The 72089-nt window shown below is 40.3% G+C and overlaps 1 protein-coding gene and 1 pseudogene across 1 annotated transcript; one reads left to right on the top strand and one right to left on the bottom strand.

Annotated features, from left to right (window-relative positions):
- Window positions 1-15753: 15753 nt before the first annotated feature.
- Window positions 15754-33934, top strand: UNC93A (unc-93 homolog A). The gene is made up of 8 exons (XM_040059848.1): window positions 15754-15840; window positions 19391-19572; window positions 20368-20597; window positions 23593-23718; window positions 26079-26296; window positions 27425-27560; window positions 29142-29273; window positions 33669-33934. Exons 1-8 carry the CDS (start codon window positions 15754-15756, stop codon window positions 33932-33934), a joined length of 1377 nt encoding a protein of 458 aa, XP_039915782.1.
- Window positions 33935-43634: 9700 nt separating this feature from the next.
- Window positions 43635-71810, bottom strand: LOC120750014 (centromere protein J-like; annotated as a pseudogene).
- Window positions 71811-72089: the final 279 nt, after the last annotated feature.

The following is a 72089-nucleotide window of genomic DNA, read 5'->3' as shown; positions in this document are numbered from 1 at the left end:
CACAGGCAATTGCTTTTGGTTAATAACCCAGTTAGGCCAGTGTCAGAGGCACATAGGGATACACGTTTCTGTCAGTGTAAACTGGGGATAAAACACCACATTCTTTTAATTCACACAGGCAGAAGTGGTGGAGCAGGTTATGCAGGATTCTGCTCTCACCCCTGGAAATGTGCTGACACTCATGAATTCCTCTGCCAAGAGACCAGAAATGAGCCTGGAGGTGCAAGGCATCAGCAGATTATCCCCACAGGGTTTCTGAATTACTCGTTCTGTTTCATTCCTGCTCTTTCCTGTTTGGCAAATTCATTCCAGTTCTGAAATGTTATGTTCCACTAATTGGCCACTTAACTTTGTGTTCAGGCCCCCCAGTTCTTCGGACATGGCCAGGAGTGTCAGGCTGATTTTTGTTAACTGGAACATGATGTCCAGAACTGGGGAGCTTCCAGCATTGATACTTTTAAGTTCCTCAAGTAGCTGAGGAGTGTCAGCCTGGCCAGGCTACTTGGAAATAGGAATGTGTTTGTTTCCAGACTGCACTGGTGGAAGTTGGGTCTGGTTTACTAAAAACAAATATTTAAAGTCATAGGTGGTTCCAGAACACTTGTCTTCTTCATTATACTTCCTCCAGACCCGAGTTTTCCTGATTTCTTAAAGGATTGTCCCCTCTCTTCTTCAGGCAAAATCAGACCTGGGTGCCTCCAGGAATGGAGATTGCATTCAGAAACCTCTCACCCCTTGTGCCCTTCCTGATCCCTGGTCCCACAAGAAACCAGTACTCCTTTGACTTTTCACCTCCATGTTCCTGCTCGTTCCTCCAAATGGACTGCTAGCAAGGATGGGTTGTAAAAATACGCATGACACCAGAATACTTCCTGGAGAGATTGGTTTGGTTTATGAATTTGTTTGGAAAAAGATGTGGCATGCTGATAGAGGCTATTTTTACTCTCTCTCTCTTTTTCTGTCATGCTATTTGGTATTTTTGTGAAGTCCCAGTTTCCAGAATTATGTACAAGGATCTCAGCTCTCATTTTGAGAAACACAGTGAGCTGTAACCCTTATAACTATAAAAAGTGAAGCTTGTATCTCCAAAACAAGGTGTCAAATGACAGTTTATACTTCTGATTCTTGAACTCTTATTGCCTTGAAGATAAAATGATGATATTAGCTGTTACAGCAAGAATTCTGGTTATCATTTTGAATATACAGAATCAGTAGTGTTGTCTCTGGGTTTTTAGGAGCAATGAGAATGGAGGGCACTGAAAAATAATTTCAGACATCCGGGGGCTCAAGGCAGTACAGACTCTCCTCTGGTTTATCAGCTGCTAGAACATTATCTTCCTGCATTAATGTGCATTCCTGAAGGAATAACATACATTGAATTTGAATGTTTTAATTTGCACCTTGAACAACAATCAGAATGCATATTTTGTCCCTAGGAGAAAATAAACCTCACAACACTTTTACTGAAAAACCAATACAGGACTAAGCAGGACATCTTGGGTTACTGAATTCAGTCTGACAGGTGCCATTTGTCACTTTGGTAAATTGATATCATTATTTTTTAAATTATCTGGGCTTCTCCCTAGTCACTTGCTCTGAAAAACACCCCAAAATATTTTCTTCCCAGATGATTTGACAGCTGGCTTATATGCAGCCTCTTTTTAACTGTGGATACTTCATGTTTATTTGATCTTGCACCATCTTTGTCCTTTATCCTGCACAAATCTTTCTCAGCAGTGTGATTATTTGTAGATAGCAAGCACACGGCCTCTCAGCCTTTTTTTTTTTTTTTTTCCATTTATTTTGCTGTCTGTGTCTCTTCCCACCTAACCCTATCTTCCCTCCCCACCTCATCATCTTGCCTTTTTCTTCAGTATGGTTGGGTGGGATTGCACGTGATATCTCCAAAAGAAGGGTTTGGTTTTTTCCTGTGTTGACAATCAGTATTCTTCAAATGCACCACATTGGGGTTCCAGGGGTTTTAGGATGGGGGGAAAAACGTAATCCCAATTCATAACACTCAGGCATTTGATAGTTCAGCAGTGTAGTGAAGCAAAGTAGATGAGAAGAAGCAACAATTTCAGATTCCAAATCATCCATCTGTAAAAGGACCCCAGGAATTTTTAAAACCAGAGTCCTACCCAGCAGTCAGTGAAATATATGGATAATGTAGCACAGTCTTTGTCAACCAGGATAGCACCTGATTTTACACAGTACCTTACAGAGTTAGAGAGCCTTAAAGTCCTTTAAATAGTCTCACTTCCCAGATGGCTGCGTTTAGTAGATTACACTTATAATTAGCAGTAATTAGCAGGCTAGGAAATGCTTCCCATAGGGCCTGTCTCCTCAGAGGGACTTTACCCAGGTATGCTGAGATGTGCCTATACACCTCTGTAGGATGGTCTGTGAGAAACAGATTCCATCTGCTCTTCTTTCTGCAGACTCAAGCCCGTGTCAGTCACCTCCTGCTAGAAGGGTGCCCAGCCCGGCCGTCTATGGCCCTGTGAGCCACGCATTGCACAGGGCAACAGCAGTGAACATGTGGATGGTCTTGTAAACCAGTGGTGCAGATATTCACTCATTCACTCATTGGGGAAGGAGGAAAGAGGCAGACTGCATACTGGATCCTGTGTTCTATGATGTGTGGTGGTTAATACGAAAAAGCAAAACACAGAACGGTGACCACCTCTGTTTTCCCTCCCAAGCACTGTAAGAGTGATTCCAGAGACCTGCGAAGCCTTCTGTTCATCTGTGGATGTGCTTCTAAGTCACTAGAAATTTTTAAAAAAGGGTTTTCAATATGCTGTTTCACCTGTCCTATGTTTTCCTGTCAAATACAAAAGGAGAGAACTGTTTACCCTTTGAATCATTTTGGCTGGACTAGGAATACAACACTCCTATGCACTCACCAGCAAGGCAAGAAGATATATCTGCTTTTACAGGCAGTTCATACAGTCTCATTAGTGTGCTTTGGCTTGTAATAAATGCCAGATTAGGCAGAAAAAAATGCAAACCCCACAGATTAATTACATCCAGGCAGTACTCAACTATAGTAATCAGCCTAGACTAATTGACTTCAGTGAAAGTACATGAGTTCACGTGAGTACAGATGTGAACTTTGAGACCGAAACAACCCTAGATTACTTTCCTCTTATTACAAATTTACTGGAATCACCTAGATTTCCCTCTGAAAGCAGAGCCTCTCCACAGACAGCAACAGCTCATCAGTCAGCAATACAGCTTCCCATCCATCCATTAACTTCCAAGAGGAACAGAGAGGAAGCACTCTGTATGACTTTGTGCACTTGTTATGCAAATCATTTTAAACTCACTGGATCTACTGGATTGCATAGCACAAACACCCAAGATGCGTGTGTAAAGGAGTGTTCTGGGCAATCAGTAAAAATTGACATTGGGGAGCATCTGAGTAAGCATATGAGAAAGATTACAGTGTGTAATTCCCAGAAGGATTTAATATATGTGGGATGAAGAAATCATTTGTATTTTATTTGCTTATAAAGCAACCTTAAATGTCTGAGAGCAGGAAATTTGGGTTAAGTAGACCTTGACTATTGATGAACACAATTACTTGTAGATCTTCACCCACTGTTTGTCAGAAACCACAGATATGCAGAAGTTGTACAACAGTTTCTACTCTTAGCACTGGGTGTTAAACATTCCTTTGATAGCTGAAGTTCTCCATTTGGAGAAAACAAACAAATTTGCTGACTTTGTTGAGCAGTGATTTTCTTATGAACCGCTAAAGGCCCAATCCTGTCTAGGTAGGCGGGGCTGCACAATGCCATAGATACATAGGAAAGTGGCTGTGCTTAGAGAGGAGAAGTTTGTGTGAGGATGTATTTGAGACAGTATTGACTGTGCTGTGCCGAGTCATTGCTGCCCAGCTTCAGGGTTCAGACTCCATCAGATTCCCTCTGGCCCAAAGTGCCCTTCTCTGCAGAGGGAAATTCAGTGCCTGGAGATGGTACTGCAAAACAGGGCGGCATTGTAGCTCCTTTCTACCCAGCACTGAGTCTTGGGAGTTCCTCTGCACCTGCTCCCTGCAGGTCTCCTGGAGACTGGCCGTGTGGTGCAAATACGTGGTAACACATGAGAGACTACATGGTGCAGAAAACTTGGAAACAAATGGAAAATTTCAACCTGTCATGGAGGAAAAGAGGACTTGTTTATACAGGAAATACACGGATCTGGTTGAAGGTTGTGTTGTGAGGATCCTGTGAGTCTTTTCAATTCAGACTAAACTGCTTTTCAAAGGTTCATCTGAAAACTGCAGAAAACAGCCTAAACTGCATTTTCTGCATATTTTTATTCTGAAGTTTGGCTGTCCTGATAAGAAGAGAGAAATTACGTCTAAACAAGCAAAAATACAACCTGTTTTTCTAGATGGAGTTGTGTTTGCCAACATCAACAGCAGTAACTTCTATATTCCTAATTTAGCATTGACATTGCATGACAAGAAATGCTCTTAGTACTTCTTTTCATGCTTCAATATGCAGGTCTGTTAAGTGATTTTCCAATAGTCCTTATTTCACATGCTTTAGTCCACAAAGACAGTTCTCTCCACCTGTGCATTTAGTTATCTGTCCTTAAATTTTGCATATTACCATATCTCTTTCCAGTGTTTCCTGGAGACAGTGAAAGAGTAAAGATCACATTTGTCTTCAGAAACTGTTGGGGAAAAAGTAAAGAAAAAGTGTACAATTGTCTGTCACCAAAACTTCAATTTTCAGAGTAAAAAAAGAAAAAAAAAGTACATCTATTTGTTACCAAATATTTGTTGAAGGGAAAATGGGAAAGAGTAACAGCCACCACAGATTTGTTAAGAGCAAAATATTATGTCCCACCAGTAGAATTTCCTTCCTATAATGAGTAACAGGCCTAGTAGGAAGAGGAGAAGAAATAGAAGTCACTTATCTCCATTTTGTTATGTTCCTGTCCCTGGTTCACATGATATTTTCATAAGCCAGGTAGAGCACAGATGAAACAAGTGCAGGTTGTGTACATGCACACAGCTACACTCAGTGACCACACAGCCTGGTTCACAACTGGCACGGAGAGACAAACAGAGAGAGGTTTTGTTGGCATCTCTCTAGAGGCCTGAACACAGAAGGAACTGACTATATATTCTGAAGGCACTGGAAGAGACCACAAGTAAAACAGGATTAGAATTCGAGATGATTTTACAAGTGTCATTCTGTCAAGTGTCACTTTATAGACAGGGGTGGCATCTGCAGGTCGTACAAAATTACCTCTCTGTTTTTGCTGGCATTTGTGAGGCCCCAGTATTTGATTCCTACAGAAGGAAGAATGACAAAAATTATATATTAAAAGAAGATTGTAAGAGTAAAAGGTCTGAAATAGGCTGCCAAGGAAGGTCCATACCAACTTCTTATTCAGTCATCTTTAGGGATAGCTTAGACCAATGTTTAAAAAATCACTTTGCTAAAAATGTTACTGCCATGGACAGGTAGAATAAACAACAGACAGATGAACTGGGGGAGCTCTTTAAGCCACAGGTCACATTTCTTTTTCTCTTTCCACTTTTCTCCTTGATACCCACATTCTCTCTCCTGGGGAAAAACAGACTCAAAACATGCTGTTTGATCATCTATTTTCTAAATAGAGTGCAATTTTAGCAGTAATATACCAATGAAGTAATATTTCGTGTTACCAAATTCTCAGGTATCTGCCTGGCTTTTTAAACTCAATGGCTAATGCACATTAGATAAAAATTAGGTAATTTGGTTGTTCTGGCTCCAGCTTATAAAGGGTTTTCTGTGTTAGGTGTCAAAGAAGTAGTAAATGCACACAAACTCAGAATGTCATGACACAGTACCTACATATTAGCCACCCACAAACCCCTATCCTTTTAAAGCTGTATTGGCCCTCATGGATACTTGTGCTGACTTTGCAGTTTCAACACGATGTCTGGCTTCCTTTTTCATAAAGTATCTGCCAATGAACTTCTAAGGGAGCCTTTGAGCCTTTAGAAGGCAGCTTTTTTCTCCCTCATTTTATACGCTTTGTGATACTAAATAAATCTTCAGAGAAAGTTCTTAGTGAAAGCAGAAAGTCAGAGGCAGAGCTCCCTTTGGTAATTTGCAATGCCTGATTTTTGTTAAACAGAGTCAGATGCTGAAGAAGCAGTTCAGGTTGATAGGTCAACTGCATTGCTATGTTCAGATTTTCTCTTTATCAACTCATGGCTCAGAGACCAGCAGGGCAAGGATGATAAAATAAGGAGGGTAAAACAGAGATCAGCCATGACAAAGGTGAGACTGGCAACCTCTGAATAAATACGGAAACAAACATTAAAGAGTTAGTACGCTGAGCAAGTCCAAGGAAGTTACTGAGACAAGGTGTCAAATAAGTTTGATACCTGAGATTTGGTTTCGTGGAAGGAGTTCAACCAGGCAGAAGGAGAACACCTGAACAGTAAGTCAAAAAGAGCCTCTGAATTCCTGTATCATGAAAACTAACAGTAGATTTTCTAAACCTCAATCTAGATCAGAATTCCCAGTCCTCCAAAGAACAAGTTATTTTAACATAGTAATTTGCACTAGCCCATTACTTGCAGAATGATTGAAGGTATGAACCCAAAATGAAGACTAAGGCACAATTTGTGGCTATAATCCTAGCTTTTCACTACAGCCAATTCTACCAAGTAGAGGCCACTCAGTACTACTTACTGTGTAAGGCTACAAAGGGCACCCAAGCAGTCTGTGAAACAGCAGGCTCTCTCCGTAAGCACCTAGTGTCTGAGCAAGATGCTCACTTGTGTCAGTAGGAAATGGCTCAGCTCCCTCCCCTAGGAATAAGTTTCATCAGCAGAACTGTCTACTGGAAACTCCTACTGTCCCGTGTTATGTCATTGGAGAGAAGTGTTGTGGCAATCCTTGGTACGGGAACACCAGCTTCAGTCCAGGTTGTGTTATACCCGGCCGCATGGCTGATCTGACTTAGTGCTGCTGGCAGCACAGCTTGCAGTGGGAGGCAGGACTAGCTGATATTTAGTGGTACATTCCTCCATGATTCATGTGATTCTATAACTTTTATCCAAAAGAATTGCTTTTGGATCTGCTGCGAATGAACAATACAATGCAGCTTGATTTTTGCTTCCCTCAGATAGACGTGTATTTCCCGCAGTCTCTCAATTATAAAAGTCAATTTCACAGTCAGTAAATAGTTCATTTATTGATTCTCATCTACTAAATTCAAGCAGCTCCACAAACAATAATATACTGGTGATGTATTGAGGGATAAAAGAAATAACTCACATTTGTGGGGAGGAAAAGTACAAAGCTACAAACTGACAGCCTCTTTTCACTACTGGAGCTGTAATTCCAAATGTCAAAAACCTTTGACATGCTTCATAGATTACATCTTTGGAGAGCCCTACTTCTGTTTAAAAGCTGAAATTAAAGGACTTTTACTTATTTTGAATTGTAATTTCAGCAGACTCTTTAGGCTGCAATATTTAATCTATTTCTCTGAGGTTTGCATTACTTAGGCTGCCAAAGAGCTCTTTGCAGAAGTCAATCTCCATTGAAATTCTGCACCTACACTCAAAACGTAAATAGAAAGGGGAAAGATTTAAAAGTATAATTAATCAAAATCCCATATCAGGACCTTGACTTCTAAAGGGTAAAAGAATTCTTGCAACCAAAAGATAGATTTGGGCTCTTCTTGTTGCAAAACCAAGCCCCTGGGATTAAAGTTCTGGTGATTCTCCAATTGCAATGCCAAGGACAAGAAACAGATGACTTCTCCTGGCTGGGTTTTCACCTCTGCAGAGGAATTCTGCACAACAGCCAGCTAGGTTATCGTCTGCACCATTACATACCAAACCATATCTCATGACACCTCCAGTTCCTGCAAAAGCCACCATGAACAGCTGGATGCATACTAAAGTTCCACTGGTTTTTATCATTTCTCTCCGCTGGAGAAATGGCCCATGAACCCTGCACTGCCTAAATTCAGAGCTGATCAAAGGCACCACAGCTGTCTCAGGGGCAATAGCTTACAAAGTTTCAAGGCTCAACAAAGGTTCATCTTCAAGGAGGTGACAGTAGCAGGGAGAAATGGGCATATTTACAAACAAAGCAAAAGTAACTAATTATGAAAGTTAAAATTAATTGCCATTCATTGCATGTTTTTATAGCATGGATTTTATATGTTTACTGAAAGCCTCTTCATGTGCATTCTGCTCTTTTAATAGAGAGGTGTGAAAGTGTATCTTCCTTAGAAGATTTGAAGAAGATGTGAAGATTTTGATCATTTAAGTATTTGGTAATCAGAAAAGCAGGCCACTAGTTTGTTAACTTTTTTCTAACTGCTCCAGTAAACTCACAGGTGCTCCTTCTCCATGTGGTATGGTTCTACTCCCTGATTTCCTCCTCCCTTGTAGAGAGGAGATCTCACCATAAGAACACACTGTAAATTTCTGTAGTATACTCTGGATTTCTTTCCATTTGTCTGTTTAAGAAAAACACAGTCACTTAAAAAGCTATCTCTGGAAGGGAATGTCTAAGACAAAACTTAATTGAGCCTGACTTTAATGCTGAATAATTAAAACTACTCTACCTCCAGAGATCTGGCACGGAGGAATGTATGTTTAGCATAATTTACAAAAATTTCTGACAGTTAATCATGTTGATTTTTTTTTTTTAAAGTAGCTACAGACATATTCAGTCCACTCTGATCGGTCTTTTGGCCTTAGGGAATCGAGCAAACAGAATAGAAATGTCTTTTCTCACAGATAGCCTATTGAAGTCAGCACTCTGTTAGTAACTAGATATTGCTTCTAGATTTCCTGCCCACTGCTCTGAAAGTTTTTTCCTCCACATTTCTTCAGAGCTGTCCTACAATTCTCAGAACTCTTTAGCTTCCTGCTTAAGCTGACTTCACCAAACTTTAACCCTCTCATGTGGGAAAGCCAAGGGCATCCATCCACGGGAGTATGAAGGGATGAAGCAACTGTTGACAAAGTAGGAAGTCTTCCAGTGATTGCAGTGGAGACAGGAACATGCTCGGTTAGTGACTTATAATAGGAAAAAACCCAAGAGAAATTACTTTCCAGATACAATGCAGGCTGAAACTCTCTGTGTGCAGTGAGTATTCCCGTGGTACTGCTAAATGACAAAGGAACTAGTGGTAATCAGCCGTCACTTTTCACCTTCAAGCTGTAATAAATCGACAAGCCAAATTCGGTAAATCAAAATTTAGAATTTTATTTTGAGACTTAAATTTAGTCTCCAACAGCCACAATTAAAAGGAACAGTGTCAAACCCCGGGGTTTCGGCGCTGGGTGAACGCGGTAACGGACTCAGTCGCTCCGTAACCCCCTCTGTTCACAAAATGCGCCCAGCACTGCCGGTTTTTATACAGTCTTTCGCTGGGAGTGGACGGCAACCGTAGAACTCTTGCTTCATGGTAGCTTCATTAGGTATTCATGTTCAGGTCCTGGGTCGGTTGAATAAGTTCTTGGAGTGGAACAATGCTATGATTGCCAGGTCCGGAGAAGGTTTGGAAATGTTAAATCGCACCCCCCCTCCCCCCCAGGAACAGGTAAGATACTGATCTCCAAATCATTCGATCATTAGCACGCCCATCTCTGGGGAAGATATGACCACCCTCCCCATTTTCCATTCTTTTAGTTTTTTTGGTTGTCCCGAAGCTGTTCCCGGCAGAAATTCTTTCCTTCCCCAACCGCCGTGTCCCTTTTGTGCAGTTTTAGTCTCAGTTAACCCTAAACACACTTTAGGTTTACAGATCTTAAATCAGACCGAACGCAGATCAATTTTATATTGCATATCACTACATTTCACCGTGAATTAATTACATATCACATTTCCTAACACGAATTAACTTTAGGTCATATATCACAAAGCCCTCACAGCGTGCCCATCATACTGTGGTGTGGGTGACCAATAGCCCCCACCATCCTGATGTTGTGGAACAACTTCTGTGAAATGGATGGAGTGACTGACTAGGAATCTTAGAACTTCTCTGAAAGTGGGAGCCGTGTGATGGAAAAAAACCCAACATTTAGCAGTGAGTGATTATGCAAGCTAGAGTGCAAATAAAATAGCAATTACTCTTCTTTTAGATGATAAGCAAGAGGTGGAGCTGCATGTGACCTGTCTTCCTACATACTGTTTGCTTCTTGGTTCAAGTTTCACATAAGGACTGACAAAAATGATGAAGAATTTCAAAACAAGGATGGGATAGGAGTTTTGCAACTCTCTTGAGCATATTGGGGCACTTTCTGTAACGATCTGTGCATGTTTAGAAGTGCACAGCTTGGTCAGAACTGCAGCCATCAAGACGTTTCCAGCTGGACCCCGGTACCAGTTTCCAGGGAGGTCTATCATAGCTTCATAATTTCAAAGTACAGGAAGCCACTGGAGAAGGTAATTTGATTTGTTTGAATGCAAGGATGTGCAGACTAGTGGACCAGTGATTGGAGGGAGAATGCAGACTAATGGACCAGTGATTGGAGGGAGAAGGCAGGGCCACAGACGGGGGGGAAGGGGTCAGGGACAGCCGGTAGAGAAACAATGTCCTCGATGGCTGCATGATTTACTGATACCAGCAAGGGAAAGTGTCTGTTGTTCAGACCTGGGAGAGACTCCCTGTCACCCTTGGGGAAGGTTATGTAGTTTACCCATATTTTATGTAACAGAAAAGACCATGTAAAACAGGTAATCACCTTCCCCAAGCACCTGATCATATCTACTGGAATAGGGAGGAAATTTTATCCTCTAAATTTTCTGTAGGATTGTCTATTCTGTAGGATTCTCTATTAACTCTAATAGATACACTATTTTGTCCATAGCAACACCTTTCTCTTATACCAGCCTGTACAGCCACTTTCACTCTCAAGAGGCCCTGCTTGCACTTCTGCTTGGTAGCTCTTGCTCTTACATGCAGTTGTAACATATTCAGAGAAAGAAAGCAAAAGCGAGGCTTTCCGGAAAAGTAGCTTTCAGGCTATTTTCCCTTTTATATTAGATATCTTTATGTAGATATTTGCATTGATGGCAAGTGGGTGGTAAATAGGCTGTAAATATTCCCCTTATGTCAGTGTCCAGTCATGGGTGTAACCAATAGACAAAAGAAGGGTGGAAGGCATCAGAGGTGAGAACCTTCACATTCCAGGACATGCACACCAACAGGCCTTTAAGCAGCCCTGCTCTCTGGTATCAAGCCCCATTCTTTTCTCTTCTTTTTATTTCTACTGGCTGATAAATTCATCACAAATCTTAGTGATAGCCTTTCAACAATAGGGACATCCTGACTGATCACTATAGACCTTTTTTTGAGCTAGCTTGCTAGGGGACTTTAATAACATGAGCTGCCACCTCTGAACAAAAGAGAAAATGTGAAAATGTATATCATTTGGGTTGCTGATGGAGTCCCATCCTCCCAGCCCACATCACGGGTGTGTGCAAGGAATTTCTCATGCATGCTCATATGAGCAACCAGTACGCAGTCAGGCAGTTTCCAGTAAATATCTCTTAAGACTTCAGAGCCACTGCCCTACAAAAGTCCATTGTTCATATGCAGGATCTGCCTCCCTACCCATTCATTATAAAAGCACAGATCACAACAGTGGCATGTTTATCTTAACAGGGAGTTAAATCTTACCAACTGAGTCACAGTCGCTGGTTTAGGCTTAGAAATGGGATTACTTCAGCTATTCTGAAACACTGAAAATGCAGGACAAGGCACAAGTACTGTGTCAGTGCTCAGGCAAAACTTTTAAGAAGGTAGAATGTTACTGGGTTGAGTTTGAACCAGATAAAAGCATTTTATTTTAAGAGAATGAGTGCAAGACCACTCTGGTGGAGGAGCAGAGGCTTGTTCACAGGCAGCTGTCAGCCTGGAGAGTCCAACCTCTTTGGCTGTCCTCTGTGGAGAGGTTGGCTGCTCTACAGGGCAGTGTCCTATCTTCAAAATGCTTGAATTTCTCCCTAGGCTAGAATTAGTGTCTGTGAACAGCCTCATAGACATGTTCATACATTGAAAACTCCAGCCAAAAGTGATGCAAGTCTCAGGAGGGGAGTAACAGCTCTAAGAAGTCCAACAACAAAAGGAACTGTTTTTTCACATCATCAAAATTGGTGGATTGGCACCACATTATCCTATCCTAAACTGAGTTCTGTCTTTATTATAAAGACAATACCGGTTATTTGGACAGCTGCATTCAACAGAGCAGACTCCTAAGGAAAAAAAACATCAATTTCATTCAAGCCTGTACCCTCTAGGATCTTTTTCCATTTGGTTCCCTTTCTACCATGACCTGTCTCCCAACTCAGAAGACAGAAGTCTTCTCCTCTTCCCTAGGGAATAGGGAGGGGAGCTGGGGGAAATGGAGTCCTGAGAAATTAAGAGCAGTGCTAAAGGAGGAGAGAGAGTGGCCTCACAGCCAGTGAGGCTAAGAGTAGCGTAATAGCCTGTGAAACAGGAACACTACCTGCAGTTTTCAAGCCACTCCCTTAAGAATCAAAAAGTCTGCTGGCATTCAGAAGATGAGGTAAGAAGGGAGAAGCAGAGAGACAGAGGCAGGGTGATAGCTAGGGAACAGCGAAGCAGGAATGAAGGTGGGATGGCCTACATCAAGGACAAAAAGGAAGATTGAGATAGACAATTTACTTCCTCCGGGGAAAATGGAGGACATCGACAGACAGGATTCAGACAGAAGTGGCCTACTCAGGTCTATAGAGCTATGCATGCAGAGGGAATCCTAGGAGAAGGCATGAAAGGACAGTATCTGTGGATGCTTTGCACAGTAAGAGAGAAGTATTTGAAAGGGGAGATGGGAAATACAGGAAATTTGGAAATGAGACCTGAAATACTGAAGAAGGGTGAGATGTTCAAACCTTTGTAGACGGTCAAGAACAACTTACAGTTCCTGAGCCTTTGACACAACAAAAATTATTTTGCTCCAGCTTTGTGGGCAAAATGCGTTCACTGACTGGCAACTCCCTTACAATCCCCTTCCTGGAAGAGAGCAGCTTTTCTTGCTTGACCTGTTCAGTTCACTGTTACCTCACTTTCAGGTTGTGACCTTTCAGGTTGTGACCATCTCTCAACATGTGACAGGTAGTATTTTCCAATGGCTGTGTCGGAAATGGCTGGGCTTTGCAGGACACGTCACATTTCGTCACTCCTGCTCCAAATCCAAAATGAGCGGGGCACAAACACAAGTGAAGGAGGAGGAGAACAAGAAAGTAACATGGCCAGGCTTTCACAGCAGGAGAGGAAATGCTGTGTAGGCAGTCATCCTTTCTACAGATAGATTCAAGGGATACTGTGTACCACCAAGGAAATACCCAATCAAAAGCCTCCTAAGACAGAAAATCCTATTATGGGTATCCTGGGTGTTGTGGGGTTTTCTTCTGTTATTGTTAAAATTACTGCCTAAACAATAAATTTGACTAGAGAAGAGTAAATAGAGAAATTATAATTATGAAGCACAAAAACCCCCAAAGATTAGCCTCTGGTCTTATAATCTGTTGAGCAAATACTGCCCTCATTTACCCTGAGAAAATAAACAGGTGAAAACACTGTGGGATGGAGTAATGAAATTAACCAGCCTCTTCTATCTCCTGTGTTTATGATCGTGCTCTGCAAGTAGTTTTCTTTTGGTGGCTGCAGTCTTCTGTGTGAAACCTAATCCCCAAATACAGCACACAGCTCCTGAGGCTCACTTAATCTTGGACTGGCAGAAAGAATGAAAGAAGTGTCAAGGGTGATACACAGCAGGCCTGCCGGTGCTTTAGCTGCCTGGTACCAAAGGAAAAGATCCTTGGCCTTATCAGGTCTCTTTGGTAAAGACTGCACATTCCTAAGGGGGGGCTTGGGACCAGTCAGTTGGATAACCCAAAGCTCTGGGCAAGGGATGTGAAACAGGACAAATGCCTTTGATCAGTGGAAAGAAGAGAAAAAAAACCCCTACACACACAAATTACCACTATCCCCCATAAGCTCTCCAATATTATACTGCTGAGGTGATGTGATGAATTAGGAGTTAGGAATTCCTCCAGACCAGAAGTGCTGATCAGATAACCTGCCCAACACTGCATTTTAAAAATAGTGTCCAGTTAATGCTGATTTTTTTTTTTTAAGCTTTATTATTATTACTGCTAATGTCAAGAAAGAGAACTAAAATAAATAGCGCTCTTTGCAGGTTTCCTGGTTCTTACCTGTGCTGGAGTGGGTGAAAATTGTGCTTTTGTTTAGGATAAACATTATCCTTATATATTCTCAATAAATTTTTCCAGTTGTTTCAGACCTGTGACTGCAAATTCCTAGAATTTTGCAGGCTTTTTCTAAGGAATCCAAAACAGAAACAAGCATGTTATCACTAGGCGTAAATTTCTCCTGAAATACTGTCACCTGAAAATTGCAAGGATCCATAAACCTGAAAAGATGGGGGAAAGTACCACCAGTTTGGTCTAAGCTCCTTCTAGAGGCTTACAAACACTGCCAAACAAGAGTAGCATTGTGATCTCACTCAGAGTTCGCATGCTGAGCATAGTAGCCTGTAAAATAAAAAAAAGCCACTATTCTAGACTTGCAACGCAGAAGTACCAGTAACAATAGAGAATTAAAAGATTACGTTTTCTGCATTATTTCATTCAAGAAGATTATAAGACAAAAGAAGAGAATAAATAGGCACATACTGCAATGTTCTCCAAAGCAGAAACTGGCTGTGACCTCTTAAATGTTTTAAATTAATTTATGCATTAAAGCTTCCTCCCCTCACCCATGAATGACCCTGTGGGAAGCAAAATTGTGCCATCTAGTGGGATTCAGACCGAATCTTAGCTGTGCATTCCCAGTGGACACTGTGGGCACCCTACAGACCTGTTTACATCATAGCATGGACATTTTTGGATTCCACTTTGCTCCCAAGTTCGAATCCCTCCTCTGCCACAGATGCAGGAAGGGTCCTTTCACCCTGTCAATCTTAGGGCCAGAGAAGGGGAGGAGAGCTTGCTTTTGCAGTTATCTGCTCAATCCATCTTTCTTTTTTTTTGGCTTCTGCATTGATGAAGAAGATGGGGAAAAATAATTTTCATGAATATGACTTGGTAAACTTGAGGGACCAAAGCCCCGAGGTTCCTCATGAATGAAGGCTGTCCCACTTGTCAAGCAACCAGCAGCCTTGGCATTCTGTGCTGCACAGTTATGGAGCTGGTGTATGCAGAGCTGTAGCACACTCTCATTTCCCAGCACGCTTTTGTAACCATAGTTAAGCAATAGGCCTGATGCAGATTTCAGTACAGTGTTTAATCTTTGTCCTTTATGGATTTGTGTATCTTTATGACGGAAAGTGATTTCACAGCTTGCAGTTCTTTTCTTCTGTGCTGATCATAGTGGAGAGCTATATAATATATGACTTTGATACTCAAATAGGTGCAAGTATTGCAAAAAACTCACATACCGCTCTAATAAAACATGATAGATGCCCTTGGGACTGCTGGCTATTGCCTGAGTCATACAGGTGAATGAATAACAACTCCACAAGAAGTTTTCAGTACTACTAGAAGTAAAGTTCACTGGCCAGTCTTCAAATAATTAACAACTCTCTTCTCTACAAACACAGAAAAAAAGTGACCTTTTCCAACAAGGCATAAGCGGTTTTTCTCTAACTCAAATCATCCCCTGGATTAATTGGATCAGCTTTGCCCACTGGCAGACCTTTGTCTTCTATGAATCAACATGGAAAGGAATCTTAAGAATGTTTTGGTCATTTCTTTCGGATTTTTACTTCTCTTTACTGCTTACGGAGGACTCCAGAGTCTACAGGTAAGTGGGGCATCTCCCATTGGTTATCAGGACCCTTGGTCTGGGAGGGCATCAGGCCAGCTGGCAGTGTGAAACACGTCAGTCTTTCCATGGTCTCTGTGAGGAAGGCATGCACAGTATTATTTATGAGGTGGGTTAGGATATTAACTTGCTGCAGGTTAATATCCCCCACCCAAATCCATGGCATTTACTAAATATTTTATTCTAGTGTTTCTCAAATAGCTCACATATTTGTGTCGCGCTTCTGCTTTAGATCCACAAAACTTGTTTCAGTAGAAACAGAAAACAAAATTAACCTGAGATGACTTTTCTCTAAAGAAGATGAAGTGGAAAACAAATTCAGTTTCTGGAAAGGGTTTGTTTTGAATATTTTTAAATTGCTATGATTTTATAATAATTATTATTGTACAGCAATGTAAAATAATTAAAATTTATGCCCAAATTATTAAATAAGTAGAAAATAAAACAGTAATTTCTAGGATTGTGATATAACACAATAGGTAAAATATTATTTTTTAATAAGGCAGTTGTGGCTTGTACTAGCATTAACATCCTAAAACATGGTCATAGAGATGGGTTTCTAGAATGACTTGAATACTCGGGTTATCATTAGAGCTCACTTGTTTATCCAAAATAAAAAACTGAGGGTTACTGTTGCTGTCCATGAATGCTTCTGAGTAGATAAACACAAGGAGAAGCTTCTCAGCCTAGAAGGCTCTGCTGGTCTAATGGCTGATAAATGAATAGGAGACATTGTCGAGCAATTTTAGGCAGGATATTAGCATATGATCATGGTCAACTGAATTGAATTTTCCCACTGGAGTGGGAATCTGCATGACTCAAAGGTGGAACTTGTTACACGACATGATGAACTTGTTTGCAATAACGAGTGCTTGACCTCCTTTCAGGAAGAGGTCCCTCCCTGTTCCATACATCTCTCTTTTCTCCTTGAACAGCTTTTCTTTGCTAGCATTGTCAGATTCTGAACTCAGGGCTGTTCTGCAAAAACAGTTCCAAAACTGGATGGAGATATTATGAACTGGGGAGTCTAATGAGGCAGGGGAAGATAAACCCTAGAAGATGCAAGTCAGTCCCACCATCTGAAACAGTTCGTTAGAGCATGGTGCTAATAACACCAAGGTTGTGGGTTCAATGCCCATACAAGCCATTTACTGTAGAACTGGACTTCATGATCCTGAGGGTCCCTTCCAACTCAGAATATTCTGTGAATCTGTGTTGTGTTCCTCTGAGGAATGGTTTTTCCCCTCAGAGTCCCCCTGAAACCTGTGCTATGTAGTTCAACCCTTTTTCCCTATCATACCTACTCCTGACCCTATTGGCTCAGGGCCAATATCTTTCCTTGGCCCAAAACTAGATATACCCCTGTTTCTTCCTGGTTCACTCTCTCTCTCCTCGGCCTCCTGGAACATCACATCGAGAATAAAGCTTGGACGGAAGCTGGGGGTGAGAGCCACTCTTTTGAAATCTCTATTCTGTCTCTCTGAAATATATTTCCCTAAAACCCCTGAATAACTGAGCTAGCGAGAGCCGGGGGGTGGCTAGAGGGAAGTATATTTTCAAATCTGTGGACATATATGTACAGGAATAGTAAAAATTTTCATAATTCATTTCAATATTCCACTAACCAGACCCACACCACCCCCCCACCCCAAAAAAAAAAAAAAAAAAAAAAAAAAAAAAAAAAAAAAAACCGAAACAACCTAGACAGTAAAAACCATATGATTTTGGAAGCCTGGTTTCTAATTTTTGGAAGTTGTAGCTAACAAAACCAGGCATGTGACATTTCAAAAATAAGACATCTGAGATCAGGAAGCCTCTTTGCCTGTTTATAAAACCACCATTTCAATTCTCAAATACCTTGACACTGCTCTAACAGAGACTGTCCTCACCCCACTGTCCTGCTGCCTGGTTGTCTCCAAACATGGTGCATGGCTGCCACCATGGTCCTGCACAGCCAGACTGCACAGCCACCGCAGGCTTGGAAACTGTTCCATGAGGCCATCAACAGCTTCATTCCCCCACTGTGCTCTCCAGTGCCAACTCCTGCCAGCAGCCAGTCCCCCTTCCAAAATCGTACTGAATTGCATCACCTCTGATTCAAAGCAATCAGGAAAGCATTGCTAAACAGCATAGAATTGCACAGTGCTTTTGTTGGAAAGGTCCTTAAAGATCATCTAGTTCCAACCCTCCACCATGTGCAAGGACACCTTCCACTAGACCAGATTGCCTAAATCCCCATCCAGCCTGGGCTTGAACATCTCCAGGGATGGAGTAACTGCAGATTATCTGGGCAACCTGTTCCAATGCCTCACCACCCTCACAGTAAAGATTTTCTTTCTAATATCTACCCTAAATCTCTCTTTTAGTTTGAAACTGTTGCCCTTTCTAGGCCTAGCACTATCTGCCCTTGTGAAAAGTCACATCCCCAATGTTTAATGTCCCCTTTGAGTACTGTAGGCTGCAGTACAAAGGCTGCAATAAGGTCTTCCTGGAGTCCTCTCTTCTCCTGGCGGAACAATCCCAACTCTCTCAGCCTGTCTAGGAGAGGTGGTCCATCTCTCTGATCATCTTCATGGCCCTCCTCTTCAACAGGTCCAGGTCCTTCCTGTGCCTGGGACCTCAGAACAGGATGCAGTGCTTCAGATGAGGACGCAGTAGAGCAGAGGGGAGAATCCGTTCCCTTGCCCTGCTGGTCACGCCTATATTGATGCAGCCCAGGATGCAGCCGGCCTTCTGGGCTCTGAGCACACACCACTGCTCTTGTCCAGCTTTTCATCCACAGAATATCAAATCTTCTCCTGCAGGGCTACTCTCAATGAGTTCTTCTCCCAGTCTGTACCCATGTCTGGGATTGTCCTGACCCGGGTGTAGCACCTTGAATTTGGACTTGCTGAACTTCATTAAGTTTGCATGGACCCATTTTTCAAGCTTGTCCAGGTCTCCCAAACTGACCTTCCTGTTTCAACTTTCAGAGCATCAAGACAAGAGGAGAACTATTTTGAGCATAAAACTATAAAACCTGGTTAGATCAGTAAAATGTTGTTCCTTCTTTGTGAAAATGTGGGTAAATCAATTACTTCCAACTACAAAGGGCCGCTGTGAGCCTATTAGGATATTTGGACATTGGCCTCTGAAAATCTTAGAAATTATCAGACCTGTAGTTTAAAGCAAAGAATCTCCCACTATTGCTATGCCAGCTCTTGCAATGCAGATTTGAGAATATTCCTGCCTGAGACAACAAATGAAGGCCAAGAAAAGAGGTTATCCTTCATTCAGCTTGTTTTCAAAGAGAAACTCAAACAAATAACATCAAATAATCTCACCTGGTCTTGTATCATGTTTTCATAATAGGTCTATCATTTTGAGGAAAATTCCAAGTCCATAATCAGGCTGTTTTGGGGAAATGAGACAGTAATCCCCAGCCCCATATGCTATGTCTCTCTATTTCTGCCCAAAGCCACTCTCTGTACACTATAGTAATATGTACCTGTGATAAAATTTGTCTCAATCATGGCTTTTGTCCCTGCAGAGCAGTCTCAACTCAGAAGAAGGCCTGGGCGTTGCTTCCCTAAGTGTTCTGTATGCTGCACTCATCTTATCGTCCATGTTCCTCCCTCCAATCCTCATCAAGAAGCTGGGTTGCAAGTGGACCATTGCAATCTCCATGTGCTGCTACATCGCCTTCTCCTTAGGGAACTTCTATGCTAGCTGGTACAATTTAAATACTTTAACCCTCTCTGTTGTGTTCAAACAAAATAAGTAAGGGCAAAGCTCTTTCTTCTTTTTCTGCTCCATTCCTACTCTCACTCCGTGTTGCGGGGTAGAAAGTTGGATGCAAAAGGTGCTACTTGCAACAAAGAGAGAGAAATAAATCCAGTATCAGGTGGACCAGAGAGGTGAAAATGTGCAAAGGATCAGAATTAACACAGCCATCTACCTACCTGAAACTACTTCTGCAACTCATATTCGTAGAAGAGATTCCCCTTTGAGGAAAGAAAAAAACAAAAACCAGAAGTTACATTTAAAAGTCAAAATACTTTTAGGGCTGTTTTTGAAAAGGTTGAAGGGAAGACTATCTTCCAGGCAGTAGCTCTGGGAGAAGAGGGCCACAGGGGAAGGCTAACTCCTGCCTCACTCTTTCTGAAGGTGGATGAGCAACTTCTGCTCTCCAGCGGCAAGGGTTGCAGCTCTGTGGAGGAAAGTTGTCCATATCCTTCTTCTGAAGTGTATGTGCAATTCAGTTCTCAGATATGAGAAGTTAAGGCACATGAGCACAGACCTAGCCAGCCTGGCCTAGGCCTAGAGTCCCTGCACAGGGCTGCTGCATGTGCTTGCACACCCTGAACTTCACAAGGCTGGCCTTTTCTTGATTCCATGTAACTGATTTACGGTATCATAAAAAGGATAAATCTATTTCTTTGATGTCTATTTTATCCTCTGGATCTGTGAGCGAGTGATTGTTATGCTAATGGTAACAACTATGCTAAATAAAGTGTTCTTTGGCAGGTACACGCTAATCCCTACCTCTGTGATCCTGGGCTTAGGAGGAGCACCACTCTGGTCTGCCAAATGCACTTACCTCACCATTGCTGGCACTTCGTATGCTGAGAAAGCAGGAAAAAATGCAAAAGACATTATCAACCAGTACTTTGGGGTCTTCTTTCTGGTGTTTCAGTCTTCCGGCATCTGGGGAAATCTTATCTCATCCTTGATACTCAGCCAATCTTCCACCAAAGGTAAAATGTATTTAAAATTTTGGCACTTCTTTCTATAAACATCAACAAGTTCTAGACAGATAAGAGGTAGTTTTCTGCAGCTGAGCTTTCATAACCAGTGGAAACAGGCACTCCAGATGAGAGTTAGCCCATCTGAGGATAGATGTCCGAAATAAATGAGATAAATTTCTCTCTGAAAGTGTCTATTTTCTATCAAAAATCAGCCATAAAGGGAGTTCAGGCAAATAGATAAAAAAAAGAACTCAACTGAATTCTGTTTGAATTCTACCCCCGTAGTGCGAAGCATAGATAGGCCGCAGGCAGTGACAGTCCTTCATATCTGATTTCTATTAAAAGTGATTAAAACAAAAGGCAAAATACTAAAGCAACCTTTTTGCAAAGCTTGTAGTATTGGGCTAGTTTGCTGTTAAGCATTCAAGGTGAGTCAGAACTGGTTGCTGGTGCTTGCTGAAAATGAGTGTTCTACAGAACTGCCAAGAAGAAATAGCAGAAGTTGTTGGCAGGAGCCTGGTGCCAGGGTTCCTCTGCTGTATTTCAGGCTCAGACAGCAGATGCCAACGTAGCTTGAAGAAATAACTCAGCAGAAGTGCCCTCGTTTCCTATGTATGTAATTGGTGTCAATTTTAAAAGGGTAGTTGTGAAGATAAATTAATATTTGGATGCCACCTTAGAGATTCAAAATGCTGTGGTGTCTTATCATTACGGTCTCCTGTACATTCCTCATCCTGTCAAAATCAGAACAGGGTTGTTCTCCAGACATGGAGAGAGTTTTCCATATACATTGCTACAATGAGTACCAAGAAGTTACCTCTTTCCTGTCTCAGTTAAGCACTATGTCCTCCGAATAATTCTCAAATAGCTGCTACGTCAAAGCTAAATGTCGGGAAGTTGGCAACAGGTTTTAATCTTTGAATCTCTGGATTTATGGCAAAGTAGTTGTCACAAGGTGTGATATTTATGTAGAATCATGCTTTCTTTAAACCTAAGTAACCATAGGTGAAGCAACATTAATAAAGAATGCTGGCAGACCTTTTCAAATGCAGTGGAGCCCTGCTGACCTGATCCCAGAGCCACAGGATACCTCAGGAGGGACTGTCTGTTCAGACTATACTTGCAGGGCAAAGGGAGTGGTGCAGCTGTGGGGTCTCTACAGACTGCAAATGTTTGACTCTCCTTTGCTTCACAAGACACGCAATTTTAATAAGAGGAATGAAATGCTATTTTTTTGGTCTTGTAAATCCCTTCCTAGTTTTACTTTTGAGGGTGTTCCTCCAAATTTTAAAGACACTCTTATTTTTTTATCTATTACATAGAATTTCAGAAAATGTTGTGTTCCTGTGAACAGCTCTCAAAGCCAGAGGCCTTGCCCATCTTCACGACAGTGATGAGCCATTATGAGTTTCTCTACTGTGCCTCCTCAGTGAGACACAACTTTAATCTAGAGGGAACTTTGCTGGGTTAAAGGGGTAAGAATCTCCAGTCATGCAACTATTATTCTCTCCTCCAAGACTTGTGCAAAGGCATCCATTGATATTTTCATGTACTTAAAATGTATAATTTCACTGAGCAGTAGGAAAGGCTTTGCATGTATCTGGAGAATCAAAATGCATAAAATTCAGACATGCACCTACTCTTGACATATTGTCTGCATCACTGCATCCAGACACGGCAAGGCAAAGTTGCACCATATGGTAATACCACAACTGAAGAGAGTAATCAGTGTAAATTATGAGAGTTATCCTTCCTCACTCAACAATATTACAGTTTTAATTCAAGAGAAACACCGCAAACTCTGCCTTGCAGCTTGCATATGACTAATTGCATGTGCAGCTTCATCTTCAGATGATGCAGGAGTCGATAAAAAACTTGTTTTACACGCTTCCACACTTCACTCATGTGACTCACCCTTTGCATATGGTAATTTTGCTGAAAGTCTGTTTGTCCATTTTTTTCTGAAGGTCTGTAGTGGTAGCCAGTGACTATAATAAGGTAACTATTTTCTTTACATCACTACTTTTTATCTTATGTTGAACCTAAAGTTGTTTATGGAGCTGGTTAAACAGCTGATTCACATCACAGCAGCTTTGATTGGAAGCAATGAGGAAAAACACACTAAAAGTAGTTACACAATAACTTTAATTGAAAAATTATGGATCAACTCTTCTTTAAGAACTCCACCAAGGTACAGCTGTATTGCACTTTATTGTGCTTGGATCAGAGACAAATTCTGCAGTGGAAGCACTAAAATTATTGTGTGGTGTTTGGATCATCCTCCTCCAGTAGACAGTTTATTCAGGCTTGCCCTTTGGGTTGGCATTTATTCTTTTCCAAGGGGGTACTGGAGGAAGTGGGCACAGTGTGCTGGGGACACAGTGTGCGTGAGGATGTGTCTGTTTGCGGCTTTGACATATGGCCTTACACCGCAAGTGTGTTCTCAGAAAGCTTTAAAGGCAGTAGTGAAATAATAAAGTCAGGAAAAGCAGGCTACTTAGAAAACCGCAATACAGGGTAATCATAATTTATATTAGGAAAAAAAAAATGTCTTGAGGTGGTTTCTGTTCCTACAACACATACAGAAATTATCTGGATAAGGCAAATGTGGGATGGCTGTAAGAACTGAAGTCCATCAGTCCATTGCTGGTGTAAACTTAGGGACCTATCTCAGGAGGTATTATGGTGAATGAAAGAGGTAAAAATATGTACTCAAACTTGGAACACTGGAAATTGAGCTTGGATTCAGATTTCAGCCTCTAACTTTAGTTAGTCCCTGTCCTCATGTAACCATTAATTCAGTGTTCAGTCTCTCTTTGTTTCTTTTAAACCAAATTTTTGTGTGTTAAACTGAGATGCTGAAGTAAAATATCTCTAATCAGAAGATACTTGAAACCAGCACCAATCACCAAGCACTAGATTCCTCATATCCTTCTATCCTTACACACAGTGTGGATTTACCTGATTTCTTCACTGACCTGCCTTTCTTTTGGTTCTTAATTAGTGGAGATCTCAGAAGAGGACCTGGAATGCTGTGGAGCGTACAACTGCCTGACTGATACCACTAACACCACTGGGTCAGCAAAACCCTCCAACTCCTTAATCTACACACTGCTAGGGGTCTATACTGGTGAGTAATCCACACAATCTTTAATCAGTATCGCTGACGGAGAGCCTAGTACTTGTGGAGGCTAGCATGGCTTTGCAGATTAAGTTTCTGACTTTCTCCTTCAATCCAATTTGCTGAAAGAAAATAAGATATGTGAGAATTATAAACAACTCCTTCCTAATGTTTTATACCAGAGCTGTATCATTTTTATCTAAAGGAGAAAGATATTCTTTACATTTTTCACCTGGAATAAAGCTGAAGCCCAGTGTGGTGACCCAAATTCAGCCAGGCAAATTGGCATATCTCCCATTTAGTAACCATAGCTGCTATGGACCTTCCTTGCACAAGGCTAGAAAAGAGTTAAAGACAGGGAAGGTGATGCTATTAAAAGAAAAAATAGATGTGCAAGGATTCACTGAGTGAGGAAAGCTCCAAAAAGTATCCCGCTCCAAATAAGTTATTCTCTGCATAAAGGAAAGTATCTGGCAAGGCAATGTGCACCTTAGCTCTGTCAAAATATTTTTGCAGTCCCTGAACACAGATATACTCTCTGTGCTGAGACAGAAGCATAGAATTTGTCGTACACTCCAATGGAGTGTATGTGATCCACGCAGAGCCAGCTCTCAGTGCACAAGGGCATTGCTGAAAACCCTTTCTCTGTCCCCAGCCTCCATTCCTAATTGGTGGGAAAGTGCCAAAAATATCTCCCCACTCTCTCCCCAGAATGTACTGGAGCTGATGACTTTCTGCTAAAGGCATGTTTTTCTGTAAAGTTTAAATTTAAATTTGATGACTAACATATACAGCACTCCCCTAGGCTTTGTGCATGCAAAGTGAATGCAACCCTGCTTTCTCCTGACCCTGTGTCAGTGGGGTTTTGTTTTCTTTTAAGCTCTTAATAAAAGAGATGTCTTTCCTTGCCTCAAGGGATAGTAAATGGCTAAATATTCCATTCAGAGTCATTTTTTAAATGTGTCCTCTATTTGGCGGCTGAATACTTATTTTGCCCAGCTTGGGTGGAGACTATAATGGATGACTTTTCTGCTGTTTCACTTTCTCAAGGACTGTGAATGCTTCTGTTTATGTTCATACGAACCACTATTAAGCCATGCCATTATTTCCATAATTGCTCTTGATTCATTTAACATATTTGTTATATTTTTTTTTTCTGAAAATGTGGATGTCATGCTGTAACCCATTTAAGTCCAGCAATTAGTCCATAAGTACTAATAAACACTCTGGCAGAACTAATAATGATTTGACTCACGAAGGATTTACAGCTCAGCCACAGTGGGAAACCAGGACACTGGAGAAATTCTAAGAGACATAGATGAAAAATAATAAGCAATAAAAAAATGAGACAATTAATTGTAAATCTACTGATGTATTTGGATATTAAAAGTTCACAGTAGAGACAATATCCATAAACGTAACATAGGAGCACATTAAGCAAGCAAAGTGGATGGAAAGAGGTGCCCGGTTCTCATCTTACTCCGAACTGTAGATCTTTCCATGGATGGAATTCTAGTCAGCCTAGGTGAGGAAACATTATCATGCCCTGCATACCTAATGAAGCAATCAGTTGTGAATCTATGGTTGTCTCATGTATATAATGAGACATGGTTATCTTCTTGATAACATGAAAAAAATCGTTTTGATTCACTACACAAGCAACAAATCTAGACTGATACATGCACAATCATTTTCTGATTAACTACTCTATATAATTCTTTTATATGCTGCTTCTGCTAGGAAATTATGGGTTTAAAGCTATAACTTCCATCTTTCCAAGTTAGCTAGAGCTGCTTACTCTAATCTTCAAAACAGCACATATTCCATGCTCAAAGCATGGTTCTGAGCCAAAAAAAAAAAAAAAAGGCACAACATATACTGGGTTTCAAGACAGCATTTATTTTTCTTTCCATGTATTTGAAAGAAGAGCCCCACTAGCCATGAAAACTTTGGCGCTGGAAGTGAGTACTCCTCTCTCTGGTTGATTTAAAGCCTCCTGATAGCTCCCGAGGGAGCTGTTTCTGGCCAGCTCCCGTCCCCGTGCCCCTGGATTGCCCTGGAAGGGTGAGCCGTCACCCTCTGCGGCCGTGCAGCTGTCCCGGCGGCTGTCACAACAGGCCAGCCACAGCTAAGCTGAGGGGATTTGCGAGGGCACAGCTGTATGCAGAAGATGTGAATGTAGATCAGGCCTTCTTGTTTATGCAGAAATGGCCTTTACACTGAAGCGGAATCAGAGGCAGCTGCCAAAATATCCCACAGAGAATTAAGCACCAAGTCAGAACAATAACAGCAGCAAGCGACTTCCCATCATTCTTTCAGCATTCCTCACTTTTTCATGAACTTTTTGTTTTGTTTTTTTTTTTTTGCAGCTAGTGGTGTGCTAGCTGTGTTGCTGGTTGTTATATTTCTGGACCAGATCAAATCTGACCAAGCAGAGACTGAGAAAGAAAAACTAGAGGCACCATCCTTTTGGTCTACGTTCCTAGCAACTTTTCGGCATCTTAAAGATAAAAGACAGTGTCTTCTAATCCCTCTGACAATGTACAGTGGGTTTGAACAGGGATTTCTTTCTGGTGACTACACAAAGGTGTGGATGTAAATGAAAATCTATTTTTGTCTTATTTTTTTGTGCCGTTGTGTCTTACTATTGCATTTGATCTATATTTACTTGTCAAATGAGGATGTTTTTAATGATGATTTGTGGATTACAAAATTACTGCTTACTTCTACATGAATGAACCCTGAGTGGCGTCTTCAAACAGCAGTAAATATGTCCCCTGGAACAGCCTCGAAAAGAATGCAGTAGAGAGCTTAACTCACCAGTGGAGGCCACAGCAGAGAGCTACAGGTTCAAACTCTTCACCTTGTTGTAAATAACAAACTGGGAGAAAAGCCAGAAGCCAGCAAAGCTTTTATATCTTCCTTCCTCTCCTGGTTTCCCTAGAGCTTTTATAAATGCAAGTCAGCACACATTCCACATATTTTATTTTGACAACCTTTACGGTAAGAGGGGAAGTCCTCAACATGGCTGGCTGAAAGCCCTCACCAGTCACTACTGCAACAGGTCCAGACCCTGATGGGTTGAAATTATTAAAACCACCTCTATCTTCCAGTTTCTTGACAAACCTAGACACACAGCAGGTGTGTTCTCTAGGCATTTGTTGAGAAAGCCTCCAAAGCAAGAGGTCAACCTTCCTGAGCTGCTTCTGTCATGCTTAAGGCTTTCAGACTTTGCATTTAAATCAGATGGAAATGTGCACTGGTCGCTCTGTTGCAACGGATTGAAAGGGGCACTCCATGGCAACCTCCACTGGCTACATGCTCTTATAGAAGAGGTCCTCTTCATTTTTTGGGAGCTGCTTTGTAATGACCATAGCAACAATTGTCAATTTTCATCTCTTGGGCTATGATGGGAAGGGTAGAAAATTCCTAATTCTACTTCCAGGCGTTTTATTTGTACAGCAAACACTGCTCAGATTTGTTCTGTTTGTTATTCCTCTGTTTACATGGCACCAGTCTGATTGGGAACTGGGTTAGGAAGGTTGCTGCTGAAGGCCAGCTATGTCAATGCACCAGGAGCTGGTTGGAAAACTCTCTAGCTGTGCTCTTTTTATCTTGTCCATGCTGGCTATTTACCAGTCAGGCTAAGATCTTTGGACTCTAGCTGTATATTTTTATCAAAGAAAATGTGGCACCACTGTCCCTTCTCTTCCAGGTATATGTGACCTGTGCCCTGGGAATACAGTACGTTGGTTATGTGATGATCTGCTTTGCAGCTGTAAATTCCCTCTGCTCTCTGCTCTTTGGAAAGATGTCCCAGTTCACGGGTAGAAAACTTCTATTTGCATTAGGTATGTAAAGTTTTCTTGAATGACTGATCATCACATGTAATCAGATCCACTCCTTCCCCCTTTGCACGTACAAAGAGATAGCTTGCTGTCAGCTATCCATTAAAATCAAAGTCAGTCTAGAGGCACACTTCACAAACTTCATTCATGAGAAGAGAGACAGCTCAACTCAGTTAAGCACTGTATTGCTGTCTTTGCCTTATATCACTTTGCTGGTGATGTAAGTTCAGCCTGCTTTTGAGGGCTCTGTCTATGCAAAAAGTTCCCTATAGAGTTGATGCTTTATAGCTCTGATGCAGCCAATGACAGATGATCTTACAATGCAGATGTTGAGACTTGCACAGTCATAAGAAGGATTTCTCCACTGGGCTGAAATCTCCTCACCTTTATGGAGTGAAAGCAAATCATTGTTGACCTGAGTCTCAGGAAATGATAAACCTAGAAATCTGAGTGAAATTTCAGGAAACTTTTAAAGGCTGGCCTGCCATCCTTTTTACTACTTGTTCTATGGGGAGAAAAATAGAACAAAGTCATGTGTTGGGCTAAAATGACCTAAGGGCTTGTGTATGGGACAGTAATTTTCATGTCGCCTTGTGAAAAGATTTGCATATTTAAGAACATCTCCCCCTCCAGAGAACATTTTTCCAATGAGTAACAGAGTAATGGAAGCATGAAAAAATAACAAGAAATATTTCTTTTGTGCCCCTGTATGCATTATGCATACTGAAGTGGACTAATTCCTCATTTCCACTATGCAATACTTTGTGTTATTAGAAATATCACTGAATAGATCAGTATGCATCAAGACATTCTAGGCATTTTCTCCAGAGGAAATTTTAAACCTGGACAAGGAAGGAGAAATTTAGAGTGCTTTCTGTTACAATCACTAGCTCAAATATTCTTCTGTCTTTTTTTTTTTTTTTAAAAAAAAAAAAAAAAAAAAAAAAAAAAAAAAAAAAAAGGGGGCAAAAAACACCTAATACTAGTAGCAGTAAACAATTAAATCTCCCCCAAAACTGTGGTGTTAGAAATGGAAGATCTCTGAACCTCTCAATTCTGTTTAGTGGTCTTTTACTCAGCCTGTGAATGGGCACCTATGGGGGGAAGAATCTGTCACTCATTTGCAAACCACTTTTTAAAAGAAAGACCCAAAGCCACCAGACCTTCTGGAAATCCTTAATTGTCCCCTCTAGCCTTAAATGGAAACCTCATTTAAGGCAAGGAGAGGAGAGGGGTGTTTGGTCCCCCTTCCCACACACCTCACATGGTGACTGCAAGCCTTTCAGAAGCTCCTTCTCCTACTCAGTGGTTCGTGTCCTTTGGGCTAACAACCATATCAGCACTGAGGATCTCTCAGCTCAGGACACTGCTCAGAACTATGAATTAGACACTGTCAAAGGCCTGCATTGTCTTGTACTTCATGTGCTATCAACTCAGTCAACGCAAAGCTCCATGAACCTGAAAGATTTAAAGATTGCCTTGTGCATTCATTGGGGGTAGAATAAAAAAGTGTTATCTACCCCAATCTGTCCTGATTATAATTGCATCTATATTTCTCTTCTTTATTTCTTTCTAAATCAACAGCCACAGTCACGAACATAGCCTGTATAATAGCACTACTGCTGTGGAAACCTCATCCCAAGCAGCTTGCTGTGTTTTTTGTGTTCCCTGCTCTTTGGGGCCTATCTGATGCTGTTTGGCAAACACAAACTAATGGTAAGTCCTGGTGACAATGAAATGTATTCTCTAGAGATATAAGAGTCTGCATGTTTGTACCTATGAAACAATGCTGTGTAACAATGATAATGGCTTTAAGATAGCAACTAAAAGAAATATGTTAACTCATTGGAAAGCAGGAGAAATAGAACAAGTTGGGAGTAAGAATGCAAAATACTCATTGAACCAATTTTTACGGGATGAAGAGAGAAGAATATTGCAGAAAATGGTAACGGGTGTTCAGAATAAATATTCTGGAGGAGTATAAGTATTTCAAAGTCATTTAGAAACTAAGAAGAATTATACATTTAGTCTGTCTTTCGCAATAAAGGAGAGCACTCTGGATAAAAATTAACTCAAAGCTCAGCAACAAACGAAGAAGAAAATTGTCAGTGAGTTATTGGGGGAAAAATGTAAGAGAAAACCACAGAAAGCAATATTACGCAGCCAAGTAACTTCATATAGCTCTGGTTTACTCCATTTCAAAATGCATAATCCAGTGTGATAAGGCACAAGTAGGCAACAAAAAAGGAGCAAAGTCATGGGACACTTCTGCTTGAAGGAAGACTAAAAAGTGAGAACTCTTTAGCCTGGACAAGAGGTAAGTATGGAAGACAATCAGTAAGGTAATTAAATGTGTGGAGAAGATGACTTGAAATTCACTATATTTCTTAATAACAGGACTAGTGGTACCAGATAAAGTTATCAAGCAGAAGACTTTACAGAAATCAAAATAAATAGTATTTCTCACACAATACATAAGCAAAGTATGGAATTCATTGCCAAAAATTTAAGCTGGAATTACATCACATCATTACAAAATCACTTCAAGGGAAAGTGCTCCTCTGGGCACACATCAGGTTATGTGTCTTGGCCTTCCTTCCTCTGGTCCCTTTGGATGTTTCAAGGGCTTAGAAGATTTCACCCACTAGATAAAGTGTCATTTTCCTCCTGGAGAGCCAGATGGAAAACATGGCCGTCCACTGCCTGGCACTGACAGTGATCTCCTTTCAAGCACATGTAGAGTCCCTGCCTCCACACACAAGGGAGTGGCCAGCCAGCATCCTTCTCTGCCCCTCCAGCAGCTCCAGCTCATATCCCCTAGAGGAGAGCTGGTACATACATCAAGGCACACCCTCTCATCACCTCACATCCTTAACCAGAGGCTTGTGCCTTAGGTAAAAAATTTAAATCAGTGCTCTTACAGTACTCAGGGTCATGGAAGGAGAATATCAGTGAAGATTTGCTCTCTCTTAAGAAAAGCTGTTTATTCATTTCCTGCTTCTTCAGCCACAGTCTTTCTGACTGCTCTGCAAGCTTCTTCTTAACACTCTTGAGAACCAAATCTTAGTGTTCTGCTAGGATAAAGGGCCTGTCCTTTGTGGTACTTTGTCCAGAAAGCCTTGTCCTCAGACACTGCGCTTCTCTCAGAATCACAGCGGGGTTAGGGTTGAAAAGGACCTCCGGACTTCAGATGGTTCAACCCCCTTGCTCAAGCAGGGCCACCCAGGCACAGCCGCTTACTCAGGACCGTGTCCTGAGAGCCTTTGATATTTTCCAGAGAAGGAGACCCCACATCCTCTCTAGGCAACTGTGACAGTGTTCAGTCACCCTCAGATTAAAAAAAAAAAAATTCCTGATGTTCAGAGGAAACCTCGTGTATTTCAATTTATGCCCAACATCTCTTGCCCACTTTACTTGGACACCACTGAAAAGAGCTGGGCTTTGCACCCTCTCTTCTAGGATTTACATATATTTGAGATGTCCTTGAGGAGCATGTTTCCTCAGTAAGGTCCCTGCACAACAAAAATGGACCTGAGACCCACATTAGGGAAAAAAGGAGTAAGTACAGAGGACTTAATTGTTGGAGGAGGTGGCTGGGAAATTACTGTAGTTTCTTCCCCAGAGTAGGCAAAGACAGTGGACAAACCTTCAGGCTTACTTTGATGGTGAGTAGGCTCTGCAGTTATGTGACAGCATTAATCTCTATTTACAGCACTGTATCAGGTCATCTCCATTCCCAAATTCCTGCAAGATCCTTGTGAAAATTTCACATTTATGTTAGCTTGGATGTTCTTTTTCCTTTCATAGTGTCTTTTTTTGGTCTGTGCCTTACTCAGCTGTTTCACAGCTCCCATTTGTAAAATTATACAAAGTTCACTTTGTCACATTGTCACAGTGAAACGTCAAGTGATGACATGAAACCTTATTAGAGAGGTGCAGTGACATTACCCCCACAATGCTGCATCCCAGAATAGGATCTTTAGTTTCACATACCCATGTAGAACTAAATGTCTTCTCCCCTTCAAAAGTTTTATAGGGATATATATCAAATGAAAATTTCCCAGCATCAAAGACTATGAGGTGAGATACAACCTCTGAAATAACGTTGGTTTAAAAGGTCTGTGGTCCTTCCTTTGCTAAGCTCCCATGAGTGCTGCTGGGCCTCAGTAGATTAACCAGTGAAACATAAATGGCACCATGCCACATACTGAAAACATTCTGTGGTTTGCCTTGTGCTGCTGTGGATATTTAATGCTCGAGTACCCCCTAAAGGATATATAGGCTCACAGTGGATGAGTCACTTCATCTTATAAAATTTTCCTGAGGTGTTTGCATTCATGTGTGGATGCTCTCACTTATTTCCAATGAAAGCTACTTCATTTTGGAGTGTGTAGAGCTCTTTCTTACCTAACTTGAGCACAGATGCTGATACTACCCACTGAAAAAATTGCACCTGGGTCATAACAACTGGGGCATAATAATTGTCTAGCACAAAACTATCAGGTGGACTACGGTAAAACCAAGTTCTTTCCGGGCTGTTTTGTCTTTAGAAAGAATATAAATGAGTCAGAGTTTATAAACCCAGACTCAAATAATTTCCAGCAGTCCTGTTATATACACATACCCTGCTAGTACCAGAGGAATGAGTAGGAAAACAGGCAGTGGCAAAAAGCCAGGATAATTTCCATAGAAGTGAGCTGTGAAATTTCTGAACTAGTAGCCTCTCCACTCACTCAGCCCAGCACATCCTGCTGAAGCTCATCCAGGCAATTTTCTTCAAAATAGCGAACATGGACCAGCTGAAACCCAAATCTTTAGACATAGAATGGCCACGACATCAGAAAGCTTCCTATATTAAACTTACCTCACTAATATCTTTCCAGAAGATAACACTATGCATATCAAGAATTTAGTATGAACAACTTGTACTTGTTCATTTATGAGGCAAAACTATGAAGAACTATCTTATCTACACTCCACTCAGCCAGTTTAATGAACTAAGTACATCTTGTGATGCACTTGTCCAAATTTTCCATCGTGTCTAAATTGAACTGTTTCCATCATGTGAAACAGTTCAGTAAAGATCCTCTTGCAGCCATCAGGATACACAAGCTTTTTCATACAGATGAAGTCTCCCCCTTCTTAAAAAAAATGGAGGAGTAGTTGAGTCTACTCAGATTTTCAGAGAACTTTGCGTTCCTCTTTGCATTTTGGCTGAATGTACGTATTTCTAACAGATGTGTTGTTACACAAGTGGATGAAAAGAGTCAAAGTTCATCATATTCTTCTCCTTCCCTCTGTGCACACCATGTCTGAGTCAGAGTAAATGCCCTGTTCTTTACCACCACTGGTGCTAGCTCAGCACCCAGAGGAAAGCATGCTCTCCCCTTCCCTGTGTGTTTCACTAGTCAGACCTGGAGGCTGGAATCCCTCTCTGGATCCCAGTCATGGTTTGCAACTGACTGAACTCATTGGGAGCTTCCCAGTGAACACAACTGCATTAGGATGATCAGTCAAACTCTGTGTCAGGTAATTTTTCCAGTTGCTGCCTGGATGGTCTGTGTTCATCAAGGACATTCTGTTTGCTAACCCATCCAGGAGCTGAAAATTGGAAAATCTGGTTGATTCAGGCAGATATATTTTGTCTACATACTAAATCTGGGCCCATGTTGTGAAAGCCTGTAAGGCTTTGGTATGAGCTTCTTAGTAGTTATACATGGAGAATCTACAGTATCAAGGCCTCCTTTTTTTTCCTTATTTACTTGTTCATCAATCCAAAACCCTTGATTTTTGTAGCTAATAGTTGGAAAAAAGAAGTCCTGCCATTTTATTTCAATAGATCACGTCCTTTCTTCCTTCCTCACATTTTTGTTCCCTTTTTCTCTGGTGTTCTCTATTTTCTCATGTTTGTTTTGTTATTTTACTTCTTACAATTCACAGAAGCACAACAATTTTTTAAGACAAGGTTTGTATTTTCCTTTCTCTTACATTTATGAGGGAGGGTTTGTCTTCCCCATTGTTCCCTCTATTTATTCCCTCCCCTGAAAATACGTAGTTGCAGATTTAATCTTCACAAGACTTGTTTTTCCTTCCTTTCTTTCTTCCTTCCAGGTCTCTATGGCATTTTATTTGAGAAACACAAGGAGGCTGCCTTTGCAAATTACCGTCTCTGGGAATCACTTGGATTTGTCATTGCTTTTGGTTACAGCACCAAATTGCAAGCCTACATCAAATTGTACATTTTGCTGTCTGTGCTAGTGCTGTCCATGGTGACATATGGAGCAGTGGAATACCTTGAGGTTAAGAGCTCCCCTGGGACACCTACTGCCACAAAGAAGGAAAACGGAGGACCCTTCTCGCAGGAAACACCCATGTAATCCAGCAGGGTCAAAGTGATGGAGGCAAAACAAACTGGCCATCTCCTTACAGGCATGTCCCCAAGGGTGCTCCAGTGTGTACTGTACCCGGAAAGATGGTAAGGGGACAGATTTCAAGGTCGTTATAATGCCAAAGTCTTAGGAGTAAAAACCTCCTTTGATATCTCACCTTTATAAGGGAAGATTATCTGACTTCACCCTTTCATGCAGATGACCAACTAAATGTTTTCTTTTTTTATTTTAATTACTAAAATCTTAATAAATGTAAACAAGATTCCTAAAGTCCTCACATTTTTTTTTTTTTTTTCTGTGGATAAGACCTGGTATAACTTTACAATCAAACCCCATGCAGAATGAAAGAAGCAACTGGGGCTGCTCAGCTGATTGCAGATAACATGCATCATTTCATGGAACCATTAATTACAAAGATTTATGTTGTTTTTATGCTGCATTCTTTAACACCTGCTGTAAATAACATCAACCTACAGACTGGCTGTATCTGCAGTTCATATCTGCACACCACAGAATCAACTAACCAGTGTGTCCACTAACTTGTCTCAGTTCAGCATACAGCTCTGAATCTGCCCATGCCATCCCTCTATCCCAGCACTCTTTCTCTTTCGATTTTCCTGTCTCCAATTTTTTTGTTATCACTTACAGCGGCTTCATCCTAAAAGAGGTGTCTTCTACAAGACAAAATACTTCAGTGATTATGACCTTGCCCCACTTCCCCATCCAGGGACAGAGCTGTTTTCAAGACGAGCAGCCAGGCCATAGGGAACCTTGCCATGAGAAGAGTGCAGCTGACAGTGAAAGTCACAGAGAGATAGGGAGAAAAGGAGGATGGCTTACACTGTAGTAAGTTCTTTAGACCTGCATGCGTCCTGCAGGGGTTCATCCCATTTCAACTTCTCTTTAATTTTAGCCATATTGTGTCTAGATATGGATTTTTGTGGTTTTACTGCAAAGAGAAGAGCGTTACAGTACAGTTACTGTGCAGTGTTCCTGCATCTTAATGAGAGACCAGTGTATAGACCTCATGTTCATTACTGGTAATGACACCATTCAGATTCTCTGTGTGAGGCAGACAGCACCAAAGGAATTGCAGACAAATGCTCTTCATGCCCAAAATTAGTGCTGCCTCTGGAAATAAACTACATATAGTTAGCTAAGTTGTTGCCTTCCATGGAGATAACACTTGAAACTACTTCCCCTCAGTTACTAACCACAACAGGAGGATGAGAAACCACACAGTGTGACAACAATAACACAATTTATGTGACAAAAATCCCCAAATTGTTAGGTCTTTTAGCAACAAACTTCATGCTACTTTACTGTCTTTCTTATATTTCTTGTTCCCAACCATCTGGACTCCCCTTCAGATTTCACTTGTGTTGATTCTTGGCTTTCCACATGATGAGCTTTTCTCTAGGTCTCATGTAATAAAGTAAAATTCATTATATTCTGCAGAAAAGAAGGTGACAGGTGGGCTCCCTCACAGGTGCAGCTTTCTCTTGTACCTTTGCCCTGTCAGCTCAAAGGCATGCTGTTGATCTCTCTGTTGGAAATACAAATGGCAAGACTATTGTGGCTGAGGAATCCTGATAGGCTCCTATTTGCCCAGCATGCACAGATGGATATTCTAGGCTGCTGCTGATTTTCATCCTACACTGTTTCCATCTCATAGAGAAACACAGTGTCATGTTTCATTGCATCCCTGAATTCTCCTCTGATTCTCTTTTACAAAGTGATGTTCAATGGCAAGTGAAGCAAAGAGGATTTCTGAGGTCAACGTCATGGTGAAAAACTCTTCTGTGTGAATGTAATAACTTTTTATTTGTAACAACCCAACACCGAAGTCAGGATCCTGCTAGATGGGATGCTCTACAACATCAGAAGAAAAAGATGACCCCTACCTAGTATGATACACTGTGGTTTTGTGGGTTTTTTTGTTTGTTGGTGGTTTTGTTTGTTTGTTTGTTTTTTTGGTTTTTGTTTGTTTGTTTTAATGTAGTGTCTCTTTTTACTGCTGTACCGAGCCTGGCTGGGATGGAGTTAATTTTCTTTGTAGCAGTCCATATGGTGCTGTGTTTCAGATTTTTACAACTAAAACAGTGTTGATAACACACCAGTGTTTTGGCTATTGCTGAGTAGTGTTCGCAGAACATCCAGGCTTCCTTTTTTCCCCCACTCTTCCCCCTCAGTGAGTAGGTTTCAGGTGCCCAAGAAATTGGGACGTGGCAAAACCACAGTGATGAAAGGGATATCCCATGCCACATGAAGCCATGCTCAGTGATAAAGGTTTGGGGCAAAGGAGTGGGAAAAATATGTCCTGACCTTGTTGAGGACCTCAGTATCACTGACACTGAATCAACACAGGAGTTAGGACATTGTGGCTTGTGGTTTGAGGAGCTGGTTTTCCCTCTTGACTTTTCACAGGACTTTATGTAGTCATTTCCTGAATGACAACACTTCCATTGCCCTGGGACCACGAAGAAAAATTCTGTTACCTTGGGAATGAAAGCCACAGTTACAGGCAGCAATACAATGAACATGATTTTGCCTGGGACAGGATGAATATAAAGATGCCCATTAGTCTTGGACATGACTTAAATGAAAATTGCCACTTGCATGGCTATGCATGGACAATACACAGTTATAAAACGTATATGGTTTCATTTATTTTAAAGGCTGTAGGGATTTTGCTGCATAGTATAAATTAAAAAAAAAAAATAGGTGGAAGTTCAGCTAGGAACAAATATTCACTGAAATGTAAGAAAAAAAATGATAGTTGAGGTTGCTGTGGCATGAGGCATCAGTACTTTCATGGCCAAGAAAGACTCCACAAGCCTTGCTTCATTCTAGCAGGCAGCAAATAGCACAGGTCTGTCTGTGCTGAGGGCTTGACCAGCAGCAGGGTGCAGGCTCACCCCGTTTCACTGCAGGTCTCACTACCAGACATGCTCGTACCTCGCCCCCAACAACAGTGTTCATTTTGCAGTGAAACAATGGCTTTTAACAGTCTGGCTCTGAGGTTTTCCAGAGCAGGTGTAGCAGTCTCAATGGATGCTAGCTTTGGGATTTGAAGTGCTAGCCTGACTAATCTCTCCCCAGTCACGTTCCTGAAACCTTCAAGAGCTCTAAGTCAGGCAGTGGGTAATAAGCCTGTTGATACTTGTCTCCTGAATGCTCTGTGTTCCATGGTGTCACAGAGGATGGCATCCTGCTCTCCTCATGGGGAAGGCCAGGTTGTATGGGGCATTGAGCAACTTGGGCTAGCGGGAGGTGTCCCTGCCCATGGCAGAGGAGTCAGAACTAGATGGTCTTTAAGGTTCCTTCCAGCCTAAAATATTCTGGTTCTGTGATTCTAAGGTCTCTGGTTCTGGGTGCTGGTTGGCTGCAGCAGTACGTGAGTGTTAAATTCGAGCACAGTCAGAGACCACTGTGGTTGTCTTTGCATTATGGAAGAATGTCTGCAAACTCACAGGTGGGTTTACAAGATATTAAGGAATGGACCGAACATAGAACCTACTGGGAATGAAGGCTGGTGAGGAGATGAGGGTTCATCTGGATGCACATTTATACATAGTATATCTTCATTCATTTAGACCAATGCCTAATCCTAGAGTTACTCCTTCATAATTGCACTTCCAGAGCTTCTGCTTATATGTGATATGGCTGTCTCAAAAGTGGATAGGTGTTCTTTGTTAGTTAAAGTGGTTTGTTTTTAAATAAATTAAATAATTCTCTGGGAAATTGAAGCAGATGTTTGTTATATCTAGGTTTGGTAAGCCAATTTCCTGTAAACTGGTATTCCCTGAATGTCAAAGTTTAATTTCATTCCCTGAATACCAGAGCTATGAAAGAAGTTCATTAATACAAGCTGATATGAACAAACCACCAAAGACAGCTTCATTGTTCAGACATTATTAACAGCTTAACATATGATTACCTAGTGGAGACTGTGATGACACGGTTTACCACACACTGGCTGTATCTCCAATAGCAGAAACACTGCTAATAACAGTGTTGCTCTGCCAAGCAGAGCAAAAGAGATAAGGCTATCCACAGTCTGAAGGGTGACTCATACAATTTTTTACCATGGCTGTGTCCAACTACATAATTTTTTTCTGAATTTGATGATCTTTGCCCCAGGATTTGAACCAGCTACTGTAAATCTTGTTTAGTTTGGTATGGTCGAGGTTTTTTTACGTGTTTGTCTTTTTTTGGTTTTCTGGTTGGTTGGTTGGTTGGTTGATTGTTGTTTGCTTGTTGTTTGCTACAATTTTTTTTCTTAGCATGTGACGTAGCATTGTTTAGTAAGCAGACAAAGCAAAGAATTCCCAGGAAAGAAAGTGGAAGCAAAGATAACCCTAATTTTCTGAGATCACCACATTAGGTTTGTGTGCAAGCTCAGCAGCAAAGCCCCAGATTTCTGGGGCTGAAAAGGACACCTGACTGCAACAGACACAGCAAGGCTACTTTCCCCTTCATGGTATTTTATGTAAGTCCTATTACATCACAACCATACTTCAGTAACTGCTTACCGTATTTATCTCCTGTTCCCTATAAACCCCTCACTCAAGGAAACCTCTCACTAAGGATAATTCAACTTCAGTCTGTCTCTTATCTGTAAGGGGATTCTCAGAAATAATTCCAGTGCAGTTTAGACCTTGCTGCCTCCCTTCCACACCACTTTAAACCTGAGATGGAAGGTTACTGCAGGTCTAATTGTAGAACATCGCGAAATATACTCATATACCTATTACTATTGGAATATAGAATTACATGGTACTTTGCAATATGGAAAGTCATTGTTTACAGAAGTTCAAATTTTGGCCAGTCTCAGCCATTTATGTTGACTAAAGTCTCTTTTCAATAGGAGATTTTCTCCTCATACCCTAGACCAAAGCTTGCTTCAAATCCCTTATTTTTTTAGGCAACAATTCCTTCACTCCAGAATGTAAGGTGGTCCAGGACTATTTTTAACCCACACACTACAGAGGAAAGAATTCACAGGGAAGAAAGTCCTGTGGTAGAGTAATCATGTGCTTCTAACCTCACCATCCTGCTTCCCAGCCTTCCTGAAAAACTTCTTGGACATTTCTCTATGCATTGGACAGCTATGACACGGGTACATCACAGGAGGGAGCCACAAACATTAGAGTGGAGAGACAAACATGTTTTCTCTTCCTGGGAGATTTTTAATTTTTTTATTTTTTTCACATTCAAATAAAGTGTCAAGAATCCTGAACTATTCTGTGACTTGTGAAACTTTTGAATTATGTTAATTTACATTTTAACAAGGGTAAAGCATTTCATTTAACATTTGGGCTTTTAGTTTTAAAGCTAAATTGGCATTTTAAAAAAAGTCTTTCAGAACCATTATCTCTTAAAAAATGAAAAGAGAATACTCTGACATTTTCAAAACAAGAAAATTAAAATTAAAACTAAAAGCTATGAAAAGATTACATTTGTTCTCTAGAGAAAAAAAAAGTTTTCCATTTCAATAAATGGAATTTTTTCTACAGAAAAGTGGAAAGTCCCCAACTCAACTGCACATTGCTCAAGGCAGTACTTCCAGGTGATTTTCCCCGGTGTTTCTGTAGTTGTTTGGAAGGCAGTGGTTACTCATTCTGGAGGCTAAAACTCAACCTGAAAAGATAAAACAAGTTTGTAGTGGCATCACTACAATAACAGGATATGAAAGGGTCTTGTCTAGCATACAGAACATTCACTTTGCGTTTTTTTGCTTGCTACTTTCTGAGAGAAGGCAAGGGTTGGTGTGTTAATGTTTTGTCAGAAAGGTCCTCAGCTCAAATACTCCTCTGTGAAGCAACTCACACTCTTCCCCAAACATGGGGTCTAATCCTCAGGGACAATTATATTGTAGGGTTTCACCACTGTAGGTTTCCAGAAAAATTAACTGAGAGAAACAGTAACACTTTCAAATCTACAGATCCATTGGCATTTTTCCTCTATGCCACCAGCCAGCTGGATAGGTCTTTAGTTTGAGTCTTGTGAACTAGCTGGGTAGGGAGGAGCACATTTCATGAACTGTCTATAAGAGAATTGCTCTGTGCAATGTAACTCAAAATGCATTTCTTAAAAAAATAGATGGGGTCCATCACTCACTTCCATTATATACAGTGGGAAATGACATCTCATTCAGAATCCATGTATATTTCTATGGAACAATATTTCCTTGAGAGGGAAGTGATGAGAAAGAAGGTGTCTTGCTCCTCAGGAACTGGAGAGAAGCTCATTGGTGGAATAGCAGATTAGCAGTGAGTTAAATCAGCAAATGTCAGAGGAGGAAAAGAGCATTGGAATCAATGGGCATTTTCCTACTGTCTACTGTTGGTTTTGCATTGGGCTTTGTGATTTTAAGCAAGAGAGTTTGCTCAGAGCAGGGCAATATACTGAGTTAGTATAATGTGCCAGTAATGCAGCAGTGCAAAGAAAGTCACCTTAAAGATGGAAGTGAAGGCAGATGACTACGATACAAGAGATGTGTTGAAGATGTTGGAGTTTCATCTCCATGAGAATGTTCATGACAAATTCAAGCCCTGGTTTTTAGAGCTCAGATAAAATCCAGATTTGTGTTTAGGGTGTTCCACGGATGACACTGTGAGAAGAAAACTTTTTCACAGTATTGCTGACCTGCTGAACTACAAGCAGATTGACACTTTCAGGACGAACTAAGTGGCTGGGATGAAGGCTGGCAGAAGGCGTGTGCCCTGGAGCACAGCTGGTGAGAGTGCCTGGCTTGCTCACTTATGAAAAAGTGGTGAAATGTACTTCTGCTTCTTCTCCACAACCTGCCCTGAAGGCTGCAGGAGGATCAATTCCTAAGGTGGCTGTCCTAACTAAGAAAACTGCCAGGGCACTTCCAAGAAAAACACAGACTTCCCAGATGCAAGAAAAAAATAGCATGCCAAAAATACCCTTCTGAGCAAATGGTGAAGTTAAAATAAACAAATCCCAGGAGGCTGGGCATTCTCCACACAAGTCTGCCCAACTCACTTGCTGGTTACCTACACCTGACTTCTGCAACTCTGAGCTAACCACACACATATTTCCTCTGATAAAGACCAGAGGCCCACACCCCTGGCTGTCTGAACAGAACTAACTCTGTTCAAAGGCATATTCTAAATGTGAAAAAAAATTAAGGCCAAATACTGGCTGTAGCATGTTTTTGCTAAAGCCAGGAAAACCTGAGAAAAGACGAAAGTACTAATTCCCAAATGTGTTCCATCTCCCTGAAGCATTCATAAAAATTTCATTGTAAATCCTCCAGGACAAAAAACATCGAGAAGTAGCAATGCATGTTGGTACAGTTTAAGCACAATATGCAGTCACACTTAATTTGGATTATTTTGGGGTTGTTTTTGTTCCTACAGCTGTGAACTGTAAATGGTAGAGTCATGCTTCTGGTTAACTGAGGCGAGTGGAAGGTGGAAGGGAGAGCGCATGAGAATCAGCCTGTGAAAAACAAAGTCAGATGTGTCAGAACTCATCTGTGAAGGACTCTCAATTACAACATACCTGACAGAGACTGTCATTCATGTGGGTGAATTTTCTGCCTTCTTTTTCCCCCAAACCTAATGTGTGTCCTTTATGTCAAAAATTCATTTACTATAAAATATCACCTGAAAAAATGTGTCTTGGTAAAACAACAGTTGGACACAGGCTGGCAAAAATGCTACAAAATCTTCAGTAGGGTCACCCTTGTGCACAGCTCTCGAGACTGCCTTGCACATACTCCCCATGCATCACACATTGTGCAGGAGTGTGGGACAAATTATTCCAAAGTAAAAATGTTTCCTGCAAGTCGAGTCAAGAGTGCTTAATGAAGCAAGGAACAGGCAATGTGATAACAAAATCGTTCCTTATTTAGTTTACAATTAAGAGGGATTACTTATCCACAGGATTCTGTGATTCAGTGATAAGTAGTTGGATAGTAAACAGTGATTTAAGGCTAAAAGCTATGAGCAAAGCCTGTTTTCTGATTACTACAGAAACAAAAAGAACATCAACATTTCAACTGGAGAACAGAGACCTTTTGTTAGAGGAATTCTTGTGAATAAAAACAATGGTCCTTTATTAAACATTGGTATCAGATCTAGTTTCTCAGCCAAACTGAAAACACTAGCCACATTCACTTTTTTATGATGTTTAATTGAGAAAAAATCAACATAGATGTGTTTTGGTCAGCATAAGGTAGCACGAACTGAAATTCTTAGTGAAACACATGGAAAAGAATGATGCCTTGATTTTAATTTAGTCAGAGATTTATTTTACAAAACAAATAAAATATATTAACTATTTCAGTAGTTGAATGTTATGAAGTGTTATGAAGCAGTTAAGGGAAAACAATACTATTTTATCATTACACCAGCTGATATCAAACTGCTTACAGCTTCATAATTAAATCAATAAAGTGAAGTATGTGTATGATCAATATCAGCAATGCTTCTTGCTCTTTCCTGAAAGATGCTCTGCAATTTGAGTGGTGATTTGTTGACTGTGTGAGCCCCTGGAAACAGAAGAGATGAGGCAGCAATTTCGTAATGTTCCAATTTCTGCACTTACATGTGAGAAAAGGCTAAAGCAGCATGCTATGAGAGTGTATTTGTTGCTACAGGAATTTGAAGGGCATAAGGAGATAATTTTGTATCTCAGTCAGTGGGCAGGTAATGAGCTGAGCTCTACAAGAGAAGAGTTTCAGTGATTTGGAAAAATTCACCTCACTGGAAGTGTTGAAGGGCAGGTTGGATGGGGCTTTGAGCAACCTGGTCTAGCAGAAGGTGTTCTGCCCATGGCAGGGGAGTTGGGACTAGATGACCTTCAAGGTCCTTTCCAACCCAAACTATTCTGTGGCTTTCTGACGGGCAGTCTATGGGGACTGCAGCTGAAAGCAACCGTATTAAATAAATTATTAATACCTCTAAGTATCAAGTGCCATCCAAGGAACCTTACAGATGGAAAGATTCACTGACCAGAAATATTTTTGCATTACTGTAAGAATAAAAGCAATAGTGGGAAAGGTTATTTCAAAGACAAAGCAACAGAGAGGAAGGACTTCTGAAGGAGGAAAATCCAGAAGATCTAGATCTTTGATCCAGAATAATCACTAGGATGGAATAAACATAACATTTTATTTTCAAATTCATGAGGCAGACGTTTTAGATTATGATCATATAATTTTTGAATAACTTTGGTTGGAAGGGACGTCCAGATCTGTGACTGTTCTCTCCATTCCTGCGCAGTTTTTGGTCTAATGTCCAGCTCGTTATAAGCCGTGATACATGCTGGGAAATTCCGCTCCAAAGAATCCAAACAAACTGGAAACATTTATCACTTCCACACGTTTTTTGATTATTAACTCAGGAAATAAAACCCCTATGCAGATTTATTTTAGTCAGCGTAAGGCAGCACAGAACTATATATTTGGGATTCTTATAATATATTTCTTAATTGTAGACATTTTCACAACAAATTTCAGAAAAACTAGGGAAAGTGTTATCAGTACCATGAAACACTTTGGTGAGAAGTACTGTAGGTATTTGTTTTAATGTTGAATACACTAAAAGGGTGTGACTGCATCTCCTTCAGCCTCGCTCAAGAGTAATTTCATTCAGGTAACATTATTCCAATCTAAACACCTGTTGCTGAGCCAAAGTAATATCAGCCCTACCTATCCATCCATTAATTTTCTTAAGTTAAATCTTCCTAACAGTTCTGACCTGCCAAGAAAACGCTTTGAACTACATACACCAGTGCAGTCTTCTGCAGGAAGAAATAACTTCTTATCTAGGATGAGATAACCCTCCTCATCTTTGATTTGGGCTCGTCCAGTGGAGCACATTTTTTCCTGTCTGCCACTGCAGAACACAGTTTTCATGGTGCCATCCGGGCACTCTCTCCTCCTGAACTGCACAGTGTGAATCTCCCTTTGGCCATCACTCAATACTACCAGTTTATCTCCATTCCTGAATGAAGTGATGAGAAAACACTGTCTTTTATTAACCTGTCTCACAGAGCTATCATAATGCAATGAAACTGGAAAATAATGTCAAGCAGAAAACCTCAGGATTTACATAGGATGACATTAGAGATCTGGTCTCACAAAAAGACTTCAACACATAGTATAATAGCTAATGGATGGTGGGATACAAATTTTACATTCATGCAGGGATCTCAAGGCATTTTGCAGGCAGAAAATCCATTTTACAACAAGACCCTTTCTCTTCTCCAGAAGAGACATGTAAAAGAGCCCTGATGCTGTTTTTCTCATCTTGCACAGAGAAATAGAGAGACAATACAGATACACAGAATATGACCAGAAAGAGACCCACAAGGACTCTCAAGTACAACTCTTAAGTGAAGAACCCTTTCAGGGATCAAACTACACAACCTTGGTGTTATTATTAACACCATGTTCTAACCAACTGAGATAATCTCAGTCCTTGTCCAATATTAGAGGGGGAGCCAAACACCTGGGAATAGAGCTCAGGAGACCTCATCTTGAGTCCTTTAGTACCCACATTGCTAGCACTGACAACTGGTGATCTCCCAGCTGCTCTGGCCAGTGTAAAGTTACATGGAACTAAATGAGGAATATTTCACAGTCGTTTCGCCAGTGGCAAATTGCCAGTAATCATTGAAGTTGGGATTGAATTTTCACTGCCACATTCTTGCAAAACCCTTGTTATCTTACAAAACCTTTTACCCTTCATCTGGAAATTTCCCAGCTATGAACTGCTGTTCTAAATGTCAGTGTTGCTGTACCTGTGTCCAAAGTATGATCCCTATTATTTACACAGGACTTACTTTTCTACTTTTACTACTGTGCCATCTAGGGAAACAGTTTCCTGCAGTCCGTCACTGTAGAGGCATTTAATTTTGTGATCTGGGAACACAATTTCTTGAGTGCTATTGGGATAATATTTTTCTGTAGAAAAGAAGACTTAAGAAGTCTGTCTAGTGTTCTTTCAGGTTGCCTTACACAAAGCTAGGTCAGGATTTTTTCTTTTTTTTTTTTTTTTTGACTTTGACTTTGTAGTGAGGATGTAAATTATATGTACAATACTAGTAAAAGAAATTAAAGAATCACATAATCAAATAATCAGAATTGGAAGAGCTACATTTACATTCCATTATTATGTTTGCTTTGTAGGAGGAAACTGAGAAGTGAAGTGATGGAATATACTGAAATTGACATGCAAAGACCATGTGAAATGGCAAGAAAATACCCAATCTGCTAGAGAATTCAGACCACACTGTCATAATAGAAATAAATCTGCACATACAGTTCACATTATGAGCTTTTGCATACCTATCTGATTATTTGGGAACTGCAGCACCTCCAGGCCATCTGGATAAGCAGTGTGAGTTGCCTGTGCATCTGCATAATAATAATTCTGGAAGGAGAATGAGATGATAGCAGCATGTTCACAATATTTGCATAAGCAGATTCAAACATCACAATGTGCTCAAAAGTAAGCCATCTTTAAAAAGTCATTTCAAGGTCATTTTCTGCATCTGCTATCCATAAAAGTAGCTATGTTTACATTGCTGTTCTTTCCTCTCATTCACCCTCACGATTGTGTCCAGGTGATGCTACTTTCACCTCTGTAGTGTGCAGGAGAACAGTGTGCACGTGCAAGTCATCCTCCCACTTCTATGCTTTGGCTCTCATCCATGAACTATTAATTTAAAATAATCCCAGTGCTGCCACGCATTATTGTTAACTATTTATACTTACAAATCCTGCCATGGAAGAAACCTCTGTGCTACCTGCTCTACAAATGTATAAAAACCACTCCTTGCTTCAGATGCCTGCCCATGCCCCTTGCCTTTGTTCAGTCTCCTACTTGGCCAGCTACTCCTCTGTTCCTTCTTTGTTACCTTCACACCTTTCCACTCCTGCCTTTGTAGATAAAGCAGTTTCACTTCTCAGGGTTATTAATCCAACACTCTTCCTCATCAGTTTCTCTCAGAACTGATAGATCAAGATAAATTATAGAACCTTGCTGGAAAATCAGTTAACCATTTTATTTTCCTTAAAGAAAACAAAAAGTTACCCACCACCCTCTGATCCAGCATGATCTTCTTTACATCTCTATTGGAAAATCTAATTGTTGTCATCCTTTTATCAGCCCTAATCTCCTTTTCAGTACCAATGTGGAAAGCGAGGATTCGGTGTCCATCAGAAAGCACCTCTTCTACCTTAAAACACACAGAGCATCCAATGGAGATGAAGTCAAAAGAAAGGAGCAGCACTGCACTGCCTTCCAGTTAAATTGGATCTTGAAGGAAGTCATGATACATCTTTGTATTTCAAAAGTTATCTCTGCAGAACAAAGATTATTTTTGCCTCATTTGTGTAAGAGAAACCAAAAGAAATTTTGTTTTCTCATGATGAACTTGTAGCACATGTTCCAAGTTCTCACCCCACCACTTTGTTTTAAGGTTAAGCAAAAGAAGGTGCACAGACCTGTGGCAATAGGGAAGACAGTCAAGTTTCTTCTTGACCAACTTTAGTGAATTATTGACCAGATTAATTTCATATATGCTTGTACATCTTCCACGCAGTCACTTGAGAGATGCCTGGTTCTGGAATGTGTGAACCCAAATGGTTGAGCTTGATGTATTAACACAGATTGCTGACATGGTAGGTAAAGAACCATTTTTTTCCAAGTAACCTCCAGTACTACAGAATTAATTTTGGCTGCATGCACGGACCTAAAAATTTGCTTGAGACTTCTTATTGACATATTGACAATATTGACAATAATGCCATTAATATGCCCTTCTACAAAGAGGCACTCATCAGAGATTACTTCATACCCAGCATAGCCTGGCTTGTTTTTCCTGGTGTTACTGTAGCAGTTGCTCCTGTTCAGGATAAATCAAATCCCATAGTATAATTCTTTTGGTGAAGTTTGAAGAGGAAGGCAACCAGAAGATGCGCTACAGCTTTGTCATATTGTTCCAATATTATCAGAATTTTCATGAAAAAGGGAACAACTCCCAGCCAAAAAAAAAAAAAAAAAAAAAACCAAAAAAACCCAAAAAAACCCAAAAAAACCAACAACACTATTTCCTCTTAACTTTCCATCATGACACTATTTTTTCCTGCACTTCTTTCCCATGCTTCCTCCTTGCTTGATTTTCTAACATTGATTTTCTAATATTGACTTTGGGGGCTATATTATGAAAATCTCAATGTCTGTGCTCTATAAACAGAATTGGTTTAAAATACATAGTTTAACTTAAAACAGCTGTGGAAAAATTATTTACTTTCACACACAGGGGAAAGATTCTCTTCTTTCTGGTATTGCCTTGTATTTGCAATGAATTTTCATATTTTATTTGTAACTAGAAATGTTGCACATTAATTCCAGATCTCTTGCATTTGCAAAGCAAAAGATAGAAAAACGGAAGTCCAAAAATGAGGTGATAAAAGTGCATTCTGGCAAAATTATGCTGTACAAAACGGAGAGAATGGACACAGGAACAGAGAGCAGAATTATCTCTTCATATTGGATTACAAATTTACTAAGAATGGTACTTGTATTAGCTAGAGTCACTCCTCCAAAACAAATTACATGGCTCTTAGCTGTTAGCCACAATGTAACTAAGGGCTATTCCGGATGCTATAATTCCCATTTACCATTACCATAAATGCTCTTTGCAGTCTGGCAGTGTAAAAGAAGCCTTAAGTCAAGTGACATCTGGCACACAGCATCCAGGGCAGTTATGAGCTAATGTTAATTACAGTTTGAAGATGTGGTGAATTTTGAATTATGGGATCTGAAGGAATAGGGAGAACTGCTCCCCACAGGGCAATGATATGCTTCAGTAAATAACTATAAACACCATGCTCAAAGTTGCCAGATCTGTCTCTAAAGCTGTCTACTGCACAGCATAGGAAGTGGGAACAGAATACTTTATTTTTCTTAGTATGTTTTATTTCTTCTCATAGATGGAAAGGACACAGTTGCTGCTCATGTAAGAACCAGAATTTTAAGTAGCTCAAACCTTTGCTTCAACATCCAGAAAAACAGGAGGACTGTCGGTAGATACTTTGTTGTCACGTGCAGTTATGCCATTCTCTTGTGTGTGGTCACAAAAGACACTTTATTCTGAGCTCGTAGCAACATTTCTGTCTTTTTAAGAGCTGCTTCTTCCTGAGACAAAATTAAAATGTTAACCAACAACATAAATTTATTAATGTTCAACAGTTGTGCAGAAATGCATTGATAAAGAAATCTAGCCTATAATTTGAAAGCCATTGCAATGTTGTTTTAAAGACCGCACTTATATAATGAGTAAAGGCAAAAAATAAAGCCAGGAAAGTATCACTGGCAATGGATGGGAGTTAGCATGCTGTTCATGAATACAAAGACCACAGACTCACTGTAACTCTATTTCATAGAATTGCATGGTGAAATAACTGTTTTTCCATTGTTTTTGCAGGGTGCAAATCTGTAAGTGTCATTCCTGTGGTTATGTGAGAGGAATGTGACTTCTGAGCTATATGAAATGGGCAAAGGTGTCCCTGTAAGGAAAATCAAAGAAAAAAAGATGTCACTGAAAGCACATGAAAATTGCTGAATAACGTTTCAATACTTATCTCAGGCTTTTTAGAGACGCCAGCTCTCAGAGTCTTGCAGAACATTTCTTCTTACACTGGTAAGGTCTGCTAAGGACTTGTCCATCCTCCCAAAGGTGCTTTGTCCTGGACCAAAATGAAATGCAGTCCACATCCCTTCTCCCACCTCTTGAAGCTCTGGGATAACAAACTCAGTGAGTAAGTAGGTGGCAGCATATTTCTAAATAATAATGCTTCTAAGAATCATAGATGTGTTTTAGTGACTCACATTCTCTATGAGTCAGGAGTTGGGGACCAGTTTCTCCAAGTCATTTGCAGACCACTTTAAGCAGGCAGGAGGTTTCCACAGATCTTACCTTTTACACAGGAAGATGAGCTGGGCTCCTTAAAACAGCCATTCAGATGTAAGCTCCAGGTGATTTCCTACCATTATATCTTCCTCCAGCAGACGAGGGTTGTGCACAACCTGAAGAAAAATGGAGAGGCCCTGGCTTACAGTCGTGCTTCACTTCAATATGGGATCTATCAGTGATATGACAAGAGCATGCCCTACACTTCTCCTTCCTACGAGTTTAGCTGTCTGTGTGTGGATATTGTACAGTGGTCTAAGATGGTTCAGACTGTTGCAGAGAAAGAAGGGAGGATGGAAGAGCTGGAAGAAGCCTCAGACAGGGCCAAGTCCCTGCACTTACCCCATCCCTTCTCCTGGGAGCTGTGCTCTATTTGCTCCATGGTGGATTGCATTGCCGTAATGTCTGCGCCTGGCCGTGCACCTCACTGATCCAAATCCCAGCCCTGACCCATGGGATGACTTCCTGTCATGACTCCGGGTCTGTCTCATCACTATGGGCTTTGACAATTGGAATTCTAGTCTGGCCCTCCCTTCCACACCCAGCCTGCCCTCCTCCCTGGCTGGGGCTGTGGAATAGGCAGAGCCCTGCTGGACTCCATGAGCTGCCCCTGGTTCTCCAAGCTCCTGGCCTCACTGGGAGAACCACTGGCCCATGCAGTGCCCCAGTTTGTGGTGCATGTGATCCCTCCTGAACTTTTTCCGAGACAATGGGGTCAGGTTTCAAAGCATCCACCCACACTCTGGCCTGCAGATATCTAAATAATTCAATGTACGAACAGTCTCTTAGATAATTAGGGTTACAAAAAAAATATGCAGTTCCAAGGAAAAAAGGCCAAGCAGCAACCATGTGTACATCAGGATCCCAAAACGGATTCTGAATTATATAATAAAAAGAACATAAAAGCAGTTTAAATAGACCTTGCTGCTGACTTACTTAGTCTGGCTCAAAAGGCATCAATCTTCCCTGATGAAGGGTCCTCCTGCCAGCTGGTGTTCTGCTTCTACCAGTGGAGCAGTTGGATGTTTTCTCTTCTTGATATTCCTTTGTCCCTGATCTCAAAGGATCAGCTTTTTGCACATAACTATTTATGCCCTAAAAGGTGTAAATACATTTGTATTAAGTTAATAAAAACTTCTTCAAATAGAATTAAAAATCCTCCTACAATGGGTGCATCACTAAGTGGTTAAAAATTTAGGAAAATCTAGAGTTCCCACATATGCTCAATGAAATTTAGGGTATCTGCTGCTGCTGTGGATGGTGATGTCCTATTTATATTAATAAATTACATTACAATTTACTGTGTGCTTAGAAGAAAGCAATCCTATTGCAACACCAGAAAACTGTAGGATTTCATAAGGCTAATTATTTCCTCCAAGCATAAAACAGTTCTCAGCAGGAGAAAGGCAACTGATTATCTCTTTCAGACAAGGTTGCTAAAAGGTACAAAAATGAATAGAAATTTATTGTTAAAAAGAATGTATTTTATATTTTCTGCAGGCAGATTCTGCAGATATGCCTGTGTTCTCCAAACGTAATCAGGTTTTCAAATAAAAGTGAATGGGCAAACAGTCAAAATATGCCTGGGTCTTCAGCTTGAGACAAATGATATAGAATGAAGGACCTTTAAGACTATTTCTGATGAAGAGATATTAGCTCAGAAATTGCAGAGGGGCAGAAGGAAAGAGCACATAATCCATCATTTCTTTGCTAAATATCTCAAGACTTAAACTGCCCAATAATTTAAAAGAACTTGAAAAGCCATTGGAGCAGTTTCACAGCAGCTCAAACCAATTTCATCTTGATTTCTGGAGTCTCACTCCTTTTTTTCTGTCCCCAGCCACATGTTCCCAGTCCCTCCTTTATGAGGCATCAGCAGCTACAGAGGGGAATTGACCAGGTTCATTGAGGAGAATCAGGCAGAGATGAACTATTTTTTTTGCTGCCTGGTTAGTTTTGAGCCAGCTGGCTCACCACCTTCAGAAAGTGCCAATAGGGCCACAGCAACTGAAATATTCATCAGCTTCACAAGACACTGGGGTGCGGCAGCATTTGTTTTCCTTGTGATTTATTATAGAAAGAACGCTGCAATTCAAGCTTTTAAAAACCTTACATAAGACCTGTAAATAGAAGATATTTTGTGGCAAGATGGAGCCAATTTCCATGAACATGATGAGATATATCAGGCAATTCAACTGAAGGAGCATCCACGCAGAACAGTGTTAGTATTTCAGCTTGTTACATATGCCATCGTAAAAGCCAGATTTCATTTTTTATACATTGCATACACTAGCATACCTATTTTTAAAGCAATATTGTCAAAAGAATCCAGACAGGCTTACATGTATCACTAGTCTCTGTTTTCATTCAGAGGAATGTCATTCTAAGAAATCATTTGAAAATTCAGAGCCATCACTATATACCAGGCAACCACTGCAGATTTTCTCTGCACTTTTTAAGAAATTCAGATACAAAGCATTTAGACTAATCACATGTGACTGGGATATTGATAAAAATTCTCTCAATTCCATCACTTTCATAAACAAAGCCATCAAATTATCTCAGTTTTCTTCATTGGAAATATATGAATGGCCAGTAAATGCAGACCCTTGATGCAAAGGGGCTAGAGAATTAGAGGAAGAAGCAGTGTACCAACATGCACAAGGTAGATAATTTTTTTCTAATCTTTACAGAAAACATAAAAAAAATTAATCACCAGATCAGCCAGTGACAACAAAGGAGGTGTAGCTTAGTTATGAAACTTGACTTCATAATGAACATGCAGACGGTTCATTCTGTATCTTCATCATGGGAGCTAGTGAAGCACAGTTGGAATTGCCACCAGCGACACTGATCCTGCTCTTGGCAAAAGCAGGTACCTCTTGAAATTCCTCTAGTCCTACAGATCTATGCTATCAGGAAGGCAGTGGAGAACAAGAGGAGGTATTTTTACTGAGTGTCCACCTAGACCACAGGAGTTCTAAAAATATATTCTCCTGTATCTTCATGCTCAACAATTATGTGTTACATTTTCTAATGAGCTTTTGCCTCCCAGCTGATAATACCTGCAGTTCTTCATCAGATTGTCCCAGAAATCTCTCACTTGTCAATTCTCATAAATAAGGATCTCTTATTACCTTCAAATATCATAGTTTGTGCCATGTCGAGTTCACAGTCCCCCTAAAAAATCAAAAAGTTGAGAAAAAGCAACAAGTACTCACAGATAAAGCAGTGAAGTTCAAATGCTTTGAAATCTGTCCACATATTCACAGACTTTCCCTACTTCAGAGCTGGTAGTTTGTCAGGAAGAAAATTCATAGGCAAGGAAAGAACATGCTCAAAGGTCATCAAAATCCCTTGCAAGATTAGACAGAAAAATCCATCTAAGATTAGAAATAAGCATATTTGACCTTGGATGAAACATTAAGAAATGCTATCAGTTTACCTTTCAGTGGAATTCTCCTTTCCTCCTCCCACTTCCAAGCCTGCCAGGCAAATGACTTCATGTTTTCTCATCATGAACATCTATCCATAGCTTCATGTTGGGCAGGAAACTGGCAACTTGTTCTTGCTAGACCTGCATTCAGAAATCAAGTTGTTTTCAGAGAATCCATGTTAGTAAATATTGATAATTAATAAATAAACTATTTCGGCCCATCTGTTAATTCTTTCATAGTCTGAAGTAATCATGACGATGTGCAGTTAAAATTGACATTTTTCTTGTCTCACTAAAGCACAAGTTGAATTGGACAGTTCCTCACCAGCTAGGTCATGTTACACTACAAATAGAGATCATCCTTAAAAGTATTATATCCAACCAGAACACATCTTTTTCAGAGATGTAGAACATCTCTTGGATATGTTTGTTTGTTTTTTTACTTCATAAAGTCATGCTTACAAAAAGTTTGTATCTTTAACCTGTATTGATCATTACTCAGGCTTGCTCACCAACTGTTTTTGTGCATATCCTCAAATTCTATTAGCTTTGACAAAAATAAGTCAGATGGCAATTCTTTTGCCCTCTTGGCTGTAGCTGATTAAACTCACCAGTCCAAGCTAGCTTTAATTTACATACGTTATAGAAGACATGCATGTCTCCTTCCAATCCTAGAACCATAAAATATTTTAGGTTGCAAAAGTCTCTCAGATCAACAATTCCAGTCATTGACACAGAACTGTCAAGTCCACCACTAAACCACTCCCAAAGTGGAAAGTCCACACATTTTTTTGAACAGTGCCAAGGATGGTGATTCCACCACTTCCCTGTTCAGCTCATTCCTATACCTGGCAATCCCTCTGTTGCTCAAGGTTATCCCATTCACTTTGATGTGTTCTTGTGCTCAGTTTCTCAATTTTGGATAGAAATAGTATGACAGTTAGTTTTATCCATATCCAAAATTCAGAATTATCCAGATTGACAGGATCTGTGAGGGAAAGCATCTACCTGCTATCAAAATAGCTCAGATGCAATGAGAATACTAACGACTCACCATGTTCAGATCTATCACTATGATATGAATTTTTGGCTTCTGTTTAATCTTCCATTTACTTGAGACTTCAATTCTAGAGTCAAAAAATTGACGGCCATTCTATTCACTGTAGAGTTTTCCTGTGCCATCAGATCAGATAAAGAGCATGTGTCTCTGTCAAACATTTTAGAGTTCACTCAGGACATCTGGGCACTATGCCCACCAGTCTAGCTCATGCTTGTGCTGGATTCCAGTTGGACTGGATCCAATCCTGGCTAGATGGTGAAAGCTCAGAGAGCGGTGAGCCCAAAAGTCTGCTGTCCTCAGCTTCCCCCTTCTCAAAACTGTTGCTGAAGTCACAACTTTTATTGCACGTGGCTGTGTGCCATAGGAGGAAATTATCAATATCTCTTTTCATATCTGGCACTGTATAGAATTCACTGAAGTTACTGTCTAGTGACTTTCAAACACACACTGTCAGGCACACTATAGTGTAACAGTTGCCTCCTTTCTCATCTGATATCTTTTGCATTTTATTTCAGTCCCTGTACAGGCAGAGACCAGAGTGTATTGGCTAATCTAAGTTTTCCTTTAGCCAAAGGAATAGTTTCCAGTAGAGAAGATGAATTTCAGAGAGACTGTACACTTGATCAAAGCATAGATTTCAACCAAATCTGAGCAAAGTAAGAAAAGGGACTTGTAATATCCAAGGTTCCCATGATATGAAGCAAGAAATACAAAGACAAGAGAAAGAAAAACACAAAGACATATTTAGATATTTAAATCCTAAAGAGTGAGATGTGTTAGAAATGTGGTAAGCTGGCTGTGGAGGAACAGTCATGGACACACCTGCCAGAAACAAGCATCTCACTGGACATACTGAGCTAACTTGTCACAATTTGTAAAAATCTAAGTGGTTTTCCCGCTGAGTTTAACTGGGAGAAGGACATTGTTACATATTGGCAAGTAAAGCCTTGAATGGCAGAACAAAATAAATTTATGGTTTGCCAAGGCAAGTGGATTCCCTGTAAAATCAGCCTGTGGAGTAGCAGGTGCAACAAGTTTGGAAAACTCATTGAAAACCACACACAGTTCTGTAATGTTTAGAAAAGAGGGGGGGAAATAGTTTTTTCTACTGCTACTGCAAAACAGGAGAAAATCTACAATTCCTGTAGAATTATGCACAAGCAAGAAAACGTGATCATGCTTATACACACTTTCATTTGCAGAAACTTTGATTCCAAAGAATGTTGTCTGAAATACATGTTTGAAACTCTGGAAAAGTGACTACTGGCAATAGGGATGCATACTTTACTATTCACATTTCTAGGAAAGTGTTTTTGCAAGGATGTCTTCAGCACCATGTGAGAGATGCTGTGGCTCTTGTGATTATCTCTCCATGAACTTTCTTCTGGTTTGGATGAGGATTCTGTCCCTTGCAGAATAGCTTTGGCAACCTAGTGGAGAATTTGCTATAAATATGTACATTTAAGTTCAGGTCACAACTAGTAAAATCAAAAAGCCTTCAAAGCCATCTGACTCAAATTTAAAGCCATTTTCTTTTTAAAAAAATATGATATTTAAACACAATTAATGAAATTCCACATGTTGTTTTGCTAGGGACTGGAAGTTCCCAGTATCAGATAAAAACAATGTACCATCCTAGCATCTTGATATAGAGTATCCTAGTATTACTTTCACACAACAAAAATATTCAGTGTCTTGAGTAGCAGTTTTACATCAGCAAAGTGGTAGAACTAAAGCAGAAATCTGGCCAACAGCAGAAGTCAATTAGCTTTTTCTCATCCTTGCTTCTATTGGAATTTTTATGTATCTTAATTTTGTACTTGTGTCTAATTTTTTTTTTTTCCCTGACCTTCACAATCTATAAAAGGATGAGTCATAAGAGCAAGCAGGTTTGGGAAAAGTAAAAATAAAGTGAAATTTAACTTTAAATTATATTTTCAATGAAATTTAAGTGTTAGGTGAAAAAAACCTCATTGACAAGTACATTACAATCAGATAAAAATAGAGACAAAAAACTTCTTCATTCCAATAAAGCAAAGGACAGGATTGTTGGTGGTTCTAAAATTTTTAAAAGATACCTTACTAGAAATTAGATGTGAAAATTAAGCAAATGCCTAAGAGAAAATGCTCAATTTTATTTTCTTCTAGGTTCAGCCATTCTGTGGAAGAGTAGGGTTCATCTCATCAGACTACACCATCAAGGAGATAATTATTTTTTCTAGTTTCCTTGACACACATAGGATGAAACTAATCTCTCAAAGCATGTATTTTTCTCCCTTGAATACACACAAGGAAATGAAATGACTCACTCTACTGGAATTTCAGGGTTTTTTTGAATTCTAGCTCAAACCATTTAATTTCACCAAAACTTGCTGTCCCCTGTGTAAAGACTGAGTAACTTTCATTTCCTTCAACTCCCTCACAAGAAGTTACTCAGTTATACACTAATGGAACAAATAATACCCTATAAGTACATTGAACAAGTGAAATACTGAACAAAACAATTGTGAGACACTCAGTAAACCTGTGACTAAATAATTTTGATTTCCAGAGATTAGCAAAGATATTTACATTATCCAGTTATATTTTCCACCCTGTTTATCCCTCCTGCGCCATCCCAGTGTAAATCCTATTCAAGAACCTAACTTGTGCCTCTGTAAGGCAGGCCACTGATGGTGTTCCCTTCCAGAATGCTTACACCATTAAATAAGAACTAAGATTTAACAGAAGGTCCAACTATATTTTTTCCAAGATGAAGAGATGTTTTAATAAAAAGGTAAATGGCACTACATATATAAAGGGTAGAATTATCTTCAGGAGGTTTTTTAGGAAGCTTGAATTTAGGCACTGAAAATAAATTAGTTATCTAGTCTCCCTTCCTAGTTAGTGGAAGGATACATCTGACCAAAGTGCCTGTGACAGGCTGGCTGTATCACCTGTAAAGCTGCACACCTCCTGGATTAAAAGGCTAGGTGGAAGAGGACCACAAAGAAAGTGTATTTTAACACAGCTCACTGTAGAACTGACTCTCCCCAAAGTGGGCTAAGAATGGCAGAAGTGGAGGGACAGTACTCACACATCCAGCCCAAAAGAAAACTACTGAATTTTTCAAACAGTATTAAACAGAGAGTATCTTCCAGTACCAGGGTCTCTGATGTTCTGACCATGAAATTCATATCTTTGGGGTTTTTTTCTGCTCTCTGCCTCTGATGTTCTGAAACTCTGAGCTCATCTTGAAGCTCCATGTTCTGCCTGGTCAGCAACTCAACCTGGTCTCTCAGCTTGCTGTAGGCAGCATGCCACTAGGATTCAGTTCTCCTGAACTCCTCCTGCAGACCTGCAATCTGCTGTTTTAATATCTATCAGTGAAAAAATAAGAGTGTGTCGCGTCATTGCCTGTTTTGAGCTAGGCATGCCCACCTTACATATCCAGAAGCAAGCATGGAGCCTTTTGTTCTGCTCAAAAGTCTACAGTATTAAGGTATGAAAAAAAAAGAAAAAAAAGGAAAAAAAAAATCCCATTTGAAATTATTTCAACAAAGAAAAAAGACCCCAAACAAAAAAAAATACTACTTTGTAAACTCCTATACTTAAAACAAACTAATTGTTACAAACTGAGCAGAGCAGAGACAAGTCTGTGCTGAAGAAAATCATGAAATTCAAACTAATCATGCAATGAATCAGCATTATATGTCAATGTCTTTAAGAAAAGGCTATAATACAAGGTAGATTTTAATGACAAGAATGTCAGGTAATCAGATCTTCATGTGGTGAAAATGGCACAGGAATAGTTAGATCCTTCTTACAAACAGCAGGGGATTGCAAAGACATAATTTTCAACTGAATTGAAAGTGAAGGGAATGAAATTTGAAGAGGACATTTCCATATACATCCATCTCCATTATTTTTGTCTTCTCCCTTCTTCTCTCACCCATGCTGATGCAAACACAGAGTCCTTTCCCTTCAGGGCTTTTATGCTGGATAGTGCAAACAGAGCATTGCTGGAGTTGAGCTAGAAATGTGCAGTGTGCTCTGTAGACAACCATTTGTCAAACGCAACCCTTTCTCACTTTCCCTTCACTTGTGTGTCTGCCCACTTGTTTCCTGTTCACATTCCTTTCTCAGCTGTGAGCTGCCCACTCTGAATCTGGCGCATCCTCCAGCCATGTTCTGGAAGCAGCGAACATCTGAAGTTGGCAATGACAGAGATAAATAACTCCAAAATTATTTTGGATTTGTTTTGTGGAAAATTAAATTTTTGAACTTGCACCCATAATGTTTTTCAGGTGGGAACAAAAAATTAAAAAAATTCTATCAAATTTCATCTCTAGAGCTAGGCGTAGTCAAGAAACACAACTATTCCCTAGCATAAATTCTAATTTTCTTTTTCTAATTCCAGGTGGAAAGAAAAATGGTATTTTAAAATATTGTGCAGAGAGTACATTAAAAATATTTTTAAGCAAAATACTAAAACAGCCTTACTTAAACATTCCCTGTTGTAAATGCTACATCTAGAAAAATATGGAACATAGGGAGAAAACATTCACTGTGTGTATGGTCCAAAAATATGTAGCTCAAAAATGTACAAATGAAAAATAATGTACAGAAATTTTGAAGAAAGTACTATGTCGCCTATTTTACTTGTTCTGAAACTTTTCTGATTGTGAAAGTAATTTAAATTGTCAGTTTGCTGTCAAATATATCATTTTGGTTTAAACATCCTTTTGCAGCAGAACACTTTTCAATACATTTCTGAGCTTTACCATTGCTTATTCTTTCATTTTATAAAAATTTTTCTTTCAGCTGCCCCATCTCTGTTATTGGTTTCACATGGCTCACCACTTTTTTTCTGTTTATCAGTGATTATTTTAGAAAATTGCCTCAAGTCATATTATGTCTAGCTGTTTTTAATAGGAATAATGGCCACAAGTGTTCAGAGATTATTTTATCACTAAGAAGTCTGAAATAGAAGCTTTTAAAAGAAAGAATCCCCTAAAAGAATTTAGAAGAAACCATAATAAATGACTGGAGGATGTTATTAGGCATGTTGGATTGTTAGACACAGGGCTAGATATCATAAAAATACCTCAAAGCCAAAGATCAGGATAATTTAAAGAAAATATATAATAAAAAATACTCAGCACAGGAATGAGAATGGTGGCTATTAAGCATGTTGCACTTGGCACAATGAGTCCGAATATTTACAAGTAGGTAAGTTCACTATGCAGGAGTTGGAAATTTTTCAAGAGTCAGCTCAGCTGAGCAAATCAGTACAAGGAAGTAAGAGAAACATGGGAACATTTTTACTTCCTTAAAAAATGGTAGGCACAACCTATATTTTTTTCTTATACAAAAGAAAGAGATGTATATTTAAAACACAAACCAAAGCAGTATCTTATTAAAACTAAAATCTTGACTAACCATCTATAAGAAGTAGGTCTCCAGCTAAAAGAAGTAGACCTAACCATCCTAAAGAACTGGCATGAATAATTTGCCATATGTAGTGAATGGAAAGATTCAGGTAAAAACATAGGATGCTTGTATGGAAAGATATTAATTGATAAGAACTGCATATTTATCCTACAGAAGATAGCTTACTTGCATTTCTTCTAAATTCACATGTTCACCAGTGACTCTAGCTGTTCCTTTGAACTTGCTCTGGGCAATTTGTTTCTTTCTGCAGTAAGTGAGCTTGATCTCTATTGTATTCCAAAGGGTGAGTCAGCTCCTGGCTCCTGACAGTCTCGAGCTGGTCTGTTCGTGTTCTGATCAAAAGATAAACAAAGAGTACAAAATTGGCATATGAGACTGCAATGAAGGACTGTCTCCAAATGCACATTCTTTGGGTATGATCTTTGGAGGCCTTGGGCATGTCCCTTATATGCTGATACTGCTGAGAGTGGCAACCAGTTACCAGCACTTGTCAAAATCAAGGTACTTCCTCCCTGGGAGCACTCGCGCATCTGTTCAGCTGCAAAATGTGTTCTATTTAGCAGCTGGAAAGAATTGTAATGGAAATTTTTTACAATGTAATGACCATGAACTTAGAGGCTTTTAAATATGTTTTGTATTCAGATAGCTAAATTAGGGCAGGCCTGTAGAAGGCACAGCCTCCTGTTATCTGTCAGTGTAACTGTGAAGCTCTGCAGTCATGTAAAGCTGGGGGCTGGGCCGTATTTTCATCTGCCCAATCATTACTACAAATCAGATTAGCCATGGACATGAATGAAATGGGATTAAATATTTACTTTCCACAGGTAAATATGCTCCAGGAGTTAAAGGTGGCTGTCCAGAAGAGGTTTTGCCTTCAAACTCAATGGCTCAAGATGTGACTGATCTGGAAATGCACTTAACACTCAGAGGAAGAATACAAATCTTTACATATCCTCAAACAGAGCTTATTTATATGACTGTGATCTAACTTCCTAGTTAATTTTTAATTTGACATGAAATTATTTGTGGGCTTCCGGCTAACAAATAAAAAGTGAACTTCCAACTCCCTTCATGACCTACAGCCACTATCTGTCCTCCAACATTACTCAAAAAGAGACATGAAGTACAGGAGGCAACCATGACCTCATGTTTCCCTCTCAGAAATCGAGTTTAGCACCTCAGGAGTAAAATGTGAAAGTTCCCACAGATACTAAGAGAAAAACAAATTCCCTATACACTGCTACTCTTTTTAATTAATTATCTAATGTTGTGGTTGTTGTTGTTTTCTAAATAAGCTTGCTTAGTATTCTGGTTAAAAGCATGATGGTGAAAGCCTCAGCAACAGTCAAGTATAAATTCTCCTCAAAATAATCAAATTGAATGAGCAAATAGAGCCCCTGTGTGGTTATGTCCAGCCTACCACTCCTCCATATCCAGACCTGTTCTCTGAAGTACAATGGACAACAACAAAAACAAGATGCAAGATCCGTGTATAATTCTTTTCACTGCAGGCTGAACAGTACTGTGTTAAGTCAAGGCTAGAAAACAGGCCCTGCCCTGAGGAAGTGCAATACCCAGGGTTACCAGGAGCACTTGCAACACTTCTTTGGAGCTGCTGACAAACAGTCCATAACCCAGCCATAAATTACAAATAGCAGCTAGGTGCAGAACACAGATAGAAAATACATTTAGAAGAGGCTAAGCACTTTGCACAATCTGGAATTCTTGCTTGTGTGCCAGGCAGACCTCTGCATGAGGCAAACTGAGGCAGGGCTGCCTGTGAGGCAAGAACATACATGAAACAAAAGTATTTTTTCCAAGAAAAAGTTTTTCAGTGAGATGCAGGTGGGAAAAAATAAACCAACCTCCATCACGCTGGCTGCTGTCGTTGGTCCAGAAAGCACGCAGATTCCATGCTATAAGGAAAACGTGCATTAAAAATGGCAAAGCTGCACTTGTTGGAGGAACAAGCAAACAACCATCACAGAATTCTCTGGTTGACACCAAGAGCCAGCAGAACAACCTCAGTGCTGCGGGTGTGGAGCCACAGGCTGATGCCTTGAGCACTGTCCAGGCTCTCTTAGGCACCAGATACAAAAAACACACTACATCCCAACTGGTTTCACCCTCTTGCTAATATCACTTTTGCCTGGAAAGGTCTGGAAACAAAGTGCTTGGAAACAAAGGAATAGGTTTGGGCAGGTTGGGGCATGTCGTGCTGCTCTGAGGAGGATTTTCATTGCTTCCAGCGAGCACAAGTGATATCAATGAGCAGTCATCTTGTGTTCCTAATAGGTTTACTGATTTAAAAATGCAAAGCAGATTCATGGATTGCATAAATGAGGACAAGGCCAACACAGCCAGGGAGGATAAGCGGCCTTTTGCAATTAGTTTTAGCTCATAAATTAGAAAAAGTGAGTGAAAGGATGCGCACGTTATACTGGGCAGGCATTTTTGGATAAACATCTGTGTGGAAATGCTAGGGGCTACTATGGCTAATGACATGAATAAATCCATGCAAGCTTTTTTTAAAATATGCATTGTTATGAAAAGGTCAAAGTAATTGCGTTGGTAAGGCGGCATGGTCAGCAGGCAGAAAATATAATGCTGGCAGAATTTGGCACTGCAGTATTTATGCACCAGTACATCACTCCACAGTCAAAATTTACAGCAGTAAAAGTAAAAGCAGTACCTAATTTCATTAGCAGTTTCATGAATTGCCAAATCCACAAATACTCACATCTGGAACACCTACCATGGTCAACTAGAGATCCAAAAATGATCTTTAATGAAACCATTAATTTTTTTAGACAGTGAAAGAATTTTGCTGAAAGGCAGCTATAGGAGAAAATGATACAAACCTGTAAAAGCAAAATAGCCTTTTGCACTATTCCCATCATCTTTGAAATGAAGAAGAATGGACAAGCAGATCTGAAAAGTTAATTTCTTACTTTGCATAATATATCAAAAAATGAAAATCAATAAACTATGCTAATTTCATACCTGTCAAGAACTAAATTTGAAATGCAAGGACGAAAAGAATCTCTACTGTGTTTATAGTAGATAGTATCTACTAATTTCTGACAGATTTCATCACATTAAAAATTCGTGTTTGATTTGATTTTAAGAAAGCTCAATTTTTATTAGAGGCATTTGTACAGCCTACAATTAGTTAGTGTTGTGAAGGTACTTCCATTATGAACCCCAGATTTCCAAAATTATTCATTGCAGGGATTTTGTGCTAAGAAATTCTTTTTCTTCTATGAAGATGTAAACAAAAACCAAACCAAACTAAAACTTCCACAGCATTTAATAATTAGAAATTACAAAAACAACTCACTTGAATTTTCAACTTCTTAATTTATATGGTGACAAACACATATAAATTATATATGTTTGAACCACATATATTTAGACCTCAGTCTGGTCTAAAGATTAGTATTTCTGAAATAAGAATGCTGTTGGCATTGATGTGTGCTCTACATTTTTTGTTAGCCTCAGAAATATGTGCTACCCTATGAGAATGTGAGAAGTTTATCAGTGGCCAGATCATATTAAAAAATAGCCTGAATTCTTACTGCTTTCACTGTAATTCAAAGATGTTCAGCAAATTATGTGAAGCATTTGGCATTACTCAGCTTTAGACCCCAACTGTACAAGCATTTTGAGAGCTGGCCTCCTTCAATGAGGTGCTTTACTTTTTATCTAAATGGCTAAATAAGTGCTTCAGTTTGAAAAGAACACAGGTGCCCCTGGAAAGAAGTTAGCTGATAAGTAAGAATTTAGCAGCCTGATTTTAAGGATTCTGAAAGAAATATTTTCCTCACTGCACACACAAATCGGTTTCTTGCCTATACAGATCTACCTGCAAAAATGCCTTGCTTCTTCATGTTCCTCTATCACCATGGTCAGTGAAGGGGTTCTTCTGTGGTATATGTCAGCCTCTAATCCTCTGCTAAGAGTGTTCTGGGTTTCCTCTGGACAGGTATCTATGATAATACACAGAACTTTGTGAATATTTATGAACCCTCGTTATGTTTTTAAAACCACAGGCTGCTTAAGTGCAGTGAGCTTAATTGCTTAATCTATCAAAAAGAATTAATGTATTTTTCCTAATTATGCAAGTATTCCACCCACCATAGGTCTTAGTAGTGCTATCCAAGCCCTACAAATCAAGCAAGTGAAACAGATTTGGGTGTATATTAGTGTCAGTGGCTGAATTCCTTTTTAGGAATGTGAATGCCACCTGACGGTTCAACTTTAATACGAATGTAAGTTTCAAAGAGGCCTCAGGAACCGTTTTTAGCAGCAGTCTGACATGGAGAATAGTGTGTGTTTAGTAGATTGTGACAGAGCAATTGAGAGCCATCAGAAGTGAATATTACTGCCCTGGTGATTGTTGCAGACAGGAAAACTTATTCTGATTGATGTAACTTAAAAAGAAAGCCAATAGGTTTAAGATGAGGAGTCAATGTGTGGGACTGGATTTCTTAGTTTCAGTGGAAACTAAGAAAAATCAAGAATCTGTTTAATAAAATGGACTAAAGCTTGCTGAAGCAGGATACCGTTTCATTACCAGAAGTAAGATCACTGGGTTCAAAGGTGAGAAAATTTGATTGACCAAAAAGCTGGGACCGCATTAAGGAAAAACTGAGTGAAGCTATTCTTAGGAAGTTATAGCATTGTCTCTGATTTGAGGCTTTCTGTGTCTTAGGAGAAAAGCGTGCAAATTTGAGAGATAATTTACCCATTTTTTAAAAAGTCACATATATTATCTCTGAGGAAGTTAAATAGAAAATGTGAATATTTCACTGTCAAGGGGTGAATCATATCTAGCTACAGGGAATTCTACCCCTCAGTTCAGGGTTTCATTGAACATTGCACCCATTTCATGGAATTAAAAGTCTGCACCTGAAAGTGCACCTCAACCAAAAGACATAGGAAGAATGACTACTGATGATGGAGAAGTAAGAAAAACAAGGAGCTTGTAAATGTATCTCTTCCCTCTTCTCTGTTTTCTCCAGTTTAGGTCTGAAAAATACTGACAAAGGTGGGCATATAGTTAGGGAGCACAGGAGGAATGAGTCTTAAATCCAAGACAAAAATTTTTCCCCAATGAAAAATAAACACAAACCAACACTTTGGGTAGTTCTTACCTAATGTGTCTGCAAACAGTTTTTTCTGTAGTTCCTCCACTTCAGGGGTTTCTTTAATTTTGAAAGCAGGAATCTCATGAGCCCCTCTTGAAGATGGCAGATCTAGACTTCTAACTCTGCTGGCCCTGTTCCCATTCTTTGACTCAGGCTCATGGTCTCTCCTTTTCAATCTTGTGAGATGAAATAAGGGGTGCTGAAAAGAAGAGTGAGCCATGCTACCTTTCAGACCAACAGCTCCAATACTAAAATCACTGCTGTGTGTGCTGCAGGAGACATCTTGTTGACATGAAATTGCTAGAATATCTTGTTCTCTTGGTGGTGATCTGCTGTATTTCCTCACAGAGATTTCTTTCTGTTTCACTGGGTTTATTGCTACCATAATCACCATCAGAAAGATCCAAATGTCTATCAGTGTGATCTACTCCCTGAGGCACATGCTGGGAGAGATATTGAGCATGGTGAGATTTGGGGTCATCACCCCTTTTTGGGGGTAAGCAGCTTGAGTCACAGGAGAAAGATGCAACTTGCCATGTTGAAGCAACTGTTCCTTTCCTTTGCCACTCTTACAGCAAGGTTGAGGACGAGCTTCCCTTCTCCACAGCTTCAGGCGAGCTACATGTAATTTTTACTATCTTGTCATTGGCCATCTTAAACCCAGCATGGATTTGCCTGTTGCTTTCCAAGTTCTGGCTTCCCAAAACAACTTCCTGTAGGCAGACCTGAACCCACTTCTGATCCTGTGTGAATGCAGGACCTGCACTCTGCCTTCTTGATGTGATCTGCATCTACATCCTGGAGTAGATAATACCTTTGTATGGCTTCCAAGGGGATTCTTTTGCTCCCTCTATGAGATGACCTTTCAGAGGATGATCCACCCTACCTAGGTCCTTTTGCAGAGTACCCTCCACAGCTCTTCCAGCAGTTTTGTCTGTTTTTTCTAGAGGATTCGTGTGATGAGTCTCCATTTCCTCACCTACTCGTATGTTTGTGTCTGTCACTGTTTTGGGACATGGTTGCAGGATTTCAGGCTGTCTTCTCTGGAGTGAATCACCAAGATTTTCCTTTGAGTCTTCATCTCCCCCAGTCACTTCTTTTTCTTCTGCACTTTGCTCAACTACTTTTGTTTCATAGTCAGTCTTAGCCTTTATCTCCCTGTCAGCTAAAGCACAGTCTGACTTTTTTTCATGTGTATCCAACTGCATGGAGCTATTGACCTGCAGATTTAGCTGAGAGCATTCTCCTGGCTGCTGTGTGCCTCTGTTCACTTGGCCAGACTGGGAGAAATGACCCCAGCAATTTAAACCAGCTCTTCTGGAATGCTTGCTGTCCTCTTTTAAAGGCTTATGTTTAAGTTTTCTGAGCCTTGTCATGCCCTCTCTTCATTTCAGAAAAACATTTCGAGGTGTTATTTTTGGCTTGCTCTGGAAGAAGATAAAAATTAAATCCTGACAATCACAGATAGAAAAATTCTCCAGAAAAAGAAGATATTTACAACAGCCAAAAAAACTGAGACACCAGAGGTCTGAAAGACCCTGGGTATAAGTGAGTAACCGAGTACATAACAAACAGCCTTGACATTTCAGGGAATGGGCAAGAAGCACCTTTTGAGAAGCAGTTGCTATGTGGTGCCTCCATTCCCTCATTCATTAGTAGAATCAAAGGGTTAAGATGGTGCTAAATGTCTATATGATAGAAGATGAGAACAGTCCTGTCCTTCTTTGTTTTCATGGGAAGTTCCAGTGGTTTTTACAATGTGACACAGAAATACATAGCTGCATCAGTTTGAGATGTTACTTTGCCAGGGAGACACAGAGAAGATTTCTGAGTGATGAAACACACCTTCCAAGCATCTTCTAAGTCATCAAGCCAAACCAAATGCTGAGTCTGACACCTAGAGGTCTCAGGCATAAGCTCATCTCAAACTGTAACCATGGCAAAAAAACAGAACACTCTCACTGTGCTTGACCTTTGTACAAAATCTGTGTTTGGAAACATCCCCATTCTCACAGGAGTGGCACACAAGAGACCAGTTATTATGGAGCAAACGTAGTCAACCTTGATGTCTAATTTAACTAAGTGTCTTGAGACCTGGGCACAAACTATGACCCAGAAAATAGGTGGAAATAGAAGAATCCAGTGGGAAATCATAGGGGAATGGATTGTGAATGAATAATACAGCCTTTTTTGTTTTCACTTTGGGGAAAAATCTTCCAACATCACATGAAAGAACAGTGGAAAAATGTGATACCATGTAATGAGCCAAAACAGAGCCCACACAATATCTCTGTCTGTGAGAATTTGTCAAAAAACAAAGTGAATGCACGGATGGCAACAGTACCTTTTGCTCTTTCTGCTGTTTTTCCATGAGATGATTGTCTGCTCTTCAACAAAATTTTCAGAAGTCTTCTGTCTAATACCAGTTGCTGGTGTGATTTGCCTAGGCAAGGAACAAGAAGGTACTTATTTGTAACATTCTCAAGTTAGTTTTCTTTTGATAATTTGTATGGAGGTGATACGGAATTTAGAACTGTATATGGTCTCTGCAATTCTTTTGAAAATGTGAAGCTCGTTAGTAAAATCTCCATATTGTGTGAGTCTAACTCTTACTTTAAAACATCCTGTCTACACCAAGCATTAATTATATTTTCAGCAAGCAACATTTTTTTGGCTGATATCAGTCTGTCCTTAGAAATAGGCAAAAAACAGTCAAAAGGAAAAACATTTCATTAATTTTCTCCAGACTAGAGTTGATGACAATCACAAAGAACTCACCATCTCTCTGACAGAGTGGCTTGAATCATATGGTGAAGAGCGATAGAGTAGAAAAAAAAAATAATGTCTACAATGTTGTAGAGGGTCAGATTGAAGCCTGGCTCAAAATGAAGCACAGTAAACATACTGCATTAGGAACATATTTCAAAGGAAATGTGCTTGAGCCTTAATTTAGTCACTTTTTACCAATTTCTACTAAATATTAAAAAACTCTAGGGTTAATAGAAGTGCTGGTTGTGCAGCACATCACTGTCCTTCCTGCACCCCATCTCTACCCGGCATCACTGTACTAAGGATGACCTTTTCATTTGTCAAAATTTGTCATCTGTATCTATTGTCACACCATGAGCTAATAGTATTAGAATTGTAGGGAAAACTCTTGCTAAAGAGGACTCAACATTAGATAATACTCATTTCAGTGAAGCTTGCTTCAAACCAAATATAGCCTGGTGCCATAGTGAAAATGTCATAAAGAGCTGGAGAACATTGTGTGCTTTAGTTTCACGCGGCTCATGATAACACCGCAATGTGAACCAAAGCACAACAAGTAGGGGTGACTGAGACTTGAGGTGACAGACTTGAGAAGCTCACTGCTGATACAAAAAGGCATACATGGGCAGGGCCTCTTGCCCAGACATGCATGTGGTCCTGCCACATCTTCTCAGCCTTCTGCTCTGAAGGTCCCTGTCTTCCTTCTCTGTCCAACTCCCATATGGTTAAAACACAAAAATTCTCATGATATTTGTTCTCAGTCTGTTTTCTTAGAACTTCTGCTTTCCTAGAAGTTTGCTGCTTCTTTTTTATACTTGATGGAAGGCTCAGTATGCCAAACACCTGCTGCTTCTCTCCACATCAGCTGAGGAAAGATAACAACTCTGAGTACTTTTTCCATCACCAGTGCCAGCCCACCCATTCTTGCCCGTTGTGAGCATCCCACAGTGTCCTTTTGCAGTGTAGTAATGAACCAGATCAGAAGAGTGATCCAAGTTAAATGCTACCTTTCTCCTCTCTCCAGATAATTTTAACAATTAACTCCAGATAATTTTAATAATTCTAACAATTTTCACTGCCCTGTTCAATATATAGGCTTGCAAAAATTTGCCTTGGCACAGCCAAGACAGGGATGAATGAGCTGCCATCATAAACTGATGGCCACAGCAGAAGTGATGGCATATCAGTAGATTTTATCTCTCCCTGCCAACTTTTGCCTTACTTCTATGCTTTGAAGATCACAGTTACAAAACCAGTTCATCTATATGGGCTGGACTAGCTTCCCAACACAGAGAAGTAGATCAGCTGCCAGGCCATAGACCTGCACAATTTTTGCCATGCACACCTGCCACTCTCAAGCAAAGGAAAGCTATTTTGTTGCATATATAACACAAAGAGGAATGCCATCAAGGAAAATGTTCTTAGCTTGAATGACTAAGATAATTTCTCACCTGGCCTTATATTTCTGGTCTTCATCTTCCCCTCCATGTCAAAGTGAGATGAAGAAATCTCCTCCTTTAGTTGTTCTCTTTGTTCTTCTTTAGCAGCAGAAAAAGTTTCAGAAAAACTCCTTTATTTTAATTGACTGCTCTCTAAGCAGCAGTTAAAAGGGCAATGTAAACAAAGCCTTTACAGAAAGAATAAATGAAATATAAACATCCTAAAATAATTAAAAATATTTGTATTTTCAACAACACGCAAGGCTTTGATTTTTGAAAACATTTTAGAGAATACAATTGAATTAAGTAGGTGGAAGGATGCAACCTGTGGAAAAAAAAAGATACCTCTGATCTTCAAATCCAGTGCTGAAATCATGGAAAGGATAAATGGCAAGACAAGTGTTCCCTGCCTATAGAGATTTGTAGTGCTTGCTTAATGTGTTCACTACAGAACATGGAAGTGAAGGCAGTGCTTGACAGTACTGAACAACTTGAGTGTCTATAATTATGTGACTTGCAAGCCAGTTCATTAAACAGTTTAATAATCAGTATTTGTACACATGAGAGTTTCTAACTAGGCATTCTCTATTCAATTGCACAAAATTGCAAATGTGTGCATCTTCCTGTTGAAGCTTACTGGCTATGCTCACCAGAAGAAGCCAGGTTCTACTCCAATTAATTTTTCTTCTGAGGGTCAATTAGTGGTAAGTTGCTCTTTTAGGTCAAGTTAGGGCTGACAACTGGAGCAAAAAGCATTTATTTGCTCATTTGTACCACACACTGTCGCTGCAGCAGGAATTATGTAACTCACTTCATCATGTAAATACAGCCAGTGCTATTGAAGTCCTCTGCAACACACTGGAAGGACTTTCTGGTCCAACAACAGGAATACAAATTTTACATTCATCCCTCAGTCTTTCCCAGCTGCACACCAAATATCCCCAAACATCTCCAGTCCCATAGCAGACAAGCAGTGCTCTTTCTGCAACCTTCTCACCTGCCCTGAACCAGAATATGACAGAGGTGACACAGCAGGTTGACAGCAACAAGAGATGCAGAACCCACGTGTCCCTTCTCACAGCTCTCACATGGGGGTCTATGCCACCTCCAGAATGTTTTTATAGGAGAGGTGCCCAGCCTCTTTAACTTTCCACTAGTTCTTCCCATGCAGGGCAAGAGCAAGGTGTCCAGGTATCTGTGTAATTCTCCTCTTCCCTTCTCTTCTCTTTTCTCTTCCCTTCTCCTCTCTTTTCTCTTCCCTTCTCCTCTCCTCTTGAGAATTTTGTCTGGAAAGGTTTTTTGTGGGGCTCTCTGTAGACTGAAGCAATGGCTCAGTTTTTATCCCTTTAAATAAGAATGTGAAAAGTTGAGAAAACTGTTGATATGCTCATGTTTGTGTTTCCAGCAATAAAAACACAGACTCACCACAACTGTTGGAGAGGCGTCAGCTAGCCCAGTCCTCAAGTGCAAATTCAGCTGAAGCGTATTTCAAAGACAATGCACTGATCAGATCCAGCTGGAAGTTACCCTGATATTATAAGGCCTCTGCACACTCAAGCCTTAGTTTCACACACAAGGCATGTTGAAGTCGGCACTGCCTTCAGCAAAAAGCAGTCATACCTCTCCCTGTCCTAGCACACACCTGCTGTCAGATTCCTGCTGTCCAGTCTTATTCACCCTCTTTGTCAGCAGCCTGGATGAAGGGATAGGAAGTACCCTAAACAAGTTTGCTGATGACCCAAAATTGGGGGGAATGCCTGATCCACCTGAAGGCTGTGCTGCCATTCCATGGGACCTTGATAGGCTGAAGAGCTGGACAGAGAAAAACCTAATGAGGTTCAACAAGGACAAGTGCAGGTCCTGCACCTGGGGAGGAATAGCCCCAAGTACCAGCACAGGCTGGGGACTGACCTAGAGAGCAGCTCTGCTGAGGAGGATGTGGGATGACAGGTGGATGACCAGTCATTGGCAAGCTGACCATGAGCCAGAAGTGTCTTTGAGGCCAGGAGGGCCGATGAGATCCTGGGGTGCATCGGGAACGGCGTTGTCAGCACGTTGAGGGAGGTGATCCTCCCCCTCTACTCAGCCCTGGTGAGGCCACATCTGGGGCACTGTGTTCAACTGTGGTCTCCACAGTTTAAGAAAGACAAGGATTAACTGGTGAGGGTGCAGCAGGGGGGTCACAAAGGCAATGAGGGGTCAGGAGCATCTCTCTTATGAGGAGAAATTGCAGGAGCTGGACCTCTTTAGTCTGGAGGAGAATGAGAGGGGGCCTCATCAATAAATACAAGTATATCATAGGCTGGTGCCCAGAGGATGGTGGCAAGACTCTTTTCCATGGTGCCCAGAGTCAGGACAGATAGTAATGGATATAAATACAAGAAGTTCCACCTTAACTCTTCTGTAGACTGAGCATGGCAGAGCACTGGAACAGGCTGCTCAGGGAGGTCATGGGGTCTCCCTCTCTGGAGATATTCAAAAGCCACCTGGGTGACTTCCAGTGTCACCTGCTTAAAGTGACCCTGCTGTGGCAGGGGTTTCAACCCTAACTGTTCTGTGGTTCTGTCATTCTGTGATTCAATTATTCATCCACCCACAGACTACCTCCCCACCCCCTTCATTTGTACTGTCAGAAGTATTTCTGAAGTTCTACTGCAGACTTCACTGGGCAATGGATCCAAGTTTGGTGTAAACCAGCAAGAAAATAATAGTTCCAGGGGCAAGGAGGAGACCAGACTCTTTCAGTGAGAGTACCTGAAGAATATGAAATTAAAATTTCAATTGTACTATGGGAGTGGCTCACAGTATCACTCAGGTCTCACTATAGAAGTTCAAAAGAATCCAAGATGCATGTCTGGATGACATTTATATTCTCTTCCCTTTTAAGCTGTTTATTCCCACTTCTTTCCGCTTCTTTTCCCCTCACTTTGAAATCAGCTTTTGATTTCTTGCAAATTACTCTTTTATACTTTCTTACCCTTTGGTATTTTCCCACAGAAGACAAGGCTGGCAAAGTGTAGCCGAGAGAAGATACCAAGTAGGAGCTTAAATTGTTTTAAACTCTCAGTGATGCAACTATATATGAGTGTGAGAAAAACCAAGATTGCTGACAGAGAGCAAGCCCTCGTAGCTACAGAAACATGTTCTCACACCTTTGAAAGCTATAGCCACATCCTACTTATGCTTTTTCCCCTAAATATAACACATTCCTTACTTCATGCAACTTAGCTTTCCCAATGCAACGACTTCTCCATTTTTATCTGCAAGGTACAACTTCTCTCAGGAAGCAGATGAGAAGGGACTCAGGATGACAGTGAGAGGCAGGATAACAGTGATTAGAGAAGTAAGAAAAATCAAGTTTACAATACATTAAATGTTTTTTTATTACAAGTCACCATAAAAACAAAGCACCTTCCCCTGACCTGAAATAAAATCAGTTAGAATTACTAGCAAAGCAAAAAATTCACAGGAGTTGCACAATAGACTTAGGTTCAGATTTCCTTTCCAGCACTTTTTGATCACCTGAACCTGAAAGCTGCACGTGTTCTCCTGAGATTTCTGAACTGCTCTCATTTGGCATGAACTCCGGGCACCTGCTTTGCCAAGCAGAGCACATTGCCAAGGGAGACGTCTGTGAGAATTCCAGGCTCTCAGCTTGAGAACAATTTTGTGATGGGAACTGGACAGGAATGAAAGTAGCTGGAAAACATGGCAGGGATGGCATAGTGGCTGCTAGCTGAGAAGCAATCCCAAAAGCCTAAACATAATCACCAGAGAAGAAGAATTAGAGAAGCTTAAGGCAAGTATTTTTGCATTGAACTAGAAATCTCTTGCTAAACTCTTGTGACATGAAAACAATGTTGCTTTCATGTCTCCTGGTGGTTTGCATGTTCGG

This window comes from Hirundo rustica, chromosome 3 (assembly GCF_015227805.2).
Source record: "Hirundo rustica isolate bHirRus1 chromosome 3, bHirRus1.pri.v3, whole genome shotgun sequence".
In the NCBI taxonomy this organism is placed as follows: domain Eukaryota; kingdom Metazoa; phylum Chordata; class Aves; order Passeriformes; family Hirundinidae; genus Hirundo; species Hirundo rustica.
The sequence above is the reverse complement of the archived record's forward strand: the minus strand, read 5'-3'. Positions and strand labels throughout refer to the sequence as shown.

Coding starts and splice junctions, on each gene's coding strand:
- UNC93A (XM_040059848.1), top strand. CDS start 15,754: ATGGAAAGGAATCTTAAGAATGTTTTGGTCATTTCTTTCGGATTTTTA. Junction 27,561..29,141: donor AAAACTTCTATTTGCATTAG/GTATGTAAAGTT, acceptor CTAAATCAACAG/CCACAGTCACGAACATAGCC. Junction 29,274..33,668: donor TTGGCAAACACAAACTAATG/GTAAGTCCTGGT, acceptor TCTTCCTTCCAG/GTCTCTATGGCATTTTATTT.